Source organism: Ostrea edulis, chromosome 3 (assembly GCF_947568905.1).
Source record: "Ostrea edulis chromosome 3, xbOstEdul1.1, whole genome shotgun sequence".
NCBI classification, from domain to species: Eukaryota; Metazoa; Mollusca; class Bivalvia; order Ostreida; family Ostreidae; genus Ostrea; species Ostrea edulis.
In genome coordinates this window covers 53,520,767-53,592,855 of record NC_079166.1, presented here as the reverse complement: position 1 = coordinate 53,592,855, position 72,089 = coordinate 53,520,767, and the positions used below count along the sequence as shown (strand labels likewise).

Sequence of the window (72,089 nt, the reverse complement as noted above, 5' to 3'; positions counted from 1 at the left end):
GATCAGCTATCTTCAATCAGGGGAAGTATCAGAGTAGAATAGTTACCCTGTATGGTGCATGAATCCTTATACCGTATTATTTACTTGTCAGAGTATTGCAGATTTATAAATCAGGATATCATTTAGGTACATAAATCCTTTGTGCAAAGATAATTTGCATATACAACACTGCATGAGTGTATGGAGAGAGAGAGAGAGAGAGAGAGATTCAAACGATGATCTTGTAATAATCGCGCTCTTATTAAGACAAATGATATCGTTAATTCAATATAAGAGAACAGTAACTCAATATTGCTCTCATTAATTGATAATACAGATTTATTTGATTCATTTAAAGCACGCAATAATTAAAAATTAAACATATCTTTAAATAATGTTATTTTCAATTACTTCATTTTATGCTAATTCGGCGCTCAATAGATCTTATATATCTATGCCATTTTGCTTTATTACATTCTGCGTTGAACTCGACGCAAATTGTAGTAATGCAAAATGTAATAATTGAGAGTTTATCATATGCGTAGTTATCAAGCACATAGAATTGCTTTTTTATTTAAACATATTTTATTGAGAAGCTCAACAGGATTGGGCAACAGGCATAGCCTATGTAGGCCCTCTCCCAAATACAAAGGTCAAGTACAAAGTACTTAGAATCAAGGGGAGGGGACAAGAGTGTCTGTCCCCCACCTTTGATAACAATATCCATTTTTTTTTCTAATGTTTTCCGCCACACTCAACAATTTTTCAGCTATCTGGTGGCACCCAGTTTTTGTTGGTGGAAGAGAGAAACCAGATACAATGTGCCTGGGAAGAGACCACCGACCTTCCGAAAGTAAACTGGGAAACTTTCTCACTAACCGGCGCGAGCGGGTTTCGAACCCGCGACGACAGAAGTGAGAGGCCGTTATTTTGTAATGCAAGTAAAAAATATATTGGGTGACAACGAACCCCCCCCCCCCCAAACTTGACCCCAGCTTGAAAGTTCTGATATAATAGTAGAAGACACACACCACCACCAATTAAGAAAATGAAGATATTATGAGGCACTCATAGTAGAGGATTCTAACCACCCCATCCCACCCCCAATGATGGAAGAAAATGAAGTGTACGGGGAAATTATTGAGGCAGTCAAAGTAAAAGACTCTTTTAACCCTTCATCTCCACTTTAGGACTTTGAACATCGGATAAAACATCTTGGTTTGTTTGGGCTTTTTGTTTTATTTTATTGCTGTTTTCGTTCATCTTTTTAAATTATTATTTTGAATGGCAAGAAATTTTGAAGAATCCAATTTTCCATTTTTTTTCATCCTGTTGTACCCCCCCCCCCCCCCCCCCCCCCCCCCCCCCCCCCCATGAAAAATGACGATACATGTCTGGTTATTACATGTACATTTTACTTTTCAACACATACATGCATACTAATTGTATGGTGTAGAATTGCACCCTTTACCAAGTTTTCCTTCATTTACACAGTGTAAGGAATGGTAAACCAAAATCACAAAACATAATGCATAAAGGCCAAGATAGTTTTAAGCGTAGGAACTTCATTCACGAATACATAAATACATGTATTCAGAAAAATCGCATGCATGCATTGCAGGACTATAGCATGTGTGTTTTAACGTTTCTGTAACATGCCATAATGATTATTTTCATTTCGTAGATCTGGCGCAATGGATATATTCTGAAAATAGACATACCGCTGTACGTCGAAATTTCATATCCAAATGTATTCGATAAGATGTTAGTATTCATAAATCAGTAAAATTCGTGTTGAGGTTTTATTTGATATGATACAGTGTCAATCTACTGTAATGCATTAGTAGGATATGCAAAAGGCAAGAGTATAAACATTTTCTAGTATCGATATCTATATGATCACGAAAAAACATCATATAATTTGTATCCGGATTCATATGCCGATTTAGATATCAATAAAAACAAAGCTGCATAGTTTGGGGGAGGGGTTTCTAATGAGTCTGATGAAATTAAAAGAAGGAACCCCACATTTGCATTCAAACTAGATGTACTTCAAAATTAATTCATTTCTGCTCTGACTGAAAGCATGATTCTAAATTCGGGAACGAATCTTGCATACAAAATAATTAATAGGGGAACACATAAATTCGAGCTCCTTTGGAATTTAATGAAATGCAGATATGCTCCTTTTTTTCAACACGAATTGATATGTTGTTTCAGGCACGTATACAGGGGGTTGGGGTGGGCAGGGAGGCTGGGCTGGTCTGCTCTCCCCACTTTTTTGACAATTTACTTTTTCCCGTTATTCTAACATACAAAGTCAGTATTTTCTACATGCAGTTTAAACTGGTATATATATATATTTTAAATTTGTAATGAATTCAATTATAAGCATCAACTCTTGTAAGTTTTTAATATATTGTCAATAACAAATTTTTAAATAGCTGGAATTTTTTAATGCTTGTAAGCTTGCCATTATATCAGTGATCAATTTTCTTTCCTTCTGTGAAATGATATTGTACATTGAAGTAGGACAGTCTCTCTCTCTCTCTCTCTCTCTTCTCTCTCTCTCTCTCTCTCTCCTGTTCAATCAATGAATATGGACATACAGAGACCGTAAATAATTATGTGGTTCCCAATGAAACAATAAAACTATATTTTCGTTTATACATTTTCTTTTATATGTGTCTTTGTGTAATCAACTGTTTATTATGGATTGCAAATGTAATACCCGCATTTTTAAACAGATGTATATTTTCGATCATTATTCCCTTATTTGTATATCCAAATTTGTATATGATCATCGATAAATTTTGAATTGAGCACGCAATATATCCAACCAGATGCTCAATGTATATGATTAGATTCCCGGTTTCTATCAACTGCAAAACCTCGACCAGGCAAGCATTCAATGCAGGAAAAAATTTCGACTCTGACATCTCCCCTGATTGAAGACACCCTATTTGGCACGAGTGAAGTGTGTCGCAGTCTGTATAATGGAATGACAACGTGTTGTAAAGTTCTAACGAGATACAAATGGAGTTTATCATTTTGTTTCGTGGATTTATCAGAATAAAGAGAATCTAATATTTTCGGTAAGTGCACATCTCCGATACCTGTTGAATAGACGTCCGTATTTGATACGGTGTTTTTTGTGGCGAATATGCCATGTGCATTACATATTATGCATATGGCATGGACCTGTATTTTGCAAGAATTGATATAAATAATATATTTTATGCTCTTTGCTTATTCCATTCTATCAGTATGTAATTGGCAAATGATTTCTTCGCATTTATTTCATAAGAAACTGCAAATACTTGCTTGCACTTGCAAGTATGCAAGAAAAACTTGTTTGTGCATTTTTTTTCTAAATTATCTAATCTTTCAGAATGTTGCATTGGTATACAATAAATATTTTGTAATTTTGAGCAAAGCATAATGTTTTAAAATGTGATTTTATTTGTTTCGCATGTCCCTATATATTACTATCGGAGATGTGCACTGGTCGAGTCCACCTAGAAAAATCACTCAGGTGTGACAATCACATTTGGGGTATATACGGGTAGAGTAAATTAGGCTACCTGAGAGAAATATGGCGGATAAGATGAAAAAGGTGTACGTATTTATTAATTCATGTCAGCTTTAAGCAAGATACAATCAATCAGTCAATCAAATCCTGATGGCATTCAAGATTCAAGATTGCTTTTGAAATCCAAAGGCCAAAAGTCAATGTCATTATTAAACTAAATACCTATTGCGGCCATTCAAAGCTTCATACTTATAAATTATATAAAATACATGCATGTTTTTATTTCGTGAATACAAGCGTGCATAATTTTCCAAACTGCAACTCGTTCATACGCATCTTTAGACTTGCTCAAGTCTCTATATTTAATAATCAGTGCTCTCTTTAATACTTTTTAATAATGCCAAACATGTATGTTTGGTGACATTTAAGTATGGTAGAGAGCAGATATTTAGATTTCTAAAACAGCAAAATTTGAACGAAATGATAAAGTAATAAAAACAACATACAGACTTGAGCAAGTCTAACGCATCTTTGATGTATAATATTTTGAAATTATATAATGTACAACTCTTTATGTTATATTATTTTAAAAAAGATGTCTGGCTTGTGGACTTGTATATTTATGATTGACTATCACATGTATATATCTTCCATTACATAGAAAACTTCTAGTCCTAATGTGTGTCAAAAAATTTGAATTTACTTAAATAATTTGTTAGAATGTTTACACTTTACATGTACATATTTACTTAACCTTTTGAGATCACATCGCATTAGAAGGGTTAATACCCTAAAATGCCCTTCGTCTCCTGAGTGACACAAGTCCTACACTGTAGTTTAGGCGCTAGGCGCCGTACCTAGACTCCTATCGCATATTGTCAAATAGTAAAAATAGGGTATATTTGTCGCCTCCGTGCCCCAAATCGGTGCTTATACTTACCCTTTTGAGGTCATATCCCAATAGGGGATAAATGCCCTAAAATACCCTGCGGTCACCTAAGTGGCACAAGTCCTAGTTTAGGCATTAGGCGCCGTATTTAGACCCCTATCGCATATAGTCAAATAGTGAAAATAGGGTATATTTGGCGCCTCCGTGCCCCGAATCGGTGCCTATACTTATCCTTTTGAGGTCAGATCCCATTAAGGGGATCAATACCCTAAAATGCCCTGTGGTCACCTGAGTGGCACAAGTCCTAGTTTAGGCGCTAAGCGCCGTACCTAGACCCCTATCGCATATAGTCAAATAGTAAAAATAAGGTATATTTGGCACCTACGTGCCCCAAATCGGTGCCTATATTTACCCTTTTGAGGTCAGATCACATTAGCGGGGTCACTTCCCTAAAATATCCCGCGGTCACCTAAGTGGCACAAGTCCTAGTTTAGGCGCTAGGCGTCGTTCCTAGACCCCTATCGCATATATTCAAATAATGAAAATAGGGTATATTTGGCGCATCCTTGCTCGACATCGGTGCCTATACTTACCCTTTTGAGTTCAGATCCCATTAGGGTGGTCAATGCCCTAAAATGCCCTGTAGTCACCAAAGTGGCACAAGTCCTAGTTTAGACGTTAGGCGCCGTATCTAGACCCCTATTGCATATACTCAAATAGTGAAAATAGGGTATATTTGGCGCCTCCGTGCCGCGAATCGGTCGCTATCCTTACCCTTTTAAGTTCAGATCCCATTAGGGGGACAATACCCTAAAATGCCCTTTGGTCTCCTGAGTGGCACAAGTCCTGCACTTTAGTTTAGGCGCTAGGCGCCGTACCTAGACCCCTATCGGATATAGTCAAATAGTAAAAATAGGGTATATTTGGCGCCTCCGTGCCCCAAATCGGTGCCTATACTTACCCTTTTGGGGTCAGATCCCAATAGGTGGGATAATACCCTAAAATGCCCTGTGGTCAACTAAGTGGGGAAAGTCCTACTTTAGGCGTTAGGCGCAGTACCTAGACGCCTATCGCATATAGTCAAACAAGAGGCCCAAGGGCCTAGAATCGCTCTTCTGATAAATTGTACAACCCCACCATTTCTATTCTTAGCCTCTTAGTATTCTAAATCTTTAGTTAAATCCTAAGAATTCAAAAAAAGTAGGTCAATGTGACCTACTTTTTGGTTTACACATTTTGAGAACCCAAGAAATATCAACTGACAAAGTTTGATGATTTTAAGCCAATTAGTATCTGAATATTGAAATATAGCTGTCAAATTCCAATCGTAGGTCATGGTGACCTACTTTCTGGTCAGCGAACTCCGAACATGCAAGACCCATCAACTGACAAAGTTTGATGACTGTAGGTCAAATAGTATCTGAAATATATAAATATAGCCGTCCAATTCCAAAAGTAGGTCAAGGTGACCTACTTTTTGGTCAACACCCTTTGAACATGCAAGACGCATCAACTGACAAAGTTTGATGACTGTAGGTCAAATAGTATCTGAAATATATAAATATAGCCGTCAAATTCCAAAAGTAGGTCAAGTTGACCTACTTTTTGGTCGAAACCCTTCGAACATGCAAGACCCATCAACTGACAAAGTTTGATGACTGTAGGTCAAACAGTATTTGAAATATATAAATATAGCCGTCAAATTCCAAAAGTAGGTCAAGGTGACCTACTTTTTGGTCGACACACTCCATTGACTCAAGGTGCATCAACTGTCAAAGTTTGATGATTGTAGGTCAATTAGTGACTGAAATATATAAATATAACTGTCAAATGCCAAAAGTAGGTCACAGTGACCTACTTTTTGGTCGATACACTCCGAAGACTCAAGATGCATCAACTGACAAAGTTTGATGATTGTAGGTCAAATAGTGTTTGAAATATAGTAATTTAGCTGTCAAATACCAAAAGTAGGTCATGGTGACCTACTTTTTGGTCGACACAAACCGAAGACTGAAGACGCATCAACTGACAAAGTTTGATGATCCTAGGTTTTACAGTGCCCAAAATATGCATCTAAAATTGAAAATGTGAAATTTGAATATCTGCAAAATTCAAAAAGTAGGTCACTGTGACCTACCTTTTTATAAATATGTTTCAAGGCCTCAAGATGCATCAACTTACAAGATTTGATGATTCTAAACCTCTCGGTATTTGAAATAACACATTAAAATATATCTATAAATGATAAGCCATAAAATTCAGAAAGTAGGTCACGGTGACCTATTTTTCAGTTGACGCATTTCAAGGTTCCATGCTCCACCAACTGACAAGTTTTGATGATCATAGGCTTCAAAGTGTCCAAGATATGCATCAAAATTAATTTTAAAATAAATACCTACAAAATTCAAAAAGTAGGTCACCGTGACCTACTTTTGAGACAACTTGACACAAGGTCCTTAGATGCATCAACTGTCAAAATTTGATGATCCTAGTCCTTATAATGACTAAAATATCTAAGATTTAAGGAATTTAAAAAAAAATTAAATTTAGGTCAACTTTGAAGTGACCTTGAGACCATACCCTTTGCCCCAGGGTAATGCCTTGAACAATTTTTAATCTACAACATATCCTCATCCTTATGTGTAAGTTTGGTGATAATCTGCCCTATGGTTCTTGAGAAGAAGATTTTTTAGCAACCACTACTTTTGTTTGTATTTTCCTGATTATCTCCCCTTGTTAAAGGGTCACATCCCTTTATTTAGTATGTATGAAAGCCCTTGGACCAATGATACCCTGTAACAAATTTGAAAAAAAATTGGCCAAGGGGTTCTTGAGTTATAGCCCTTTTTCTAAAAAGTTTACGCACACCGCACACCGCACAAATGGTCATAGCATTAGCTCTTTGAGCCTTTGGCTCAGAAGAGCTAATAAGGTATATTGTTCGCCCCCGTGACCGACACCGGTGCCTATACTTACCCTTTTGAGGTCAGATCCCATTAGGGTGGTCAATACCCTAAAATGCCCTGTGGTCACCTGAGTGGCACAAGTCCTAGTTTAGGCGCTAGGCGCCGTACCTAAACCTAGATCGCATATTGTCAAATAGTAAAAATAGGGTATATTTGTCACCTCCGTGCCCCTAATCGGTGCCTATACTTACCCTTTTGGGTTCAGATCCCATTAGGGAGGTTAATGCCCTGAAATTTCCTGTGGGCACCTGAGTAGCACATGTCCTAGTTTAGGCGTTAGGTGCCGTACATAGACCCCTATCGCATATAGTCAAATAGGGTATATTTCACGCCCTCATCCCCCAAATTAATGCCTATACTTACCCTTTTGAGGTCAGATCCCATTAGGGGGGAGGTCAATGCCCTAAAATATCTGCGGTCACTTAAGTTTCACAAGTCCTAGTTTAGGCGCTAGGCGCCGTACCTAAACCTATACCGCATATTGTCAAATAGTAAAAATAGGGTATATTTGGCGCCCACGTGCCCCAAATCTCTGCCTATACTAACCCTTTGAGGTCAGATCCCATTACATTAGCGAGGTCAATGTCCTAAAATACCCTGCGGTCATCTAAGTGGCACAAGTCCTAGTTTAGGCGTTAGGCGCCGTACCTAGACCCCTATCGCATATAGTCAAATAGTAAAAAGAGGGTGTACTTGGCACCTCCGTGCCCGAAATCGGTGCCTATACTTTTCTGTACCCTTTTGGGATCAGATCTCATTAGGGGGGTTGGGTTAATATCCTAAAATGCCCTGTGGTTCCCTGAGTGGCACAAGTCCTACTTTAGGCGCTAGGCGCCGTACCTAGACCCCCATCGCATATATTCAAATAGTAAAAATAGGGTATATTTGGCGCCCCCGTGCCCCGAATTGGGGCCTATACTTATCCTTTTGGGATCAGATCCCATTAGGGGTGTTAATACCCTAAAATACCCTGTGGTCATCTGAGTGACACAAGTCCTAGTTTAGACGCTAGGCACCGTACCTAGACCCTTATCGCATATAGTCAAATAGTAAAAATAGGGTATATTTGGCTCCTCGGTGCCACACATCCGTGCCTATACTTACCCTTTTTGAGATCAGATCCCGTTAGAGGGGGGGGGGGGGTCAATACCCTAAAACGCGCTATAGAGACCTGAGTGGCACAAGTCCTAGTATTGGCGCTATTCGTCGTACTTAGACCCCTATCGCATATAGGCAAATAGTAAAAATATGGTATATTTGCCGCCTCCGTGCCCCAAATTGGAGCCTATACTTATCGTTTTGGGGTCAGATGCCATTAGGGGGTCAATACCCCAAAATGCCCTGTGGTCATCTGAGTGGCACAAGTCCAAGTTTAGGCGTTAGGTGCCGTACCTAGACCCCTATCGCATATAGCCAAATAGTAAAGATATTGAATATTTGTCACCTCAGTGCTCCAAATCGGTGCCTATACTGACCCTTTTGTGATCAGATCCCATTACGGGGCTCAATACCCTAAAATTCCTTTGGTCACCAGAGTGGCAAAAGTCTTAGTTTAGGCGTTAGGCGCCGTACCTAGACCCCTTTCGCCTATTGTCAAATAGTAAAAATAGGGTATATTTGGCGCCTCGGTAGCCAAAATCGGTGCCTGTACTTACTTCTTTGGGATCAGGTCCCATTAGGAGGGTCAATACCTTAAAATGTCATGTGGTCACCTGAATGGCACAAGTCCTAGTTTAGGCGCTAGGTGCCGTACCTAGACCCCTATCGCATATAGTCAAATATTAAACATAGGGTATATTTGGCGTCTCCCCTCCCCAAATCGGTGCCTATACTTACCCTGTTGAAGCCATATCCTATTAGGGGGTCAATGCCCTTAAGTTCCCTGCGGTCACCTACGAGGCACAAGTCCTAGTTTAGGCGCTAGGCGCCGTGCCTAGACCCCTATCGCATATAGTCAAACAGTAAAAATAGGGTACATGTATATTTGGCGCCTCCGTACCCCAAATCGGTGCCTATACTTACCCTTTTGGGGTCAGATCCCAATAGGTGGGACAATACCCTAAAATCCCTTGTAGTCAACTAAGTGGGAAAAGTCCTACTTTAGGCGTTAGGCGCAGTACCTAGACGCCTATCGCATATAGTCAAATAAGGTATATTGTTCGCCCCCGTGCCCGACACCGGTGCCTATACTTACCCTTTTGAGGTCAGATCCCATTAGGGTGGTCAATACCCTAAAATGCCCTGTGGTCACCTGAGTGGCACAAGTCCTAGTTTAGGCGCTAGGCGCCGTACCTAAACCTAGATCGCATATTGTCAAATAGTAAAAATAGGGTATATTTGTCACCTCCGTGCCCCAAATCGGTGCCTATACTTACCCTTTTGGGTTCAGATCCCATTAGGGAGGTTAATGCCCTGAAATTTCCTGTGGGCACCTGAGTAGCACATGTCCTAGTTTAGGCGCTAGGCGCCGTACATAGACCCCTATCGCATATAGTCAAATAGGGTATATTTCACGCCCTCATCCCCCAAATTAATGCCTATACTTACCCTTTTGAGGTCAGATCCCATTAGGGGGGAGGTCAATGCCCTAAAATATCTGCGGTCACTTAAGTTTCACAAGTCCTAGTTTAGGCGCTAGGCGCCGTACCTAAACTATACCGCATATTGTCAAATAGTAAAAATAGGGTATATTTGGCGCCTACGTGCCCCAAATCTCTGCCTATACTTACCCTTTGAGGTCAGATCCCATTAGCGGGGTCAATGCCCTAAAATATCCTGCGGTCATTTAAGTGGCACAAGTCCTAGTTTAGGCGTTAGGCGCCGTACCTAGACCCCTTTCGCCTATTGTCAAATAGTAAAAATAGGGTATATTTGGCGCCTCGGTGGCCAACATTGGTGCCTATACTTACCCCTTTGGGATCAGGTCCCATTAGGAGGGTCAATAGCTTAAAATGTCATGTGGTCACCTGAATGGCACAAGTCCTAGTTTAGATGCTAGGTGCCGTACCTAGATCCCTATCGCATATAGTCAAATATTAAAAATAGGGTATATTTGGCGTCTCCACTCCCCTAATCGGTGCCTATACTTACCCTGTTGAAGTCAGATCCTATTAGGGGGTCAATGCCCTTAAGTGCCCTGTGGTCACCTACGAGGCACAAGTCCTAGTTTAGGCGCTAGGCGCCGTACCTAGACCCCTATTGCATATAGTCAAATAGTAAAAATAGGGTATATTTGGCGCTCCCGTGCCTCAAATCGGTGCCTATACTTACCCTTGTGGGATCAGATCCCATGGGGGGGGTCAATACCTTAACATACTCTGTGGTCACCTGAGTGGCACATGTCCTACTTTAGGCGCTAGGCGGCGTGCCTAAACCCCTATCGCATATAGTCAAATAGTAAAAATAGGGTATATTTGGCGCTCCCGTGCCCCGAATCGGGGCCTATACTTACCCTTTGGGATCAGATCCCATTAGAGGGATCAATACCCTAAAATACCCTGTGGTCACCTGAGTGGCACATGTCCTACTTTAGGCGCTAAGCGCCGTACTTAGACCTCTATCGCATATTGTCAAATACTAAAAATAGGGTATATTTGACGCCTCCGTGCCCCAAATCGGTGCCTATACTTACCCTTTTTAGATCAGATCCCATTACAGGTGTCAATACCCTAATATACCTTGTGGTCACCTCAGCGGCACAAGTCCAAGTTTGGGCGCTGGGCGCCGTACATAGACCCCTATCGCATATTGTCAAATAGTAAAAATAGGGTATATTTGGCGACTCCGTGCCCCAAATTGGTGCCTATACTTACCCTTTTGGGATCAGATCCCATTAGGGGGGTCAATGCCCTAAAATTCGCTGTGGACAGTTCAGTGCCACAAGTCCTAATTTAGGCGCTAGGCGCCGTATATAGAACCCTATCGCATATTATCAAATAGTAAAAATAGGGTATATTTGGCGCCTCCATGCCCGAAATCGGTGTCCATACTTACCCTTTTGGGATCAGATCCCAGTAAGGGTGGTTAATACCCTAACATGCCCTGTGATCCCCTGAGTGGCACAAATCCTACTTTAGGCGCAAGGCGCTGTACCTAGACCCCCATCGCATATAGTCAAATAGTAAAAATAGGGTATATTTGGCGCCCCCGTGCCCCAAATCGGTGCCTATACTTACCCTTGTGGGATCAGATCCCATTGGGGGATCAATACCTTAAAATACCCTGTGGTCACCTGAGTGGCACATGTCCTACTTTAGGCGTTAGGCGCCCTACCTAGACCCCTATCGTATATAGTCAAAGAGTAAAAATAGGGTATATTTGACTCCTCAGTGCCCCAAATCCGAGTCTATACTTACCATTTTTGAGATCAGATCCCGTTAGGGGGGGGGGGGGTCAATACCCAGAAATACCCTATGGGGACCTGAGTGGCACACGTCCTAGTAAAGGCGCTAGGCGCCCTACCTAGACCCTTATCGCATATCGTCAAATAGTAAAAATAGGGTATATTTGGCGCCTCCGTGCCCCAAATCGGTGCCTATACTTACTCTTTTGGGATCATATCCCACTAGGGGGTCAATTCCCTAAAGTGCACTATAGTCACTTAAGTGGTACATGTCCTAGTTTAGGCACTAGGCGCCGTACCTAGACCCTTATCACATATACTCAAATACTAAAGATAGGGTTTATTTGGCACTTCAGTGCTCCAAATTGGTGCCTATACTTACCCTTTTGGGATCAGATCCCATTAGAGGGGTCATTACCCTAAAATACCCTGTGGTCATCTGAATGGCACAAGTCCTACTTTAGGCGCTAGGTGCCGTACTTAGACCCCTATAGCATATAGTCAAATAGTAAAAATAGGATATATTTGGCGCCTCGGTGCCCCAAATCCGTGCTTATACTTACTCTTTTTGAGATCAGATCCCGTTAGGGGGGTCAGTACCCTAAAATGTCCTATGGGGACCTGAGTGGCACAAGTCCTAGTATAGGCGCTAGGCGCCGTACCTAGATCGCTATCGCATATAGTCAAATATTAAAGAAAGGGTATATTTGGCACCTCAGTGCTCCAAATCGGTGCCTATATTTACCCTTTTGGGATCAGATCCAATTACGGGGGTCAATACCCTAAACTGCCCTGTGATCACCTGAGTGGCACAAGTCCTAGTTTAGGCGCTAGGCGCCGTACCTAGACCCCTATTGCATATAGTCAAATAGTAAAAATAGGGTATATTTGGCGACTCCTTGCCCCAAATCGGTGCCTATAGTTACCCTTTTGGGGTCAGATCCCACTAGGGGAGTCAATACCCTAAAGTGCACTGTGGTCACCTGAGTGGCACAAGTCCTACTTTAGGCGCTAGGCGCCGTACCTAGACCCTTATCACATATAGTCAAATAGTAAAAATAGGGTATATTTGGCGCCTCCGTGCCCCTAATCGGTGCCTATATTTACCCTTTTGAGGTCAGATCCTATTAGGGGGGTTAATGTCCTAAATTGCCCTGTGGTCACCTAAGCGGCACAGGTCCTAGTTTAGGCGCTAAGCGTCGTATATTGAGTACTTTTTTGTCGGGTTCGTTATACGTACATTTTCTAAGCGATAAATATTACGAAAAATCCTTATTGGCCGCTAGCTTATTGTCCGCTAGCTTGACTTAGGTAGGTACAAATAATAATCATGTTGATTTTCTTTAGGTAAACCCAAATTGGCTATGTTTCTCTTTATTATAACCACAGCAGAGGTTACAATTCGTTCTATGTGTAAAGATGTTTCATTTTTGTTTAGTTTTATCGCTATCTTTCTTTTCTTTCTTTCTTTTTCCCCCTTGTTATGCCCCATAACAAAACCAATCCACCACGCATTTTATGGAAGACCAAGTTGAGAATAACCAATTAAAAATACTCACGGTAAACTACCAGGGTCTAGGTGATAAAAATAAGAGAAGAGATGTTCTAAATTATCTTAAAGCCAAAAATCACAATGTTTACTTTCTTCAAGATACACATTTCACAAATAGTGAAGAAAATGTTATACAATCACAGTGGGGATACAAGAGTACAGTTACCGCTCTGATCATTCTCCTGTAGTTGCATATTTTAATATCGTCGGAGGCCCTAAATTCGTTACAATCCTAGAGTCGTGTCCCTTTTGTTTTCCTCGCGTATCTCGCGAGATTTTATCCGAGGTTGCGCAATCCGTGAGAAAATTTTTACGAATGTGCTACACAGGCAGATGAAAACAAGCGGTATTCTCGCGAGATTATACTTACTTGGGTGAAACGTCACCAATAGATAATATATTTCCGGGATAATTGTTGGCGTATAATACACCATATTCAAATTCGAAAAATTAATCTTAATAAAATATTTTCTAGTAGATATAAAATACCTTACATATCCAATTACATGACGAATTTGGCTATGTACATTTTGAATGAAATTACACGGTATTTTTGGTAGGCTTTATATCAGAGACATATATATTATTTTAGGACTAATATTGACTATAAATAAAATTATTTTTTTCAATACAATATGCAAGAAAGTTGCCAGAAGTTTTACTGAACTTCCATTTTTGTTGCACATAAGAATTTTAAGAACATCAGACAGACACATAGCGTGGTTTTTTTTTCTGAAGGGGGGGGGGGGGACGTAGCAGATGATAACTCGCGATCGTCTAAAATTCTTGACTATCAAACGAAAATAAAAAAGGGACCAAAAAATCCATAACAGGTGTTCTCTATTCCAAACTTCAACACCATACATGTAAAGAAGGGGGCGGATGCGTCCTATCATGCAATGTAAGGGGGGGGGGGGTATTAGCCAGTGTATCATAATTTGCAAGGGATGATAATTTACTATGCATGTGAATATAATGGAAAATTCAACTTTATCAAAGTTAAAAGTATCCCGTCTCTGATTTAAAGCGCATGAGAGTAAAGGATATCAAATTGGAATGGGACGGTGGTAAAACGGATTTCTTTTAGATCCAGTGGTACGGTATGTATCAATATCTCTCCAGAGCTCATAGAAAGTAGAACTGACTTCAAAATGACTTATGAAGGTGATCGGTGGGGAAATAACATATTCTGGTGATATTACTGGTTCTACAGGTATATATTTTGTAGGCAGTGAAGGGGTGGTGGTGTGTACACAACATCTGTACACATACACTACCCACTTCACGTGTCTGTGCATTATGCAAGCACTAGTGTTTGCAAAACCTTTATAATACACATGAAAGACTGCATGGAAGATAATGGCAGGGATGTCACTTAGGATCAACAAGCTCCACTTTTAATTTGGTGTCTGTGCATCAAATAAAGTATTTCTCATCTCCCACAAAATCACAAAGAACACTATAACAAGAGATGGGAGATGTCTCTCATTATTCATGGAAATAATTGTCATTAACACTATATTCTTTTAGCCCCTTAACTGGCCCTGTGAAATGCAGAACCACATGACCTCTATCCTTGCCCTTGGTGACTAGGTATACAGACTGTTGAATAGCAGTTGACCTTTGCTGTTCACTACAACAACCTTTTTCAACACAACCAATTCTTTTAACACAACTTCCAAGAAATGCAATAAAATGGGAAAGTCTAACAGATTGAAACACACAAGAGTCAATGTACTATAATCATGATTTTATGCTTGTTTATAAGGAACTCCTTGAGAGAAATTAAAAATATTTTTAATATTTATGATCAAGATTCCTTATAGCCAATATTCTTTCAAGCTTAACAAGGTTATTATGATGTGCATTGAAAATAGTTATTCTTAAAAGGGCATTAGCTGTCATTTTGATACCACAAACTGAATTAAATGAAATTTGCTCCATATCATACATGTATATTTCAGTAATAACACCAGTATTTAATTTTTCAAACACCTTTTAACCCCAAAACAGGCACATGAATGTGTATGAATATCACATGAATTTTGGTAATTAAATGATTATTGTCTTGCAAGACAATAATTCGTCCTTATGTATTTCTGTACACTAAAAGTGACAATCTATTGTCGTTTTATTAGGTTTCTCATGTTTTTGTACAAAATAAATATTATTATTAGGCATTAATGTATATTCTTATTGAGAGATTTTGAATAAAAAGGTTGCCATCACTTTCACAGCTAATGCCCCTTTGACAAACTACATAGCATATCATAATTAGCTTGCTGTTAATGAATATGTAACTCTTAAATTAGGTTAAGAAAATTTGATACCAAAGTGCAGAATATTATATTGTAAAATGTACAAAGGTGCAGCCTTGAAATTTATTAAACATAACAATAATATGATTTCACAAAGTGTATTAATCAGTAATTGACAGTATCACTTATACCATTCATAAATGTATTTTAACATAATGCATTTAGTACTACTGTGTGCTGGATTATTTTTCAACCCCATGTAAATAATGAATTACATTCAAGGGCAACAACTCTTCTAGACACATATTCTGTTCTGAACACATTCTCTTCCATAGTCATAAGATATACATCATCATTTAAACTAATGTGTTAACATGTGCATACCATAGGAAAAGATTTCACACACATATATCATAACCTATTATCCAATGTGGAGATGTACATGGACTCCAAAGTTTAGATATTGTATGTCTAAAAATATATTCATTTGAAATATTAATAAGTACAAATGTACAATGTCAGCTACAATATGAGTTGAGGATTTTTTTTCAAATTTTTCATAGCAAAATCATGATGGTATGTAAATCTATCCAAATACATAAGGGTCTTAGTACAGTTTCCAGCACATCCATTCATATTCCTGGTCATCCTATCTCCAACAATCTAAACATTACTTAGTTCTCTCCATGCCAAAACACATAGGACCGAGACTCTTTCCAATCCACTTGTTCTATTGCTACCATCTTGATCTCATTCAAGTTTCTCCATTCTGCAATCTTTCTGCTTCTACTGTTCCTCTCCAGGTTGTTTTTGGTCTCTTAAATACCCTCTTCCCTTCTGGTGTCCAACCTAAAGCCATCTCACTGTCATTGTCACCTCCCCTCCATAGCACGTGTCCTATATAGTTCCATCACCGTCTCCTCAGCTCATTGTTTATTGCATTGATGTCAGTCCTGGCTGCCACTTCCCTGTTTTCCATAATTTTCTGCTACTTTATCCCCAGTATCCTCTGCAAGCATCTGACATGGTAAGCATCTATTGACTTTCCACCTTTTCACCTTCCAAGACATCGACATGCAAAATTTCTGAAAAAATAAATGCAAATATACCCTATGATAAATTTTAAATACATGCGTCTTAAACAGTACAAGAGGCCAAAGAGCCACATCGCTAACCGGAGTCACCTTGGCCCTGTCATTGTACAGCTGTTGTGATTTTAAAAAGATTTCAGTCTTTATTCCTATGAAAAATGTTGATCCCATATTGTGGCCCCAGCCTACATGATCTCCAAAGGATCACAACATTACTGAAAATGAATTCACATTACACAGAAATGCCTTAACACCAATATGATCGACAAGATCTTGCTGTTCTGGATAAGACCAAGGTCACAAGGTAATTGATCATGGTACATGTATGATACAAAAGATCTTGCCATAAGAAATCTATATACAAAATATGAAAGCTCTGTCTTAAATAGTTGAGATATTGAATAGGTCAGATTTTTATCAAAAGTAGGTCAAACTTCCAGGTCAAAGTCACAAGATCGAACACCGTTACATCACATGAAATAACTTTTCGTAAAAAATGTATATACAAAATATAAAAGCCCTAGGTTGTATGTAAAACCTTTATCCCCTATTGTGGCCCACCCTACCCTCGGGGCCATGATTTTAACAAAATTGAATCTGCACTATGTCAGAGACATGTCATGTAAATTTGAACTTTTCTGGCCCAGTGGTTCTTGCGGACATTTTTAAATGCCCCCCCCCCCCCCACCTATTTTTACATTTTTGTGATTATCACCCCTTTGAAGGGGGCATAGTCCTTCATTTCAATAAACTTGAATCCCCTTAACCCATGGATGATCTATGCCAAGTTTGGTTGAATTTGGCCCAGTGGTTTCTGGAGAAGATGAAAATGTGAAAAATTTAAAGACAGATGGCAGATACAAGGTGATTAAAATAGCTTACTTGAGCTTTCAGCTCAGGTGAGCTAACAATATATCTTTTAAGAGGTTTCAGCATATATATATATATCTTTTATCAATAATAACTTCTTACTCTGTCCCTTTTCTTTTCAGTGGAATGAAATCTGGGTTGTAAGATGGTAGATACATTTTTATCCATTCTTCAGCTTTCTGGAAATGTCATTTTGGAGTTTCAGACAGGCTTTGTTTCCTGAAATAAACTTTAATTTAAAAAAAAAAGTTTAGAATTTCTGACTTAATTTTGAACTACATGTATTTGGAATAAGTAAATATTTGTAATGTTCAAGGGACATTATATGGAACGAGCACGTGGGATTTTAATATCATTTATATGTATATACTTAGCTGTTACCTTCTCATTGCATGTGTCATGGAAGGATGGTTGTATAGGACATCATCTGCTGATTCACAATGGCCTTTCTTGTTTTCCTTGATATTTAGAGTTGCACTCCCTTTTCGTCTCAATTACATTGGTTTCCATCTCATGATCTGTCTGAATATTAAAACTGTTAAAAGATTTCTCATATGAGTTAAAATGTAGATATTACTGGAGACTATTATTTTCATATAATTTTTCCATTAACAAGTCTAAAAAATCTTGTATGCAGATGCTTTGTGTTACCACCATGATTTTGACCTTCAATTCTTATTGAATCTAATCTGGGTAGATCTACAGTTCACGTTTGCCTTTTATATTGTATCAAAATTATTTGCCTGCATCATTAAAATTGCATGTGATATACGTTATACATATAAATTACACCTTCTTTGAAAAGTAACATAGTCAAATGCCATAGTAAAAAAAAGATAATATGGTAGATCCATGAAAGTAGGTTCAAAGTAGCTAATCACCTCCATTATGATAGGATAAACTTCCTGAAGCTGGAATATGACAAAATTTTACTTATTAGATTTAGAGTTTGATACAATCTTTTTAATAGATAAAAAACACCCTAGACATTTATATTTACTAGTACCTTAATTTGCTAATTAATACATGCAAAGGTAGCAGTATGTATACTACATTCTTTGGTTGTGTGGCACTAGCATCTATTGTTTTCAAGATAAAAGATCTCCAACACCAGGGACTGAATCTTCAATTTATGCCATAAAGTAGTAGTTAGGAAAAACGAGTAATGTATAAATTCACTTAATTAAAGAAAAAGTAATTAGTTAGTATGATCTATCTCTGAATACCATAGAGGCATAGCAGGGTTGGGCGGTTAAAACCTTTCATATTGCACTTGAGCATTTCTTGTGACAATATCTTTCTACTGGTACCAAGATATTTGTCTTTGTGACCTTGACCATCTTCGGAATTGGCCATTATCGGGGGCATTTTGTGTTTCACAAACACATCTTGTTTGATACAAGTTTGGAGTGTTTACAAGTCCATCTCATTATAACCTTTTCTGTGATACTGAAAATAGCGATGAAAACCCAGCATTGCAATTTACTTTGTTACAATATGTTTACAATTTACATGTTCTTGTTTACAGTTTTAGTAGTTTAGAAAATTTTCTTTGCTAAAGAAAGAATTGGAGTGTTTACATATCCACTTAATTTTAACCTTTCATGTGTTATTGACAGGTTGTATTGTGCAATTCCAAAGTATGTCATTATCAATTTTCTCTTTAACATTTGGTTTCATTATGTTGGTCCATAAAATATAAGCTATTAAACATATATTGTCATATGTCAACCTATCATATGTTATCTTCCTGTTCTGTTGACATATTAAATTAACTTTGTTCCATGTCTTTATCTATATTTCTTTTCATTTACTTTATTATAGCATTCATGCTTTTTCACAAGCATTCAGCACCTGATTTAGCTATGAATATCTGAAGAGCTAAGTGCACAAGTTAAAATGGTGACCCTCACTTTAAGATACAAACCAAGAATATTGAGGTATAATAAGGAAGGAACTATCTCGGCGAAATGATAACCAAGAATATCGAGTTCTGGATCATATTGACTAAACAAAACTGGCCACAAGACTAGGAGGTCACAATACAAGCATTTCTTTAGATATTCGTTTTGGCCTCAAAACCATAAAAAATGAACAGACTTTATGAAAATTTCGATTTTGAACACTTCTTTTCTTATATCAAAAACACGAATAGGAAGTTGTACGTAAATCTGCAATTCAAGACCTATGTTTGGTTAACGTATTTGTCTGGAGAGTTTTCATATGAATTGTCATATTAGCATAACTGCACCATTTCTGAAAGTTATGCATTGAATAATTTGACCCCGTCTTTCAGTACTTTGATTCATTTTCTCTTCATCTCAGCAGCGTTACAAACTTTAAATTATAGAAATATCAGTGTCAGAATTATATTAAATTCAAAAGATTTCCCATTCCACAGTTTCTCTGAAGATGGCATGTCAGACAGATAGAATCATTTCAAAAGAGTATTGTTGAAACAACAACTAGTATATTGACAAAATTATTTAATTATCCGTTTTTCCTCTCTGTGTGAACATTTTTTGCTCCAAATATTGACCACGGAGCACCCTGCCATGCCGTCGGATCTGTCGTAAAAACGCTGATTGATTTATATATTCCTAATGTTTACTGGAAGCCTAAGCGTTTTGAAGAATGAGAAAAAAAAAATATTCTGATAATCTGATTTTTACACAAAAATAATAGGAATTTTAATCGGATAAAAACGGACATTAAAAAATCTTTAGGATCAGCGAATTTTTATAGGTTAGGTCGGGTTACCCGAAGTACAATTTTTTTAGGCCTTATATCTATTTAACCAAAACATAACTTTACACACATTAACATCGAGTAGATTTTGTAAAAGATCACTTCCGACCGCGACTTATCTATTAGAACTAAAAATAGAGATTATGTCATCACACGGTTCAACTCTTTAAAGTTATTTTTTTTAGTTAAGAATAAGATATCTTATGGTTTTAAACTAAAGTTTATTGTTTATTTGTTCAACACGACCAATCGGACTAGTCAATGTCTAGCTTGCTAGGAAAAATAGGACTTCAAAGCACGACAATTCTAAAGGTTCATCGTGTTTTGGGCAAATTTTTTCCACCGCGTTGCGTGGAACACGCATAAAACACGTGCCGTGTACTGTAGAGCTTTCATATTTTGATTTCTTATGACAAGACCTTACATTTGATATCATGAGTTTTACCTTGACCTTGTATCGTGGTTATATTTTGACCCATTAGGATAGGTTGGGGCCACAATATGGGGTAAAATATTGGATAAAATAATCCTTTTAAAATCACAATAGCTGAATAACAGCAGAATCAAAGTGACTCGGGTGAGCAATGTGACCCGTGGATCTCTTGTTTTAGAATATACATTTCGTTAAACTGAAGGAATGGGAAGGGGGGAGGAATGTAGACATATCCAGTAGGCCTATTTGGTGCTTAATTCTGTCCAAGTAATGGTACTATTAATACCAAAACTTTCATGAATAATCTGTGAAAAAATTCAATAACAGACACATGGGAACAAGAAATTAGTCCTGAAATTCATTTCCTTAAATTTTATAGTTCCACTATAATTTAATAATGTCATTTAAAAAAGGGGCAACATTTTGATCAAACTTTGCTTGTTAAAATAACCAACTTAGCAGGTAATGATAACAGGACGGTCCCCCTCTCTCTTCTTAAAAAACAGATTTCAACAGAAAAATTACATTATAGAGATATATACAGATTCGATATACTAAATTAAAAACATGTTCTGTTCATTGACATCTGATGTACAAATTTTTGTACACAGTGTGAAAGGATTACAAGTTAATGATTACATGAGTTGGTTGTTCATGTAAAATCTGGCATATTCAATGTGGTTTGTTTGGTCGTCAATAATATTGATAAAAAGTAATAAAGATCGAAGAATCACTCATCCTTATTATTTTGATCTAAACTGAGATATTGTGGACTGCGAAAATTCACATACCGGACACATAAATATATTAAATGACTAAGAATTTTGTACAATCATATCATTTGTTAGCTCACCTGAGCTGAAAGCTCAAGTGAGCTTTTCTGATCGCCTATTGTCTGTCTCTCTGTTCGTCTGTAAACTTTTTACATTTTCAACTTCTTCTCCAGAACCACTGGGCCATGCAATTATAACCAAACTTGGCCAAAAGCATCCTTTGGTGAAGGGCTTTCAAGTTGTTCAAATAAAGGGCCATGCCCCCCTCAAAGGGGAGATAATCACAAAAATGCAAATATAGGGAGAGGTCATTTAAAAATCTTCTCAAGAACCACTGGGCCAGAAAAACTGAAATTTTCATGAAAGCTTCTTGACTTTTACATGCGAATATATAGGGAAGATATTTAAGTCTTCTTCACAAGAAGCATTAGGACATAGGAGTGGAGATTTATCTGAAAGCTTCCTTGTATAAAGTAAATTCAAGTTTATTTCGATAATGACCCTTGGGGGTTACTAAGGATGAGGCCACAGATTCAAGTTTGTTAACATCATGGCTCTAGGGCACATTGGGGCAGCAATAGGGGATCAAAGTTTTACATACAAATATAAAGGGAAAATCTTTAAAAATCTTCTTCTCCAGAACTATATACTGGACCAGAAAAGTTGACATTTACATGAAAGCTTCCTGACATAGTGTAGATTCAAGTTTGTAAAAAGCATGGTCCAAGGGGGTAGATTGGGGCCGCACTAAGGGTCAAAGTTTTACTTGTGAATATGCAGGGAAAATCTTTAGATAAGGGCCAAGGTGACTCAGTTGAGTGATTTCATCGATGTGGCCCATGGGCTTCTTGTTCCACTTTCAACCTTTAATACTGATACAGTGTAAGTAAGTCACATGAGGGTGGAGTTACCTTAACCATAAGGCCAATTCAACTTAATTAGTAGATTATCATCCAGGGTCACCATAGAGTATAGGATGGGTGGGAGGATTTAATTTTTATATTCTGAGAAAAATATTAATGACAAACGAGTTTTTGTCAACAGAGGTGCATCATTTAATGCCAGATGGATATCAATCTACTATGCTTATTTCACAGACGTATTCCAGGTTAAGCTTTAATTTCAAACACAGAAAGATACCAAACTTCTTCAAAATTTACGCCCGTAAGAACGTGAGAAATTGAGAAAACCATATCTATTTTCTTCATGTGGTTTTACACATTGCTATACCGGAAATGAAAACAAGAAGTGTAAATAACGGAGTCGGACATGAACATTTTCCGGAAAACGTAAGTTTCGCAAAATAAAAATATTTGGGGCGGGCCGATTTTTGAGGGGCGGGCGGGGATGATAATCTATAAATTAAGTTGAATTGGCCTAATTCAAAAACAGTTGGTGCAGGTATTATCAAATCTGTCAAGTCGAACGAATTTCCCCCACAACGGAAGGGTATGAGATCTAAAAAGTATAAAGTGATTATAGAAAACTGATTTATAAATAACTGAAGTAATAGTAAGTTCTTATCTGTTAAAAGGGTCTACAGAGCTTGTGTTGATCTGTTGTATGTAATTTAGAGCCGACTGTCAATTTTTTAAAACTGCTACGGCCATGAGCACCATGCATGGGTAATCTCTCTCTACTAGAGCACATTTCATACTGACTTTCGTATTCTTTTTGTTATCTCAACAGGATTTGAATTTTTCCTTTCTACCAAAGGAAGACAATTCCTAGCCATATGAATGAAGTAGGAAGATGGTACTCTGTCAGTGAGGACAAAGACAAACACATGATGACACATGCTGATGAGAAACCTTACAAATGTGATGTCTGTGGAGAGGCATTCAATAGAACAGGAATCTTACAGAAACACATGAGGACACATACTGGTGAGAAACCTTACATATGTGATGTCTGTGGGAAGGCATTTAATAGGACAGAAATCTTAAAGAGTCACATGAGAACACATACTGGTGAGAAACCTTACATATGTGAAGTCTGTAGGAAGGCATTTAGTCAGACAGGACACTTACGGAGACACATGATGATACATACTGGTGAGAAACCTTACAAATGTGAATTCTGTGGAAAGGCATTTTGTCATACAGGAAACTTACAGAGACACATGAGGACACATACTGGTGAGAAACCTTACAATTGTGAAGTCTGTGGGAAGGCATACAATGACACAGGACACTTACATACACATATGAGGACACATACTGGTGAGAAACCTTACAAATGTGATGTCTGTGGGAAGGCATTTAATAGGACAGAAATCTTAAAGAGTCACATGAGGACACATACTGGTGAGAAACCTTACAAATGTGATTTCTGTGGGAAGGCGTTCAGCAACAGAGAAAACTTTAAGCAACACGTTAGGACACATACTGGTGAGAAACGTTACAAATGTGAAGTCTGTGGGAAGGCATTTAGTCAGACAGGAAACTTACAGAGACACATGAGGACACATACTGGTGAAAAACCTTACAAATGTGAAGTCTGTAGGAAGGCATTTAGTGATACAGGAACCTTACAGAGACACATGAGGACACATACTGGTGAGAAACCTTACATATGTGATATCTGTGGGAAGGCATTCATTGACACAGGGCACTTACATGCACATATGAGGACACATACTGGTGAGAAACCTTACAAATGTGATGTCTGTCGGATGGCATTCAATCAGACAGGAGACTTAAAGAGACACATGAGGACACATACTGGTGAGAAACCTTACAAATGTGATGTCTGTCAGATGGCATTCAATCAGACAGGAGATTTAAAGAGACACACGAGGACACATACTGGTGAGAAACCTTACAAATGTGATGTCTATGGGAAGGCGTTCAATCAGACACAACACTTACAGAAACATATGAGGACACATACTGGTGAGAAACCTTACAAATGTGATGTCTGTGGGAAGGCATTCGCTAGAACTGGAAGCTTACAGAAACACATGATGATGCATACTGGTGATTAACCCAGGAAATGTGATGTATGTGGAAGGGCATTAGAACAGGAGACTTGCAGACACACACGAGGATACATACTGGTGAGAAACCTTACAAATGTGATGTCTGGAAAGGCATTCAGTGACACAGGAAACTTAATGAAACATGTGAGGACACAAACTGCAGAAAAACTTTACAAATGAGATGTCTAGCAATGGGTGGTGTACAATTAAATATGAATGAAATGACTAACAGAAATATTAATAGATGGTGTGAACCATGTGAATATGCTGTTAAGTGGGAAACTGTTCAATATGTTATGAAATAGAACACATACTTAAGATAGTCCATAGTTTCTTTAAGAGGCACATTTCACGAATAGGAGAGGTACATTTCACTAACTAGTAGAAGAGGTACGTTTCATTAGTAGAATAGGTACATTTTATTAGTAGAAGTGTTACATTTCACTTTTAGAAGAGGTACATTTTTAGTAGAAGAGGTACATTTGACTTGTAGAAGAAGTACATTTCACTAGTAGAAGAGGTACACTTCACTAGTAGAAGAGGTACAATTCACTAGTAGAAGATTTACCTTTCATTAGCAGAAGAGGTACATTTCATTAGCAGAAAGGTACATTTCATTAGTAGAAGAGCTAAATTTCACTAGTAGAAGAGGTACACTTCACTTGTAGTAGATGTATATTTCATTAGTAGAAGAGGTATATTTCACTAGTAGGAGAGGTACATTTCACTAGTAGAAGAGGTACCTTTCATTAGCAGAAGAGGTACATTTCATAGTAGAAGAGGTACATTTCACTAGTTGAAGAGGTACATTTCCCTTGTAGTAGAGGTATATATCTTAGTAGAAGAGGTACATTTCACTAGTAGAAGTACATTTCATAGTAGAAGAGGTACATTTCATAATAGAAGAGGTACATTTCACTTGTATAAGAGGTACATTTCATTAGTAGAAGAGGTACATTTCATTAGTACGAGAGGTACATTTCATAGTAGAAGATGTACATTTCACTAGTTGAAGAGGTAGATTTCACTTGTAGTAGAGGTATATTTCTTAGTAGAAGAGGTACATTTCATTAGTAGAAGAAGTACATTTCATAGTAGAAGAGGTACATTTCACTGGTAGAAGAGGTACATTTCACTGGTAGAAGAGGTACATTTCACTAGTAGAAGAGGTACATTTCGTAGTAGAAGAGGTACATTTCACTGGTAGAAGAGGTACATTTCACTGGTAGAAGAGGTACATTTCACTAGTAGAAGAGGTACATTTCGTAGTAGAAGAGGTATGTTTCACTAGTAGAAGAAGTACATTTCATAGTAGAAGAGTTAGATTTCACTAGTAGAAGAGGTTCATTTCCCTAGTACAAGTAGAAGAGATACATTTCATAGTAGAAGAGGTACATTTCACTGGTAGAAGAGGTACATTTCACTAGTAGAAGAGGTACATTTCGTAGTAGAAGAGGTATGTTTCACTAGTAGAAGAAGTACATTTCATAGTAGAAGAGTTAGATTTCACTAGTAGAAGAGGTTCATTTCCCTAGTACAAGTAGAAGAGATACATTTCATAGTAGAAGAGGTACATTTCATAGTTGAAGAGGTACATTCATTAGTAGAAGAGGTACATTTCACTGGTAAAAGAGGTGCATTTCACTAGTAGAAGAGTTACATTTCACTTGTAGAAGAGGTAGAGTTCATAATAGATGAGGTACATTTCACTAGTAGAATAGGTCCATTTCACTAATAGAATAAGCACATTTCACTATTAGAAGAGGCACATTTCACTAGTAAAAGAGGTACATTTCACTAGTAAGAGAGGTACATTTTACTAGTAAAAGAGGTACATTTCACTAGTAGGAGAGGTACATTTCACTAGTAGAAGAGGTACCTTTCATTAGCAGAAGAGGTACATTTCATAGTAGAAGAGGTACATTTCACTAGTTGAAGAGGTACATTTCACTTGTAGTAGAGGTATATTTCTTAGTAGAAGAGGTACATTTCACTAGAAGAAGAAGTACATTTCATAATAGAAGAGGTACATTTCATAATAGAAGAGGTACATTTCACTTGTAGAAGAGTTACATTTCATTAGTAGAATAGGTTCATTTCACTAGTAGAATAGGCACATTTCACTAGTAGAAGAGGCACATTTCACTAGTAAAAGAGGTACATTTTACTAGTAAAAGAGGTACATTTCACAAGTAGGAGAGGTACATTTCACTAGTAGGAGAGGTACCTTTCACTAGTAGAAGAAGTACCTTTCATTAGCAGAAGAGGTACATTTCACCTGTACAAGAGGTACATTTCACTAGTTGAAGAAGTACATTTCATAGTAGAAGAGGTACATGTCACTAGTAGAAGAGGTACATATCACTGGTAGAAAAGGTGCATTTCACTAGTAGAAGAGTTACATTTCACTTGTAGAAGAGGTAGATTTCATAATAGAAGAGGTACACTTCACTAGTAGAATAGGTCCATTTCACTAGTAGAATAGGCACATTTCACTAGTAGAAGAGGCACATTTCACTAGTAAAAGAGGTACATTTCACTAGTAAGAGAGGTACATTTCACTAGTAAAAGAGGTACATATCACTAATAGGAGAGGTACATTCCACTAGTAGAAGAGGTACCCTTCATTAGCAGAAGAGGTACATTTCATAATAGAAGAGGTACATTCACTAGTAGAAAAGGTACATTTCACTAATAAAAGAGGTACATTTCACTTGTAGTAGAGGTACATTTCTTAGTAGAAGAGTTACATTTCACTAGTAGAAGAGGTTCATTTCACTAGTACATGTAGAAGAGGCACATTTCTTAGTAGAAGAGGTACATTTCTTAGTAGAAGAGTTACATTTCACTAGTAGAAGAGGTTCATTTCACTAGTACATGTAGAAGAGGTACATTTCATAGTTGAAGAGGAACATTTCATTAGTAGAAGAGGTACATTTCACTGGTAGAAGAGGCACATTTCACTAGTAGAAGAGGCACATTTCACCTGTAAAAGAGGTACATTTCACTAATAGAAGAGTTACATTTCACTAGTAGAAGAGGTACATTTCACTTGTAGTAGAGGTACATTTCTTAGTAAAAGAGGTACATTTCACTAGTAGAAGAAGTACATTTCATAGTAGAAGAGTTACATTTCACTAGTAGAAGAGGTGCATTTCACACGTAGAAGAGGTACATTTCACTAGTAGAAGAAGCACATTTCATTAGTAGAAGAGGTACATTTCACTGGTAGAAGAGGTGCATTTCACTCGTAGAAGAGGTACATTTCACTAGTAGAAGAGGCACATTTCATTAGTAAAAGAGGTAAATTTCACTAGTAGGAGAGGTACATTTCACTAGTAAAAGAGGTACATTTCACTAGTAGGAGAGGTACATTTCACTAGTAGAAGAGGTACCTTTCATTAGCAGAAGAGGTACATTTCACTAGTAGGAGAGGTACATTTCACTAGTAGAAGAGTTACATTTCACTAGTAGAAGAGGTACCTTTCATTAGCAGAAGAGGTACATTTCACTAGTAGGAGAGGTACATTTCACTAGTAGAAGAGTTACATTTCACTAGTAGAAGAGGTACATTTCACCTGTAGAAGAGGTACATTTCACCTGTAGAAGAGGTACATTTCACTGGTAGAAGAAGCACATTTCACTGGTAGAAGAAGCACATTTCACTGGTAGAAGAAGCACATTTCACTGGTAGAAGAGGTACACTTCACCTGTAGAAGAGGTACATTTCACTTGTAGAAGAGTTACATTTCACTAGTAGAAGAGGTACATTTCACCTGTAGAAGAGTTACATTTCACTAGTAGAAGAGGTACATTTCACCTGTAGAAGAGGTACATTTCACCTGTAGAAGAGGTACATTTCACTAGTAGAAGAAGCACATTTCGCTGGTAGAAGAGGTACACTTCACTTGTAGAAGAGGTATATTGCATTAGTAGAAAAGGTATTAACAGGCTTCGTATTTCGTGCGATTTGATGATCCGCGACTGTTAACTTGACGTGATCCAACTCTTTGGATCAAGTTACTGTAGTAATATATATATATATATATATATATATATATATATATTACATAAAATTCTTTAAATTTTCATCTTCTCCAAAACCACTGGGCCAATTTCAATAAAACTTGGTACAAATCATCCATGGATAAAGGGGATTCAAGTGTATTAAAATGAAGTGTCATGTCCCCTTCAAAGGGGCGATAATTGCTAAAATGCAAAAATAGGATTGGTGTTTGACCTTGTGACTTTGACCTGTAAGTTGACCTACTTTTGATAAAAATCTGACGTATTTAATATTTCCTGAAGTATATAAGATAGAGCTTTCATATTTTGTGTATAGTCTTAAGATTTCTTATGGTAAATTATTATAACATGATCTATGACCATGGTCTTGTCCAGAACAGCAAGATCATGTTGGTCACGATGTTGACCCTAAAATGAGTGATTTCTGTGTTATGTGAATTAATTTTCACTTATGTTGTGATCCTTTAGGGCAATATTGGGGGCACAATATGGAGTCCAGTTTTATCTTTTAAAAATCACAACAGCTGAACGGAACGGTAGGGTCAAGGTGATTTAGGTGAGCAATGTGGCCCATGGGCCTCTTGGGTGTTTTTTTTTTTTGGGGGGGGGGGGGTCTTGTAATCTATGTAAAGTCTATATTTTTCAAAAATGCTTTCATTTCTAATTTTTTAGCCATAGCGAAGTTGACCTACAGCACATCATCACAGAGAGACCGTGGTACAGTGTATTATTTCAGGAACATTCTTAATGCCAGAAATGTGACATGACGTGAAAAATGCCTTTCGGGGCTACAAAATGCTTTACTACACGATTTTTGATGCAATCTGCTGCATTATGTTCTTGAATGAATTTGACAAGAATGAATTGGAATCAGAAATAAAATTACCAGATGGTTTCCTTGACCAAAGTGATGAAAGCAAAATATCTTGGATGAATTACTTGTGCAGCAGAATAGTTCACAAATGGTTTTTCGATAGCAAGAATGATATATTTTGTGAACTAAGACATATTCTAGAGGATCCAAATCACCGAGAAAACTACTGGGTAAACACGGAGGAAAATGGTCGTTTCAAATGTCATTTTTGCGAAAAGACATTTGCTTTTGTAGGAAGTTTGAAAAGACATTTGCTTTTGTAGGAAGTTTGAAAACGCACGAATCTGTGAAACACCAGCATGTTACGAAGACTCCGGGAAAAAAACCACGACTCGTACTAGTAAGGAGGACGAATTAATGAACCATATGGTTCTTATATTCAAACTCATAGCTTTACTCAAGAACCTTGACACTGCTATTGATATGGCAGATGGTTGCAGATCTGTGAGGTCCGCAAAGTATGAGATGCCAATATTCAATCGGACAAACAAAGTCAAGTATGTCATTGGATGTGTACAGCTTATTGACTTGACTGAACACACTTTGATTGGGCAGCAGAGGGAGCGCTTGATAGCTAATCGGACAGTAAATGTACAGGGTGGAAGCAACAATAACATCGCTTTAGATGAGTATCTAGAAATCATCAACCGAGACAGCAAAAACATTGTATCTGGACATCAGACAAAGGAGAGCATTATCAAGCATTCCAAGCAGTTTCCACATTTAGTCAATTACGTGAAGCACTTTGATATTGTTTCCGAGATTAAAGCGCGGAAGGGATTTCACAAACTCCCAAACTATAAGACAGATGTAGCAAAAGTTATCAAAGAATTTCTAGATATCAAATGCTTAGTGTTTCATCCAGAGAGAAAATTACATTGTAGAGATCTCTGTGTGGACAGGGACCCCTTTTACAATTCGGAAAAAGGGTTATCAACTATGATCCATAGACACAAACCACTGACTCCCTTCAGTCGATTGAGGAATAAAACATTCTAACATGTAAATTGCCTTTGTAATACATGTACTATTACATGTACATGTATTAATAAATAATTGTTGATGTAGTTTTCAGTTCCATATTTGTTCAAGGGAAGTTACTGTTTCTTTTATGGGCAGTTAAGGTAGCTCACTACACCAAGGCTTGCAATCTTATATGACACTATGTCACAAGATGACGATTTTTTAAAATCCAAAATTACATATTTTCTGCATTTTTGGCACATGTACTTATTATATATCATCATATCATTCATAATTAAATCATTTTGTACTAATTTGAAATTTTTTTAAAGGCATAATGAGTCCCCTAACACGCTTAAGGGTCTTCAAAACAGGAAACTCATCTTGGTGATGTTCTACTAGAAAAACAAAATATAAAGAACATTGTGGTACAAATTTTGCAGAATTGCAGCTGAAATGGAAATTTTTTAGTAGGACATTGAATTTCTTTTCAATTGAATTATCTCTGTATAATTGATTATCCTTAATGCTAAGACTATTGTATTCAATATTTTTGTGTTGAAAATGGAACTTGTAAGAAATTCATTATCATTCAATTCCTAGATGGACAAAACGGAAGGTAGATTCCAATGCTATTATTCACTTTTAACGTCTTCCATCTCCTCCCTCAAACAATCACTCTCCCTCAATGTATTTTATTATTTCCTGTATGAATGTACTGTATACTGCAAAATGTGTTGTCCTTATTTTGCCCAATTTGGTCCTCAGGACAGTAGAAGGCTTTCAGTCATAATTTTCAACGATAAAATGCAAAAAAAAAAGTTAACACAGATCAAACAAGTTTACAGTATATTTACAGAACATTAACAACTATTTAAAATGGTCAAAGACTACATTCTTCTACATCACAGGCTTCAAAAGTTTCACAAATTTCATTATCACTGAAGCGGTTGTCATCAGAAATATCATACTCATAATCTACAGTGTCACTTCCACTGGAAATATCAGAATTCACATATTCATTGCTACACAACTTTTCTAATTGTAAAAGAGAAGACTTATTACACTTGCACATATCTACACATATATCGCAACAAGTATGGACATTCATATCTTTTTCAAGTTGAAATAAATCGGCATCGGACATGAAATTGTTCATTAAATTCTTTCTACGACAACTTTTGCAAGAAATAAAACTTTTTATCTCTTGATCAACATTTCTGCATTGGTATGAATTGTACATTATCATTGCAATGGATTGTTCACCATCCCTTCCTCCTCTACCTATTGACTGTATTAAATCAACTACATTTCTTGGAGGTCCATATAAAATAACTGAATTACATTCCACAACATCTATACCCATTCCTAGTGCTGATGTAAATAAAATGACTCTTTTTTCACTACTTTTTGTTCTCAAAGCTTCAACTATAAGTTTCTTATTTTCATCTGGTGTTTCTGAATGATACATATCAATACATTTCGCACATTCAACAATTTCTCTTACAATGTAGTTCTACAGTTTTGATACATCAGATATTGAATTACAATAAATGAGTGTTCTAGGGAATGCTTCTCGAAATGAATTCAATGATTCCATTAACCAGTACATATCAGCTTCAATGTCTTTATCAACTTTCTTAACAACAAGTTTGATATTGGACTTGTTTGGACAAATTATCACTTCAGTGGTTTGGACAGGATCTAATCCCAAAACCTCGGACACATGGTTTTTAATTTTTTTGGTACATGTTGCACTTAAGGCAAGGAGATTCGCTTGTGGACATAAAGACCTCAGTTCTCCAAGGTAACGGAACCATTTCCTGAATGCAACACTTTCGTGGACTTTCACTTCACCACCCCTACAATATAAAGACAATACATATATGTATTTGAAGGGGGCGTAATAAAAGGATGCAAAATTAACAATGAAGGATAAAGACCATAACTTGCATTTAAGTGAACAATACTTGCCATTCATAAATAGTATGGAATTCATCAATCACAATCACTCCAATATTGCATTTCTGTAGCTGCTTTCGAAAATCATGGTTTCCAACTAGTGTTTCTGGTGAGGCAAACAAAATATCGAAATCGCCACTCAGTATCCTCTCATCCACGTCTTTGCTTCTTCCTATGAAAAAGATTTACAAATGATGAAACTTGAATACGTACATGTATGATGAGGAATGTAAATCATTTTATGTTTGTTATTAATCCAAGACTACTCTGCCACTTACTACCCAGGATTCCTTTTAATAGGGATTTATCAGTAGTACTCAGTACCTTAAATTCTCAAATTGGCTGAAAAATTTATTCCGATTTTACCAGGTGTAGCAGAGGAAATCCGAGATTACAGCACAGGGACTCATCATAATTTCTTTGTTTGATTAAAATTTTACAACTATTCTAGTTTACAATAGATGGGATCAATTCATGACGATCCCTGAGATTATTACAGCAGCTAGCAAAGGATTCTCCGATTAATGTATTATTTTAAAATGCAATTCAAACAAAATGTACACATACCTTTATAAAGTACCCTCAATCAGTCAATCTTGTCCAGACGTTTTACTTGGTCCTCCATAAGAGCAACTAACGGGCTACAAACAATAATCTTGCTCTCGGCATGAAAACAAAACTCATTCCAGTCCTTGTCAACTGACCAGCGTGGTAAAGGTAACAGGATCTGGTATGGCAAAGTCTTGCCAAAACCTGTCGGTAGAACGGCTATGCAGTTTCTTTTAGCAAGCATACTTTTCACTAATGTCTTTTGTTCTTCTTTTAAACATTCTATAGAAAAGAGTTTACACACATCTAACAACACTTCTTCAAATTTGTCCGACGCCATCTTGACGTCAGATCAAATTTACTGAAAATGTTATCTTGGTTCAGATCATTGAGAAGTTCATCTAAGGTCGGCATAATATTGCGTTATCTCACTATTGCCTTGTTTGGTTCTCTCATGTCTACGTATAGGCGGATTTCTTGACCTTTTTTGATGGAGTAACGATTGGTGATATTCATGGAGTCGGCTCGTCTTCAACTTTTTCTATGATGTTTTCATCTACCAAGTGTTTAATTTCAGCTTTTGCTTTGTCACGCAGATGAAAAGGTGTCCCCTGTAGCGCAAAGCTACTGGTTTAACATCTTTGTTTATGTGTAATTTGACTGTTTTATTCTTTACCTTCCCTGTGTCATTGAAGAGATGCTGGTACATGTACTTTTCGATCGGGTTGGTGACTCTGTTGATTTTGTTAATGACTTGGACAAGTCCAAGGTCCGACGCAGACTGAAATCCGATAAGAGATCCATAGTTCCCTTCTACAAGATGAAATCTGCAGATATCATGTCTCATCTTTGTCTCCACCTTGAGTTTTAGAGTCCCTAGAGTTTTCAATGGATTACCTCCTCCGTACATGTATGGAAGTAGTTTTGGACCTTATCTCTCTTCACTTTAGGTAGCCCCATTTTTCCATAGGTTGGCTGGTCGATTATGCTGATCACCTGTATCAACTAGTAATTCTGATGTTATGTTGTTCAGTTTCACTTGAACTCTTAATGTTTTCAGTACTTTTGGATTTTGTTTTGCTGTTTTAATGCTGTATGCGCATTCATCGAATCCACTGCTTGATCTGTCTTGGTCATAATCTGTTTCATAGTTCACAACCTTTACTGGTTTGGGTGGTCGGGTTTTTTGTTGTTCTTTTTTAAACACATTCTTTCGAAATGATTTTCCTTTCCGCTGTAGTTGCACGTAGCACCCATAGCTTTATATTTAGATTTGTGCGGCCATATTCCGCCACATCTTAAACATGTGTCCTTTTGTAATGAATTTGGCCTTGGTTTTGATCTGTAGTGAGGTTTGTCTGGCTTTCTGTTCCTTGACCTTCCTCTGTCACCTTTAGATGTAGGTTTTCTGTTGTTTGTATTTTTTGTGGTGATGGCTTTGGCAAATCCTAGATCCCTCTCAATTTGGGCTGAATATTTGTCATCGACCTCCCTAGTTCAAGTAGAGCATCTTGGTCTGTGTATTTATCTGGTTCTCTGAAAACTACTCCTTAACTGGGGAAGTTGGCAGTGTGAAATCAGTTGTGATATGATGCGATCATTTGTGTTTGTAAACGAACAGTACCTAGTAGGATGTCGCAATTCTGTTATATATTCATCAAAAGTTCTTTCTTTCTGTCTGCATGCAGTAAATTCATGTTCTGCAACCAATTCGTTTTTCTTTGGTGTATTCATGCTTTTGCTTCTGCGAATCTCCTTTAAAATCAATTCGCATCGGTTATTTGCAAATAGGTCGTCCTCAGTGCAAATATACTATCAAAATACTATTTACTTTTGATAAAAAGCACACTTAAGTTATCTGTGTCCAATGTGTTGCACACCTATGTATAAAACAAGACTGAAAACGCCATATTTTCCTTATTCGTTAAAATTGTTAATTCTTCGTTTTACATCAGTGAAAATAAAAAAAGCATCTGACAATTTCTTTTTGTATAGTTAATTTTACATTACATAGTTAATTTTTTGTATAGTTAATTTTTCTTATACATTTATAAATGATTTTTCTTTTCATAGGTTTTTTTTTTTTTTGCATAGTTAATTTTTCTATGTGTAGTTAAATCTCTTTGATGGTTCAGTTTTCTTTGTATAGTAATTTTTTGTTTGCATAATTAATTTTTCTTTGTATATTTTATTTCTCTTTGTTTAGTTGATTTCTCTTTGTATAGTTGATTTTTCTTCGTATAGTTAATTGTTCGTTGTATGGTTAGTTTTCCTTTGTATAGTTAATTTTTCTTTGTATTGTAAATTATTTCATTGTATAGTTGATTTTTCTTTGCATAGTTATTTTTTCTTTGTATAGTTATTTTTTCCTTCAATACTTAAATTCCCTTTCTTTGTATAGTTAACCTTTCTTTGTAAAGTTATTTTTCAGTGTATAGTTAATTTGAAATTAAGAAATTGGTTTACAGAAGATGAAGGAAGAATCGTAATAAGTCAATCAAATGATAACGAAGTTTAAAGGCAATACTATTCTATTGTAAATTACCAGCATGCTTCATTCATTCATTCAAATAACGCAAACTACATCATTTGTAACTAACTCTTACCCCGTCTACAAAAGTAAATATGCAGTGTAGGGCATTTAATATGAATAAAACACACAATATTCAATGACTTACACTCAAAGCAAGCAATTCCAATCCTTTATAAGATTATATTTGAAGACTTTTATGTGTATCTATGCATGCCTGCCCATGTTCATAGTGGGGTAAGACTTCTTTGAAGAAAGTGCGTGAATGATAAAGCTTAAATAAACCTGAGGTTTTTGCATAAATTCTTAATCAAGATCATTTCAAAGTAACACTAATCAATATCATCAATCCCATATAGCATACATATTTAAGAGAGGGGCAAACACGGACTTCTGGATATACCAGAGGAGGGACCAGGTCCCTATAAGGAGTGAGAATCCTCTTTTGACTGATCATACCGGCCGTGAGCCTTATATCTTGATCACCTAACAGAATAATTCAAAGGCAAAATCAGTTGTAAAGAACGGTCCAACATTTGGTATGACACACATGAGACAGCATTCTACCCAGTGATAGATTGTATTTGCAAATTAGATCATTATGACGAGCATGGACTTGTAAAATACTGAGTTTAAATGTTTATCGTTATTATCATCTTCATATGTAATCATTAAAATAATACTTTAAGTGAATTGTAATGGGACCGTCGTACGTGTAGGCAGCTAACTGATGAACAAAGTGACAGCACCTATATCTTAACAAACATACATATATGATAGAGTAAAATGTATTTTGATAGATTTTGTGTGCTTTATATGCAATACTTCAGATTTTTAATAATAATGGTATAATACCTATACTGTTACATCTTAGCATATGTATCGTATTTGTAGATATATTTAAATAAAAGTCAAAATATAGTCCTATTTCCACAATGCACACGCATATGATTGTAATACATTTTGATTAAGTTACTATATGCAAACAGAAAATACTCGTGGGTGATAACAAATGCCGTGGACTTGTTGATTTCCAGTATAACATAGTATAACATTTTTGTTGTTGATTTGAATGTGAAATAATAAGGTGTGATGTTTTAGAGACAGAAAACCAGTGAGGTCCCTCGCGCAGTCGCTACAATCCATTTTAAAACCTTGACATTTTTCAGAAACCTGTGATATTCCTGATAATTCATATTTTGAGTGGTGAACGTATACGATTGTAACAGCAACATGATTGTATCAACAGAAAGTTTGAAGCGCCTTAAGTTGGTCGAAAATAGTAAACACATTCTGACATTGAATTAATTATGACAATTCAACTTTGAGTAATTGTCGATGATATATCGAAGTTTTGTTGAGCAGTGGTGTTATTTGAAATCCCATTGAATTTTGCAGTGCTGGTATCTTTCGAAATCCACCTCCGGTCTGTACTTACTGATTTTTACTACAGATTAGTCCATTTACATGACTAAGATAGAGGGTTCACGGTGGATGTGACCAATCAACAGTGAATGCTTACTTTTCCTAGCCACCTGATTCCTGTTTCCGGGGGGTCCGTGTTTGCCCTTAGACATTAACGGCAAACTGAGAACTCAACTGTATGACAAACAGGATGATATCAGCTTCTCCATCGTCAACTTCCCATATGTATGTACCAATATTCCATTATCACCTGCTTATGGTGTTTATTTATTTCAACTGATTTGATATGCAAGAGCTTGTTCTGTTTATAGTCAGTTTTTAAATCTAGGTAAGCTACTGACAAACAAGTTGATGGTACAGTGGTTTCAACATTCTCGATTGAAGTCAGCATTTTGCAAATTCTATGGTCGTTATAACGATCTAGTTCGTCAATACAACCTATCATTGGGTCAAATGCTGTCTGACGTGTTTCATATCGATTGTTAAGCCGTTCTTGGCACACTGATTTTGACTGCAGATAACTCCGTTTACCTGATCAGGATATAGGACTCACGGCGGGTGTGACCGGTCAACAGGGGATGCTTACTCCTCCTAGGCACCTGATCCCACCTCTGGTGTGTCCAGGGGTCCGTGTTTGCCCAACTAACTATTTTGTATTGCTTGTAGGAGTTAATGAGATTGATCACTGTTCGTTATGCTCACCTTTCGTATAACTTTTGCATTTGTTATGGTATATGGGAAATTCATCACTGTTGGTTATTTTCAGTTTGTCATTGATTTGACTATTTGTAACATTATTCTTTATAGGATTTATGATATTGATCTTCACTTTTCAGTATGGTACATTGAACCTCTTCGTCTCGGAAGTAAATTGAAATGAATTGAGTGCTTAGAAAAAAAGTTGAGATTTGAAGCTGTATAAAAGTACATTAATCTTCGACCTGATATTTGAACGATATATTCATATTTCACCCAAAGCTGGTCATCAAGTATCATTTATATTTAGATTTTAAAACTTTGAATTTTATTTCATCAAATACATGAAACATGTGATCAATACAATAACATTGATTAATTGATATCATTTCAATGTTGATTGTGTAAATATACGTTAGATTACATTCAGAATTATCCCTATGGACTTAGTTATGTCAAAAATCATCGTCTTTGCTCTTTTTAATTTGCTTTCAGCATGTAACTGCAAATGCCGTAGGTAAGTATTATAATCATGATTGTCTGTATGAAAATGAATGATGAGTTATAGTATTTTCATAATTTTACATTCACCTTGTAGTATGTATGTTACTTTTGTCTTTCATATCATAATGGCATCTTCAGTAATTAATTCTATTTTAACACACATAGTCAAAATGGTGATTGGAAGTGTTGTGCAGATTTTATTTGGAGCAATGAAACCAGGCGATGTATCGGTAAGTTACATGATGACACCTTATAGATAAAACTTATGATCTCTTAAGATCGTTTGACATTTACTGTATCTATATAATGTCTTACTCTTAAGTGAAAAACAATCTTTCTCATGCTTAAATTAATTTCCTATTTAAATTAAAATCAGTCTGTAAGATGAGAAAATGTAGAACCCTCCTGATACACCCAGGGTAAATCATGATGTGTATACAGGTAGTATCTCGTGATGACGATATCATTTTCGTTCATTAGAGTGTCCTGTTGGTTATCATGGTGAGAACTGTCGAGCTCCCTGTCAGTACCCAAACTTTGGACGACTATGTCAGTCTGAGTGTTTGTGTAGCAATGCCTCTTGTGATCCTGTTACTGGATGCACATCAAATCGTATGTATGTCTTTTTATATACCCATGCCTCAAACGATATTTAAATTGGAATAGCTCTGTCCATCGGTTCCTAAATATTCTGGTTAGATATTGATGGCTTTGGGGTTTTTTGCCGTCAGATTTTCTGGAAATATCATATAAGCTTGTGCATTTAGTGTTTTTATATTTTTGTTTTTTCAATTTTGACATGAAGTTACATATTTATTTTCAGATTGTAAAGGGGCATGTGCACGATTTCAGTTGAACATTTTCAAATCTCATTTCGTCTATTTTCAATGTTTACAATGCTTCACTAAGGTATTTCTAATGGTCAGCAACCATTTGAATGTCAGTTGTCTAGTTGCATGAGAGATACAGAGCTTACACTTCTTTGTTATGTGACAAGACTCGTGTCGTTTTATGTTTACATGGGTTAAATACACTAGTAAAAGTTTCCTTAAAAGCATTTTTTTTTTTATTAACAAGTTAATTCTGACACGATTAAATATTTTCTAATGTTTGTCACCTCTCATTTAGTGTGAAACACGATATTTTCTATTAAGCAATCTGTATATAAACAAAAACATGGCACTAGCCTTGTTTATAAACCAATGAATTGAGTGCTATATCGCAAATGTAACTCAACAACTGATATTAAAATTTTGATTGACCATTAGAAATACCTTGGGTAAGAATTATAAAACATTAGAGATATTTTTTTTAAAAATGTTTAGCTCAAATCATGCCCATGTTCCTTTAAGAAAAATTATGTGCATTTTGTCCGCACTACATTATGTATGTTTTAAACGTTTGCAACATACAGAGATGAAATATTTGCACTGCACATGAGACTGAAGTTGCTAGTAATATAGTGATAAATCCTCAGTGCACCCTAAGGTGAATTGGAAAATGGTAGCTGGGAAAGACATTTTTTCGTGTTTTGTGTATCTGAAAATCTGAAGTCATGCACAACTGTTGAAGGTTTCTTTTGTATCATGGGTGTTCTTTTATATACTCTGAACGTCATATAGACAATTTCAAAAACAATTCATGGATGTAAATGGTGTGAATGCCATATATTTGAAGCTGTAGCTTCACAGTGTTGAATCATTCGATGCTCTTTTTCTTTTTCTTTTTTTTTGTAATACATGTATTTAAGTGCGAATTAAACTATCCAACATCAGTTAGAGGCACAAAGTCATTTTTGAATCCCATTCTCATAATTGATGTTGTTGGTGCATCTTATGGTTATTTCTGTAAAGCACTTTGGAATTTAAAATATTGAAGTTCAACAATTAAGATTGCAAGTGATAATGTAAGGATTAGTTTGAATTGGCGGAACAGCTGTATGCTGTCATTCAAATAATCTTTTTTTTTCTTTTGCACTCCATCAATGAATAAAGAGTGTATTGATAAAGGTCGAGGTCAAATACTCTAGTGTAGCATGTAACTTGTATTTCGGTAGTGATGCATGCATAGTGTTAATGAATGCAAGCTTACAATGTACTTCTTGAAGCGTTCAACTTAGCTTTTACGGTACAAGTTTTACAGGTGAAGGTGTTTCAGTTCATACCCTCATGTATTTTCTATCCGTATTCTAGCCGCTATAACACTTACTATATCAAAATTCATAACCACATTGTTGACAACTGCATTGCAAGAAAATTTCAGTAGGTAAATATATTGAAGGCATGTAAATACATGCATGTTTAGAGGAACTCAGTAAAGTCAGCATGTTGAGCATGGCAATAAATATAGGTATACGGATTACTCCGTTTATCTGACCAAGATATAGGGCCCAGGGCGGGCGTGACCGGTCGACAGGGGACGATTATGCCTCCTCTATGTACCTGATCCCACTTCTAGTATACCCAGGGTTCCATGTTTGCCTAACTATCTACTTTATATCCCCCCTAGGAGTTCTGAGATTGATCACTGTTTGTTATCTTCACCTTTTCATATGTACAACAATGCTACACTTTGATAGAAAATGGTGTGTAATATACATTTGTATATATTTATCCGGTTTAAATGTTTTATTACAAATTTACAAATACCATATCTACTTATAAAGGCAGAGTACTTCAAATTTAAAAATCATTGACAAATCAACATGAATATATAACAGTCACAAAAGTTTTATATATTAAATGTAAAATGCATCATGAAGGCGATTCATGCAAACAAATTTCCACAAGACATCAGGAAAGAGTTACCACGTAAGCTTTAATACTGGACATATGTGGGCATATGGCTATTATGTAGCTGTGTTAATGTGTATGTAGCAATGTAAAACGTATACGGTACCAATGTTGATGCACCAGATGCGCATTTCGACAAATAATGTCGCTTCAGTGATGCTCAACTCTTAATAAAACATCTTTATCGAAATTATCTGTATTGTGAATCCAGTAGAACTTCTTGAATGAAAAGGTGAAGATAACGAACAGTCATTAACTCCTATAAAGAAAACAGACATAAGACTAAGGAAAACAAGGACGTCATGGCATACTAGAGGTGGGAGGAGTAAGCATCCCTTATCGATCGGTCACACTCGTCGTGAACCCTATATTTTGATCAGGTAAATTGAGTGATTTGTTGTCAAAATCAGCGTGCATAGAACGGCCTTAATTGGTATGAAACAAGTCCGACAGCATTTTACCAACTTGTATTGGTAAACCAGATTTTTTTAACGACTATAACATTTGCGAAATGCTGACTTTAATCAAGACAATTGACAACTCTGTGACATCATCTCATTTATCAATAACATGTCTCGATTTAAAAACTGACCATAGCAGAGCAAGATCCTGCTTATCAAATCAGCTGAGAGATATAAACCATATGCAGGAAATAATAAATATTGCTATATAGATAAGGAAGTTGACGATAAGGAAGCTGACGTCATCTCTTTTGTCGTAAAGTTGAATTGTTTGCAAAATGCTGACTTTAAACGAAAATTTCAGACGAGTCCTGCATTCCTGAACAAATCATGTCCTTTAAAAGTTGAATTATCGGTATATTTCATTTGTGGCAACAGCAATTTTCAATAGTGATAGAAAGTGCCTCCACCACACCAATTCCAACTGTCTCTCTTCGCAGAATTTTCTACAAAGTTTGAATGTAAGATTATATTTTGTATTGTAACAGATGTAAATTAAACATTCCTTTGCAATATTCCTAACTCTTTTTCTTATCAAGGATGTCAAGGGAATGATACTCTTAAAACAGATAAGAATGTTCAATCATATTTAGAAAATCAGATCACAACAAAGAATATAGATAGATATAATTCGCTATCAAACTAACCAACTGTGGCTAAATCAGGTAGATCCTCATGTGTTACATCACTATCTAGGCGATGTTCGTCTCAAATTGTAACAGTAATAAAAAAAAAACTAATCACACTTTTTACCTTCCGCATGTCAACGAGACAAATATTATTGTACTCCACTTGAGTTTGTAGACGGCAAATCCACGCTTCTTCAGTTATTTAACACATGGAATTCATTAAAGGGTGCTATTTCTGATAGTATAAATTTGCGTATACGGTAACTATATATGTAGGGTAACGAATAATGCAAAGAAAAATATCTCAATGTTCTTTCAATTAATTAAAGGCAATAAGAAGGACACTTGACACGACCATAAAATTGAACGAATGGGTTGATGTACAGTGTACATATTTATTGTCTCATTTTTTTTTTTTTTACTTTATTGAGAAATCATGGGAATAAATTACATTCAGCACAGTAATATGTATTCATCAACTTGTAAAAAACATAAATTTGGTTTTCATTTTCATACTTTTTGAAAACAAAATTTTAGCAAGTGTCGCTAAAACACATAAAAACGCATATTTTTCACAAAATCTACTTTCCATTCAACTAGTTTGTCTGTCGGAATTTTTCTGTATAACAGCCCACATTTGGCAATCGGAAAAACAATTTCTGTACCCGAGCTTGCTAAAAAGACTTGAGAAGTTGTAATTGTTTTAATAGCATGCATTCGTGGATACATATTTCTAGCAAGTACAAACATCTGTGTATATATAGAAGTGCATATGTATATATAGTGTGAAAGATTATTTCAGAGAGATGGTAAGAGATAGATGGGGAGATTAAGAAAAAAGGGGGATAAAGAGGAAGAGTTGTGTATGGTCCACTGATCGGTCTCAATCATCCATGCAAATCAGTTGTTTTCTGTTAACAGTACATAATTAAAGCAAATTACATATATTCTGCTAGTAGTTCTCATATTCAGTATATTTACAACTTTTAGCAACAAAAATTTTCTATATAGAATCTATCAATAATATGTTGTTGTTTTTTCACATCGCAAACATTTAGTTTTGTGGCAATGTTATACCTACTTACAACCATAGACAACTTAACAATTGGTAAATTTTGTACTTTGTATTAGTTCCTTTTATTAGTATGGCTTGTTTATCACAGTTTTCAATTGCACACCAGATCTCCTTTACTTAGAAACATTCTGCAAACAAGTGATCAATTGTTTCTATGTTAATTTTTACAAAACGTACAAATAGGGGAGTCAATCAATTTAATTATTCTATGAAGTATTCGAAATTGTAACCAAATGGAACTTTGACTTATTTGTTACTTTTAAGGGGAGCTCAACATTTTTATTCCATTCTGCCTCATTAAACAGTTCACCATTCTGCACCAATTTTGATACTAAAGTTATTGGTACCCTTTTTTATCTATAAAACATTTTACATAACTTTGCAGCACTTTTCATTTTAAAAAAATATATAGAAATTGTTTTAGGGATAAACGGCTTAATTTTTTTTTTATTTCTTTTATATTTACATGTCTAGAATCATTAACGAGCAGCAAATCAATATAAGTTTCCCTTTGATAAATGGATTTAACCCCGAGTGGTTAAATCTTAATATATTGGTAAACTTTTGTCCAGTATCAAAAGACATGGCGCCGTGCAAAGCGAGGGAACAAATCGAGTGACAAGAGAAAAGTTTAACAACATACTTAGTACATGTTTCACACGAGTACTTAAACTTGTTGTGCTTTCTGTTTAATTTATTATGACCCGTCTATATTTTTTATCATTTCATAAATGTCTGTCATGTCTTTTCAAATTGGTTTTAAGTTAAGAATTTGCTAATACTATTCATTTGGACGTTTTCGGGTATGGTGGAAAAGACGTCCGTGGGGTTTTTAGATACATCATGTATAATTTTTTAAAATGATCTTGAATATGTGAATGACGTGTGCGACCGATAGAAACAGACCAAAGTAACATAAAACTGGCGCTGTCTGTGTCTTTTTTTGTTTTGTTCAAATGATGAGTTAGATTGCTGGATGTGTCGCTTTGTGACCGAAGCCCGAAAACAAGATAGTGAGTACACATTTTATACTATTATCATGAAGTGCTTGTGATGGCGCACACGGATAGATGAGAGAGAGAGGATATCCAAAATACTTTATTGGCATGTCTGATCTGCTCTTCCTGTTGGCCATACAAACTTTTGTGATTTTGTTTTTTCTTTAATATTCGATGTTTTAACAAAAACAATAGTTATGTTGACTGAAACACCGTGTTCGGAAAGCGTGGCATCCTCTCCTTGATTGTTACCAAGCATTGATAACTCTTGGTTTAATAATTATAAATACAATGGCATGGTTACCCAACCATGAAGCTTGGAGATGGGATGTACCAAGTGATTTGGTAGAGGCAAAAAAAATTGTTCGAGGTGTGAAACATGTACTAAGTACTAATAATGAACAAAGTATTGCGGCTATATATACATGTAATAGTATTAAATACACGGATAATTCTAAAATCAACGAGCTATAACTGTGTTGGGATGCCAACACAAATGTCTCCGAACACCTCCCCATGTCAGAAATGGTTTTTGATACCGGATATGCACTCAGGATCCTCTAAAAACCCTAGAAACTAAATTTGGTTGAAATCCGACGGACTTGTAATTTGGCCGCCATTTTCTTCAATGGCGGCCATTTTGAAACATTTGAAAATAGATTGGAAGGAAATACTGATGCTAGTAATGAATTGTGGACCCTCAATTTACCCCAGAACCCAAATGTTCTAAAGATTTCAACTTTTTGAAATATTTCGGTATATGGCGGCCATTTTGAAAATGGCGGCTCAAAAAAATTTTCAGATGGTGGAAATGGACTCAGGGTCACTAAAGTACCCTAGAAATTGAATTTGGTTGAAATCCGACAACCTTGACTTTTTGACGTTTTTTGGCCGCCATCTTGAAACGGCGGCCATTTTGAAAATTTGAAAAGTTGAATGCACCCCTCCTAGTGACCCCCTATCAGCTCACAACTTTTGAAGTGGATCTGTCGAAGCACTTTCACAAAATCGGTCGGACAAATTTCTTACTAAAGAAGAGGAATAATAAGAATAAGAAGAAAATAATAATAACGAGCTATAACTGTGTTGGGATGCCAACACAAATGTCTCCGAACACCTCCCCATGTCAGGAATGGTTTTTGATACCGGATATGCACTCAGGATCCTCTAAAAACCCTAGAAACTAAATTTGGTTGAAATCCGACAGACTTGTAATTTGGGCGCCATTTTCTTCAATGGCGACCATTTTGAAACATTTGAAAATAGATTGGAAGGAAATACTGAGGCTAGTAATGAATTGTGGACCCTCAATTTACCCCAGAACCCAAATGTTCTAAAGATTTCAACTTTTTGAAACATTTCGGTATATGGCGGCCATTTTGAAAATGGCGGCTCAAAAAATTTTTTTGATGGTGGAAATGGACTCGGGGTCACTAAAGTACCCTAGAAATTGAATTTGGTTGAAATCCGACAACCTTGACTTTTTGACGTTTTTTGGCCGCCATCTTGAAACGGCGGCCATTTTGAAAATTTGAAAAGTTGAATGCACCCCTCCTAGTGACCCCCTATCAGCTCACAAAGTTTGAAGTGGATCTGTCGAAGCACTTTCACAAAATCGGTCGGACAAATTTCTCACTAAAGAAGAGGAATAATAAGAATAAGAAGAAAATAATAATAATAACTAGACACTCATTACTAGTAATGAGTAGGTCTTCCGTTAGACCACTTCCGGTAAAGAACTTTCTGTTCCTACAAAAACCATTTAAATATATCAGAAAATGTGCCTTAACAATGAATGAGAAATGTATTATCGAATTTTTTACTCCTTTCTCGTAACTTCCGGTGACGACCGGAAGTACTATTCAGATGCGTTTTCCTATAAATGACAGCGACTCTTTACTGTCTATATTCCCTGAAAATTTCACGTCTCTATCTGAAAGAGTTCTCAAAAAAAGAAGTAAACCTTAGAAAGAAAAAGTAGTAGGTTACTACCGACCGGAAGTCAATTTTGAAAAACAAAATTATCAAAACTTTGGAAGTTTATACTTTTATTAAGACATGTGAAAATCATATGAAAGACTTCAAATATAAGCGAGATTTATGGGGACAAAGAGACGAAAATTAAAAAGGTATTTTATCAAGAAACCGGAAGTAGTCGTTTTGACTACCGACAGAGTCAATATTCTTTTGACACTTTGAAAGAGAGTTAATAAACTAGTATAGGTTTCAATTTAAAGGAAAAAGTTTGAAATTTGCGATTCTTTCCATCACTTCCGGTGACGACAGGAAGTGACGGTCGACATGTTCAACTCCCTACTGCACGCCTACAAACGGAGATTGATCATCCCTGAATGTTTGATGAACCTATATTTTACTTTTTCCAAGAAAAATGCTGGACAAAATTCCTTTTGAGAAACAGAAAATCGGCCATATTTTCCGACCGGAAGTGAATTTTATAAAAACAAAAAGAATTATAGCAAGGTCATTTCATAAGACATTATTCCTGAAAATTTCAGCCATCTCTGAGAAATCACTCGAAGAAATCGGAAAATCGACAATTTTTTCAAATACTTCCGGTATAGACCGGAAGTGACGGACCAAAAAATTGAATGTATTTCTACAATGGACTAATGTTAGTTGATCAACTCTACAAGTTTCAAGCGTCTATCTATATTCATTATTGAGAAACTGAAAAAACAAGGTTTGAATATGTCCACCCTATATCTCACGACCGGAAGTGAATTTTTTCAAAAATATTTAAATTTACTCTAGACATTTATAGTGTCTATAACATATGTAAATTTCAAATCATTAACTTGTTTTATGACCGAGATTTATGGCACTTAAAAATGAGAGAATGAATAGTCTTTCTTTGATATAACCGGAAGTTGGAGTTTCAACTTCCGGTGGGGTCAACATTTTTTTGAGAATTAGAACCAGACCTAGTAAACCGATATAGGTTTCAGTTTGAAAGAAAAAAGTTTGAAATATATGATTCATTTAATCACTTCCGGTGACGACCGGAAGTGACGGCCGACATTCTTAACCCCCTACTGCACGTCTACAAAGTGAGATCTATTCACTCTGAAAATTTGGTGACTCTATCTTTTACCGTTTCTGAGAAAAACGCTGGACAACGAAAACAGCTAATAAGCCGTATTTGCCGACCGGAAGTAAATTTTACAAAAATATTTGACGTTACTCTAGACATTTATAGTGACTATTATATATTTAAAACTCAAGTCATTAACTAGTTTCATGACCGAGATTTATGGCACTGAAAAATGAGAGAATGAATAGGCTTTCTTTGATAAAACCGGAAGTTGAAGATTCAACTTCCGGTGGGGTCAACATTTTTTGAGAATTAGAACGAGATATAGTAAACCGAAATAGGTTTCAATTTGTAAGAAAAAAGTTTGAAATTCATGTTTCCTTTAATCACTTCCGGTGACGACCGGAAGTGACGGCCGACATTCTTAACCCCCTACTGCACGCCTACAAAGTGACATCTATTAACTCTGAAAATTTGGTGACTCTATCTTTGACCGTTTCTGAGAAAAACGCTGGACAAAATATCTTGTAAAAAGACGAAAATTGGACATATCTTGCGACCGGAAGTGAATTTTGAAAAAATGAAAAAAATACCTCGAGGTACCATCGTTCTCTATAACCTGTGAAAGTTTCAGGAAAATCCATCCAACGGTCTCGGAGACGAAAGGGAAAAAAAAAATAATAATAACTAGACACGATCTCGTTGCGAGCAACGAGTAGGTCTTCCGTCCGATTTGTTGATGCACTCGGAGTTAAAAAAAAAAAAAAAAAAAAGACAAATGAGTCCCAATTTAGTTTCCGACTTTAAGACACTTTAGATATAATCAATTTTTCATATCATAAGCTTCTGAAGCAAAGTTGCGGTGAAATTCGTTTGAAATTCGACTCTCCAGGCGAGCCATAAGGCCCGCGGCCTATTTCTTGATGTCATGTGTTAGCCCTCTATAGACTCAACAACTTTAGTTCTATATGTCTTTACAAAATATTTACCTGTAAAAAGTTATTGAGATCGACCGATATCGACAAAAAATCGACTCTACAGGCGAGCCATTAGGACCATAGGCCTATTTCTTGATATCAATCGATAGATCTCGATAAACTGAACAACTTTTGTTCAATATGTCCTTACAAAATATTTACCAGTTACAAGTTTTTGAAATCGACTGATATCGACAAAAATCGACTCTACAGGTGAGCCATGAGGCCCACAGACCCATTTTTTGATATTGATCGATAGGTTATGACACATTGAACAACTTTTGTTCAATAATGCTTTTCAAAAAATATGTCGTTTTAAAGATATGAGGCGTCAAATATTTACGATTTTGGCCCTTAAAATCTCTAATTACGTAACATATGACCTACTTTTTCATTTGATAAGATCAAGCTCGTTGAGATGAACATTTCCGCTTCTACAACTTATTATAAAATATTAATAGTTTCTGAGATATTCTCAAAAGCATTTGGACCCTTCTGAACCCCTAATTTAAAGGGCCAGCCCGTTTTGCTTGATATCGTAAGAAAGGCCTTGTCATTTTAAACATTTTTTGCTCAACAAGTATTTAGAAATTCTTTACCGTTCTCGAGTTATCTCTACAAGAAATATTTAGGGGCCAAACTGTAGCTTCCTAACGGGGCCACATAGGGAAAAAACGAAATGTACATATTGTTTAGATTATCATTCTGAACAACTTTTGTTCAATAATGCTTTTCAAAATATTTGTGGTTTTCAAGATATGAGGCGTCAATTATTTATGATTTTGGCCCTTAAAATCCCTTATTACATAACATATGACCTACTTTTTGATTTGATAAGAACAAGTTCGTTTAGATGAACATTTCCGCTTCAATGACTCATTACAAAATATTAATAGTTTCTGAGATATTCTCATAAACCTTTGGACCCTTCTGGGCCCCTAATTTAAAGGGTCAGCCCCTTTTGCTTGATATCGTAAGAAAGGTCATGACATTTCAAACATTTTTTGTTCAACAAGTATTTAGAAATTCTTGACCGTTCTCGAGTTATTTCTAGAAGTAATTTTTAGGGGCCAAACTGTAGCTCCCTAACGGGGCCACATAGGGTAAAAACGAAATATGCATATTGTTCAGATCATCATTCTGAACAACTTTTGTTCTTTATTGCTTTTCAAAATATTTGTCGTTTTCGAGATACAAGGGGTAAAAAATTTATGGTTTTGGCCCTTAAAATCCCTTATTACGTAACATATGACCTAAATTTTTATATGAATAAATTTGGATTGTTGAGATGAACATTTTTTGTTCTTTGACTTATACCAAAATATTAACGATTTTTGAGATATTTGATCTAGACTTTGAGCCCTTCTAGATCCCTAATTGAAGGGGCTAGCCCCTAAATCTTGATATTTTCGAAAAGATCTCGTAAATGTGCACAACTTTTGTCCTACATGTCTTAACAAAATATTTGCAAGAAAAAAGATATTGGAGATCAAAGGTCAAAAATCGCCGAAATCGGCGAAAAATTTTGGCATCCATTTTTTCAGGTCCAGGCGAGCGTTCAGGCAAATCGCCTCCGGTAAAATCGAATCCCCCACAAATCTTCTAAAATGTTTACTCTATCTTGTGTAGAAATTTCAAGACTCTAGCTTCAAAACTAACGGAGGAGATGCGTGGACAACAAGGCCCTTCAAAAAGTCACTAAAAGAGAGATAACTCCTGACCGGAAGTGACGTCAAGCACGAAATTTTGCAAGCAGAGTCTCGTCATCAAAAGACATCTTTCCTAAAAATTTCGTGAAAATCGATCGAGAAATGGCTGAGAAAAACGCGTGTACTACCAAGGAAAATAATAATAATAATAATAACTAGACACGATCTCGTTGCGAGCAACGAGTAGGTCTTCCGTCCGATTTGTTGATGTACTCGGAGTTAAAAAAAAAAAAAAAAGACAAATGAGTCCCAATTTAGTTTCCGACTTTAAGACACTTTAGATATAATCAATTTTTCATATCATAAGCTTCTGAAGCAAAGTTGTGGTGAAATTCGTTTGAAATTCGACTCTCCAGGCGAGCCATAAGGCCCGCGGGCCTATTTCTTGATGTTATTTGTTAGCCCTCTATAGACTCAACAACTTTAGTTCTATATGTCTTTACAAAATATTTACCTGTAAAAAGTTATTGAGATCGACTGATATCGACAAAAAATCGACTCTACAGGCGAGCCATTAGGACCATAGGCCTATTTCTTGATATCAATCGATAGATCTCGATAAACTGAACAACTTTTGTTCAATATGTCCTTACAAAATATTTACCAGTTACAAGTTTTTGAAAACGACTGATATCGACAAAAATCGACTCTACAGGCGAGCCATGAGGCCCACAGACCCAGTTTTTGATATTGATCGATAGGTTATGACACATTGAACAACTTTTGTTCAATAATGCTTTTCAAAAAATATGTCGTTTTAAAGATATGAGGCGTCAAATATTTACGATTTTGGCCCTTAAAATCTCTAATTACGTAACATATGACCTACTTTTTCATTTGATAAGATCAAGCTCGTTGAGATGAACATTTCCGCTTCTACAACTTATTATAAAATATTAATAGTTTCTGAGATATTCTCAAAAGCATTTGGACCCTTCTGAACCCCTAATTTAAAGGGCCAGCCCGTTTTGCTTGATATCGTAAGAAAGGCCTTGTCATTTTAAACATTTTTTGCTCAACAAGTATTTAGAAATTCTTTACCGTTCTCGAGTTATCTCTACAAGAAATATTTAGGGGCCAAACTGTAGCTTCCTAACGGGGCCACATAGGGAAAAAACGAAATGTACATATTGTTTAGATTATCATTCTGAACAACTTTTGTTCAATAATGCTTTTCAAAATATTTGTGGTTTTCAAGATATGAGGCGTCAATTATTTATGATTTTGGCCCTTAAAATCCCTTATTACATAACATATGACCTACTTTTTGATTTGATAAGAACAAGTTCGTTTAGATGAACATTTCCGCTTCAATGACTCATTACAAAATATTAATAGTTTCTGAGATATTCTCATAAACCTTTGGACCCTTCTGGGCCCCTAATTTAAAGGGTCAGCCCCTTTTGCTTGATATCGTAAGAAAGGTCATGACATTTCAAACATTTTTTGTTCAACAAGTATTTAGAAATTCTTGACCGTTCTCGAGTTATTTCTAGAAGTAATTTTTAGGGGCCAAACTGTAGCTCCCTAACGGGGCCACATAGGGTAAAAACGAAATATGCATATTGTTCAGATCATCATTCTGAACAACTTTTGTTCTTTATTGCTTTTCAAAATATTTGTCGTTTTCGAGATACAAGGGGTAAAAAATTTATGGTTTTGGCCCTTAAAATCCCTTATTACGTAACATATGACCTAAATTTTTATATGAATAAATTTGGATTGTTGAGATGAACATTTTTTGTTCTTTGACTTATACCAAAATATTAACGATTTTTGAGATATTTGATCTAGACTTTGAGCCCTTCTAGATCCCTAATTGAAGGGGCTAGCCCCTAAATCTTGATATTTTCGAAAAGATCTCGTAAATGTGCACAACTTTTGTCCTACATGTCTTAACAAAATATTTGCAAGAAAAAAGATATTGGAGATCAAAGGTCAAAAATCGCCGAAATCGGCGAAAAATTTTGGCATCCATTTTTTCAGGTCCAGGCGAGCGTTCAGGCAAATCGCCTCCGGTAAAATCGAATCCCCCACAAATCTTCTAAAATGTTTACTCTATCTTGTGTAGAAATTTCAAGACTCTAGCTTCAAAACTAACGGAGGAGATGCGTGGACAACAAGGCCCTTCAAAAAGTCACTAAAAGAGAGATAACTCCTGACCGGAAGTGACGTCAAGCACGAAATTTTGCAAGCAGAGTCTCGTCATCAAAAGACATCTTTCCTAAAAATTTCGTGAAAATCGATCGAGAAATGGCTGAGAAAAACGCGTGTACTACCAAGGAAAATAATAATAATAATAATAACTAGACACGATCTCGTTGCGAGCAACGAGTAGGTCTTCCGTCCGATTTGTTGATGTACTCGGAGTTAAAAAAAAAAAAAAAAGACAAATGAGTCCCAATTTAGTTTCCGACTTTAAGACACTTTAGATATAATCAATTTTTCATATCATAAGCTTCTGAAGCAAAGTTGTGGTGAAATTCGTTTGAAATTCGACTCTCCAGGCGAGCCATAAGGCCCGCGGGCCTATTTCTTGATGTTATTTGTTAGCCCTCTATAGACTCAACAACTTTAGTTCTATATGTCTTTACAAAATATTTACCTGTAAAAAGTTATTGAGATCGACTGATATCGACAAAAAATCGACTCTACAGGCGAGCCATTAGGACCATAGGCCTATTTCTTGATATCAATCGATAGATCTCGATAAACTGAACAACTTTTGTTCAATATGTCCTTACAAAATATTTACCAGTTACAAGTTTTTGAAAACGACTGATATCGACAAAAATCGACTCTACAGGCGAGCCATGAGGCCCACAGACCCAGTTTTTGATATTGATCGATAGGTTATGACACATTGAACAACTTTTGTTCAATAATGCTTTTCAAAAAATATGTCGTTTTAAAGATATGAGGCGTCAAATATTTACGATTTTGGCCCTTAAAATCTCTAATTACGTAACATATGACCTACTTTTTCATTTGATAAGATCAAGCTCGTTGAGATGAACATTTCCGCTTCTACAACTTATTATAAAATATTAATAGTTTCTGAGATATTCTCAAAAGCATTTGGACCCTTCTGAACCCCTAATTTAAAGGGCCAGCCCGTTTTGCTTGATATCGTAAGAAAGGCCTTGTCATTTTAAACATTTTTTGCTCAACAAGTATTTAGAAATTCTTTACCGTTCTCGAGTTATCTCTACAAGAAATATTTAGGGGCCAAACTGTAGCTTCCTAACGGGGCCACATAGGGAAAAAACGAAATGTACATATTGTTTAGATTATCATTCTGAACAACTTTTGTTCAATAATGCTTTTCAAAATATTTGTGGTTTTCAAGATATGAGGCGTCAATTATTTATGATTTTGGCCCTTAAAATCCCTTATTACATAACATATGACCTACTTTTTGATTTGATAAGAACAAGTTCGTTTAGATGAACATTTCCGCTTCAATGACTCATTACAAAATATTAATAGTTTCTGAGATATTCTCATAAACCTTTGGACCCTTCTGGGCCCCTAATTTAAAGGGTCAGCCCCTTTTGCTTGATATCGTAAGAAGGTCATGACATTTCAAACATTTTTTGTTCAACAAGTATTTAGAAATTCTTGACCGTTCTCGAGTTATTTCTAGAAGTAATTTTTAGGGGCCAAACTGTAGCTCCCTAACGGGGCCACATAGGGTAAAAACGAAATATGCATATTGTTCAGATCATCATTCTGAACAACTTTTGTTCTTTATTGCTTTTCAAAATATTTGTCGTTTTCGAGATACAAGGGGTAAAAAATTTATGGTTTTGGCCCTTAAAATCCCTTATTACGTAACATATGACCTAAATTTTTATATGAATAGATTTGGATTGTTGAGATGAACATTTTTTGTTCTTTGACTTATACCAAAATATTAACGATTTTTGAGATATTTGATCTAGACTTTGAGCCCTTCTAGATCCCTAATTGAAGGGGCTAGCCCCTAAATCTTGATATTTTCGAAAAGATCTCGTAAATGTGCACAACTTTTGTTCTACATGTCTTAACAAAATATTTGCAAGAAAAAAGATATTGGAGATCAAAGGTCAAAAATCGCCGAAATCGGCGAAAAATTTTGGCATCCATTTTTTCAGGTCCAGGCGAGCGTTTAGGCAAATCGCCTCCGGTAAAATCGAATCCCCCACAAATCTTCTAAAATGTTTACTCTATCTTGTGTAGAAATTTCAAGACTCTAGCTTCAAAACTAACGGAGGAGATGTGTGGACAACAAGGCCCTTCAAAAAGTCACTAAAAGAGAGATAACTCCTGACCGGAAGTGACGTCAAGCACAAAATTTTGCAAGCAAAGTCTCGTCACCAAAAGACATCTTTCCTGAAAATTTCGTGAAAATCGATCGAGAAACGGCTGAGAAAAACGCGTGTACTACCAAGGAAAATAATAATAATAATGAAGAAGAAGAACGCGAACAATAATAGTAAGGTCTTCCGCAGGAGACGGAAGACCTTAATGAAGAAGAAGAACGCGAACAATAATAGTAAGGTCTTCCGCAGGAGACGGAAGACCTTAATAATGAAGAAGAAGAACGCGAACAATAATAGTAAGGTCTTCCGCAGGAGACGGAAGACCTTAATAATAACGAGCTATAACTGTGTTGGGATGCCAACACAAATGTCTCCGAACGCCTACCCATGTCAGAAATGGTTTTTGATGCCAGATATGCACACAGGATCCTCAAAAAACCCTAGAGAGTAAATTAGGTTGAAATCCGACGGACTTGATTTTTGGCCGCCATTTTCTTCAATGGCGGCGATTTTGAAACATTTGAAAATAGATTGGAAGGAAATACTGAAGCTAGAAATGAACTGTGGACCCTCCAATTACCCCAGAAACCAAATGTTGTAGAGATTTTAACATTTTCAAATATTTCGGTATATGGCGGCCATTTTGAAAATGGCGGCTCGAAAAAAAATTTTGATGGTGGGAATGAACTCGGGGTCACCAACTTACCCTAGAAATAAAATTTGGTTGAAATCCGACAACCTTGATTATTTGACGTTTTTGGCCGCCATTTTGAAACGGCGGCCATTTTGAAAATTTCGAAAGTTGATTGCACCCCTCCTCGTGACCCCCTATCAGCTCAGAAAGTTTGAAGTGGATCTGTCGAAGCACTTTCACAAAATCGCGCGGACAAATTTCTCTGGAAAGAAGAGGAATAAAAAGAAGAAGAAGAAGAAAATAAGAATAATAAGAAACGGAGCAAAAACAATATGTCTCCGACACTTTGTGTTCGGAGACATAATAAACAGTAGAATCACTAGAAGGTCTTCCGTTGGAAACGGAAGACCTTAATAAGAAACGGAGCAAAAACAATATAACAATATGTCTCCGACACTTTGTGTTCGGAGACATAATAATAATAAGACACGGAGCAAAAACAATATGTCTCCGACACTTTGTGTTCGGAGACATAATAATCGATCCCATTTGCGGGTCAAATTACTGCAATGTGAAATTGCATAAACAAAATACGTCAACATGCACCTTTGTGTTAGAATATAGATTTTGGTGGATTGTAAGAACACCATGTTTAAATTTAAGTGTATTTTTGTCATTTCTTATTCCAATATAATGTCCAATTGCTTTATTAAGGTCTTCCGTTTCCAACGGAAGACCTTCTAGTGATTCTACTGTTTATTTATTATTATTATTATTTTTTTTTTTTTCCCCTTTCGTCTCCGAGACCGTTGGATGGATTTTCCTGAAACTTTTACAGGTTATAGACAACGATGGTACCTCGAGGCATTTTTTTCATTTTTTCAAAATTCACTTCCGTTCGTCAGATACGTCCGATTTTCCGGTTTTTGAAAGAAACTTTGTCCGGGGGTAAACTTGAAAACCACTAAAGATAGTCGAATGAAACTTTCAGGGATGATAGATCTATATTCTCTATGGTGCATGCACGTAATATTTTTTGTCGCCGTCACTTCCGGTCGTCACCGGAAGTGATTAAAGGAATCATAAATTTCAAACTTTTTTCTTTCAAATTGAAACCTATTTCGGTTTACTATATCTCGTACTAATTCTCAAAAAATGTTGACCCCACCGGAAGTTGAATCTCCAACTTCCGGTTATATCAAAGAAAGACCTATTTATTCTCTCATTTTTCAGTGCCATAAATTTCGGTAATGAAACTAGTTAATGAGTTGAGTTTTACATATATTATAGTCACTATAAATGTCTAGAGTGACTTCAAATATTTTTGTAAAATTCACTTCCGGTCGGCAAATACGGCTTATTAGCTGTTTTCCTTGTCTAGCGTTTTTCTCAGAAACAGTAAAAGATAGAGTCACCAAATTTTCAGAGTGAATAGATCTCACGTTGTAGGCGTGAAGTAGGGGGTTAAGAATGTCGGCCGTCACTTCCGGTCATCACCGGAAGTGATTAAAGAATCATAAATTTCAAATTTTTTTCTTTCAAATTGAAACCTATATCGGTTTACTAGTTCTCGTTCTAATTCTCAAAAAATGTTAACCCCACCGGAAGTTGAATCTCCAACTTCCGGTTATATCAAAGAAATACTATTCATTCTCTCATTTTTAAGTGCCATAAATCTCGGTCATAAAAGAAGTTACTGATTTGAATTTTACATATGTTATAGACACTATAAATGTCTAGAGAATATTTAAATAGTTTTGTAAATATCACTTCCGGTCGTGAGATAGGGGGTGGACAAATTCAAACTTTGTTTTTTCAGTTTCTCAATAACGAACATATATAGACGCTTGAAACTTGTAGGGTTGATCAACTAGCATTAGGCCATTGTAAACATACTTTCAATTTCTTCGTCCGTCACTTCCGCTCTATACCGGAAGTATTTTAAAAAAATGACGATTTTCCGATTTCTTCGAGTGATTTCTCAGAGATGGCTGGATAGATTTTCTTGAAATTTTCAGGAATAATGTCTTATTACTTATGACTTTGCTGTGGTTATTTTTGTTTTTCCAAAATTCACTTCCGGTGGGAAAATATGGCCGATTTTCTGTTTCTCAAAAGAGATTTTGTCCAGCATTTTTCTTGGAAAGGGTAAAAGATAGGTTCATCAAATATTCAGGGATGATTAATCTCTGTTTGTAAGCATGCAATAGCTGTTGAGCATGTCAACCGTCACTTCCTGTCGTCACCGGAAATGATTGAAATAATCGTAAATTTCAAACTTTTTCTTTTAAATTTAAACTTATACTAGTTTATTAAGTCTCTTTCAAAATGTCAAAAGAATATTGACCCCGTCGGTAGTCAAAACGACTACTTCCGGTTTCTTGATAAAATACTTTTTTACTTTTCGTCTCTTTGTCCCCACCAATCTCGCTTATATTTGAAGTGTTTGATATGATTTTCACATGTCTTAAGAATAGTATCAACTTCCAGTGTTTTGACAATTTCGTTTTTCAAAATTGACTTCCGGTCGGTAGTTACCTACTACTTTTTCTTTCTTTAGTCTACTTCTTTTTGTTGAGAACTCTTCAGATAGAGACGTGAATTTTTCAGGGAATATAGACAGTAAAGAGTCAATGTCATTCATAGGAAAACACATCTAAATAGTATTTCCGGTCGTCACCGGAAGTTACAAGAAATGAGTAAAAAATTCGATAATACACTTCTCATTTATTGTTAAAGCACATTCTCTGATATATTTGAATGGTTTTTGTAGGATCAGAAAACTCTTTACCGGAAGTGAACAAACGGAAGACCTACTCATTACTAGTAATGAGTTTCTAGTTATTATTATTATTATTTATTTATTTATTTATTTTTACAAATATTTTTTTACACGGAACTATTAGTATATAACTTAAGACATTTTAACTTACTATATGACTAAGATAGCTTCGGTTTACATCCTAAGATATGTCTAATAGTGGACATAAGATGTGTTTTAAGATACATCTTGAGAAGTTTCTTAAGACTATTCTGAAGATAGTTTCATGAACATGTATTCAGGTTCCTAAATTCGATGGATTATCGACTTGCATTCCCTCTAAGTTAGTTTATGCACATTACAGCAAGGAACGGAATGACCTCTGTGACGTAAAGGTTATCAAAGAAATTGTAATAGGCGCTTCCGCATACAAGTGTACCTTTTTGATGCATCGTGTGAAATTGATTGATTGAATATTGTTTAGCGTCACTCTCGAGAATATTTTACTCAAATGGAGACGTCACTACTACCGGTGAAGAGCTGCGAAATTTCGGTCTATGTTCGGTGCTTATGACCTTTGAGCAGGGAGGAATCTTCATCGTTCCACACCTGCTGTGACACGGGACCTCGATTTCTGCGGTCTCATCCGTCCCATTTAGTCGCCTTCTACGACAGGCAAGGGGTACTGAGGGCCTATTCTAACTCGGATTCCCATGGGAATATCATCGTGTGAAAAGTTAGATTTTGACGACATTGTATTATATACATGTATCACATTGATTCATCCATTAGAACGTTTTGCTTCGAATTAGAATGTCGCCCTTTTCCTTGCTTAGAACGTTTCACGTAGATTAGCGTAGATATTTCTATAGACGATCAGTATCAAAACTAAGGACGACAATGTAGTCCATCATGCATCCTGCTGATATTTACAGCGAAATTGTAAAATACATACATGCGCCTGCCCGTATGGAAGTATACTTAATGACACTCTAATTAATTCAAAAAGTTACAAATTTCATAGTTTACGTATAACGTTGGCGCTATTAGTACGTTATGGTGCCGGTGTCTCATCTTTATCCCTACCTCAACGTTATTTTGACCCGATGATGAACGCTTGTTGTTAATGTTACTATGTTATGTAGACATTGATGTAACTGCCTGAAGAGTCAATAATCGATAATGTAATTATTTTTTTACTTGCTATATACTTAAATCATAATATACTAGAATAAATCCCGCGCAAGCGCGGGAAATCACAATTGAATAATATTGCTTGTTTGAATTGTTGCGCTCATGAATTGAATGTCAATAAAGCTTTATTATTATATAGCTAATAAATAGTCTTTTATAAAATCTGCGTAAAATCTAGAGAATGTTAGTATTCAATATCCTGAGAATTTATTGACTTTGCATTGCGTAAATCGTGTGCGCCCGAAACATTTCGAGTATGAGCGTTCAATATTGACCTTACCGTAACGACGTAAACAAGCCAGTTCAGGCTAGTAGAGTGTGAAATTGTGAATAAATTCAGTATTTATTGCACTAAAAACAAATATTCCTTTTATTTACTTAAACAAAATGTTTTACTGTACATGTTTTACTGTACATGAACTATGATGTCTCCATTCACAAAATCAGTTTTCTTCATATATATATATTTCTTATATATATATATATATCAATGGTACATTACTTAAAATATTTCAGGAACCAGACAGGACAACCAAAGTGAATGTGAAAGTCAATATCGCCTGATACGGACGATTATATATTTACTTGTCGCGGTAGTTTTGCTTTGCATATTTCTGGGAATTTGTAAATGTTACACAAAATATGGTTTCAAATCCGATGAAGAGACGATGGAAGAAATTGAGGGGCCAGTAATGGAAGATTTGACGTATATGACAATAGAGGATAACACGAAACCCTGCAATCTTCCTAAGACATGAGCGTTCTGATGATTTCATAATAATTGATATCATTAACAATATTTGGACATACAGTGTAAGTTGATGTCAATGTATGTACATTATGTCTGTTTTAAAGGAAACATGGACACCCATCTCGCTAAGAATCCTATACTTACACTCTGAAAATGCAGTGTTATAATGAATGATAATATTATGTGTATATAAGAATAAATAATGTACAAATGAATTGGTATTGTCATTATTGCACTTTATTGATCAAATGTAATTACATTATTCATTGCTTGATATAGATAGTCTCCTACTTTAATTCTCAAAATTATTGCGCATTACTTTAACATAATAGGCTTATTTAACAGCTTGATTTTAAGAGCAGTTTCATACTTATTTTGATAAATTTTCTACAAAGTACATATGAAAGAACGGATACCAAAAGCTTGGTTGTGAGTGGCGAACGTTTATTAATGTTAACAATCAACATAGAAAGTTACTTCATCAATACAAATGGAAAAAAAGAAATATATCTTGTGATTTCAAAAATACTTTGTTAAACACCACTCAGATTATACTACTACTAAGTACTCTGAAATTGATATCAAAAAGATGCCGGAGTTCCTCCTTGACAATATATTCGTAGTCTTTGGTGATCAGGTCTTCCAATATTTTGCTGGAATTCCCATGGACACAGATTTTGCTCCTTTTTGAATGACCTTACGAAGCAGAATTTATTTAAAAGGTTCTACATGAGAAGAAAACATCCCTTGCTGTGGCCTTCATTGCAACTTTCGATATGTTGACGACGTTAAATCTTTTATGAATAATCATTTTCATTCATACATCAACTGTGAACTGGAAATAAAAGACACCACAGAGCCTTCCACTCCTGTTTCAAACCTATTTTATTGCACATCGATGCCAGGGGTAAACTAAAAACTCAACCTTATGAAAAACGCGATTACTTCAACTTCTCCGTTGTCAACTTCCCATATTTATGTAGCAATAATCGATTATCACCTGTGCATGGTGTTTATGTGTCTCATCTGATAAGATACACAAGAGTTCGTTCTCTGTATGAACATTTTAAAATCGAATCAGGCCACAGACAAATACGTTGATGTTACAGTCGTTAAAACAGTCTCGTTTAAAGTCAGCATTTTTCATTGTCTTTATACGCCTACTAGGCACCTGATCTCACCTTCGGTAATTCTAGGAGTCCTTGTTTACCCTATCTTCAATTTTGCATTCTTTACAATCTGACTAAAGTACAGACCTATATATATATATATATATATATATATATATATATATAGTATAGTATAGGTCTGTACTTTAATCAGATTGCATTTTTTATAGGATTTATGATATTAACCACTGATTGTCATATTCACTTTTTCATTGAGTCAATCATATTTTGTCATATGCCCCAACACCCAAATTCCATTATGCCTAGACAGGTATTTACCCACTTGGCTTCGAATATTGTTTCGATGATGAGGATGGGTAGGATATTGGTTACAATGTTGCACACAGTATCTTTTCCACAATAAAATGATGTTGAAAATGTCACAGTTCAATATTGAAGCATCAGCAGTTTTTCAAAGATGAAACAACTTTGCAATATTACTTCAACATTGAACGGATGACAATTTCAACGTTGAAATTAAAGACTAGACTTCTTGACATTATAAACATTTGTTTCTGCAATAAAAAATATTTTGTAGTAATATTCCATTATCAGCTGCATATGCTGTTTATGTCTTTCAACTGACTCGATATGCAAGAGCTTGTTCTGTGTGTGATCAGTTTTTAAATCGAGGTAGGCTACTGACAAGAAGTTGATGTTATAAAGGTTTCAACAGTCTCACCTTTTCACAATTTCTTTAGTCATTATTGCTATCTAGTTTGACAATACAACCTGTCATTAGCTCAAATGCTGCTTTATGTGTTTCATACCTATACCACTTGTAAGGTCGTTCATTACACAATGATTTTGACTGCGGATTACTCCGTTTACCTATGCAGATGTAGGGCTCACAGTGGGTGTGGTCGGTTGACAGGGAATGCTTACTCCCCCTGGTACCTGACCTCACCTCTGGTACATGTATGTCCAGGGGTCCGTGTTTGCCTACTCTTAATTTTGTAGTCCATGCCATTATTCACTGTCCGTTATCTTTACGTTTTCATGATGAATCAAAACTTCCACAACGACTTTTGCACGTGGAAATAGCATTCAGTTAACTGACAATATTCTAAAACATTAATCTGTTTTCAAAAATCAGTACCTTTCAACGTTGAAATCTTGATTGAGATTTGAAATTGAAGGTGGAATATATTATCAATGCAATGTAATGTTTACTTATTAAATGTAATTGAATTCATTGATTCAATATATTTGGGGAATATATAACAATGAGTATCATTTTCTCTATATCACAGTTTTAACAATCTGCATTAGCATCAAACTTCACCGTTTACACAAAAATAGTGTGAATACTTATTCCATAAAAAGCCATTTTATATTTTTTCAGATGATTTCGATGATTTCTTTGGTCTGGCACAACACCTAAAACAGTGAAAATGCTATTAAATGAAATATAAGAAAATCATTGAAGTTGGTTGATTTATTTGTGTGTGTTTTTAGATTACATTACGTTTTCTAGGGGGGAAAAGTAGTTTGTTTTGTGTTTTCATTTTAAAAATTCGTTTATCTTTCGCATAACGTACTTATTTCGTACTATTTGAAAAGGTAAACAAACTATTTTATATCATCTTGCACATACATATACATATAAAAGCCATTCAACCTCATCACTCTTTGATCGCTGGTTTCATTGGGCGTTATACTAATGACAAAAGAGGACAAACAAACAGAATGATTGCTTTAAAAAAATGAAAAGCATATCGGTAATGAGTAAGAAATTAAAATCATAAAAAAATAATAAAGATGTAGAATCATACAAATAATGAGTAAGAAATCCAAACGTGTGAAACTGACAAATATTCCATACATCTAATGAATAAGAATTGTCAATCATATAAATAGCGTAGAGGAAATCAAAATCCTTCCAATATTGAGCGAAAAACTCAATCGAATAACGAGTAATAAATCTAAACAATGCCAAATTGACCAAGAAGCCATACGACTAACGAGTAAGAAATCAAAATTCATACATCTAGGGAAGAAGAATTGTAAATCATGCAAATAATGTATAGGAAATCACAATCATTTAAATATTGAGCAAAAAATGAACATCATACAAATAAAGGGTAAGAAATCCAATCTTACACATTGACGGTTGTATCTATTGATTTTAAAGACACCGGAGTTCCTCAATGGTAATATCTGTTTAGTCTTTGATGATCAGCTCTTCCAAAACTATGTTGGAATTTTTGGGCAGGAATTGTGCTCCTTTATTAGACGACCTGTTTTTGTATTCTTATGAGGCAGAATATCTTCTTTTTTTTTAAACTTCAGAAGAAACATATGTAAAACACTACAGTCTTCAATATCTGCTTCATATTTAGATATTGCATCAGATGCCTGATAAAGAACCATAAGGTACATAATTATCAAGGTGTTTATTGTTTTATGACGTGACAGGCCACGGTGATTTGAGCCTCTCAATGGGCACCTCATTAAAAAACAAATTCACAAAACAAGATTTGAATGTCAATAGCCTCATTGTGCAATAGGTTAAACGCAAATGCACAAGCGTCAGAAAACATCGAATTTTTACCAAGGGTAAACGCAAATGGTTGGACATCCAATATTTAAAACATATTAAACGTTCGTGTAACGAGTATGTGGGAATTTGCTGACATCACCAAACATTTTAAACGCATTGTGATAGCAATGTACAAGGTGCACATTAGTTAAGTACAGTATATGACACAAGTTTATGGTTGGCATGACTGTGTAATATGACGAAATTGATATGATAAACAGTTCAAAAATCAGCACAAAATTATTCCAGAGTAGTTGCACTCTTCCATTGGAGTTGGCTTGCGACGAAAGTGCCACTTGCAAGGGACATAAACATGGCACTGGCACTGCCACCAATAGAGTGTCTGATGTTGGTGACGGCGACAGGACCTCAACTCCAATGGTCACAGCAAACCACTGGTAGTGTTGTAATTGAATTAAACTGGGAAGCAAATGCCATTTCAATCCATGAAAATGTTGAATTGTGCCTTGAAAGTTGTTCAAAAGTAATCATTACGTAACTGGGAAAAATATACCCCCGCATGGTCAAAACAGGTGCGGTGGTTTGGGGCTAAATTGCGGGTGTTTTATGTAATGACCGCCCCTGACTGACAATAATTTGATTCCTTGAGGAGGATCCTCTAATCGCAATAATGCAGAAGATTTTGAGATAAGGTATTGTAGTTACATGCTGCCATATTCCTGCAACCAAATAGAAATATTTTGTAGATTGCAACCACACACACCCCGAGTCTTGAAATCGAACATACGAGTATTGCTGCTCTTTTGACGATGGGGGATCCAACTATCCAAACTCGGGATGTACCTTTAAAATGCTTGATTTGTGTTAGCTATGTCAATATATTACAATTTCACATGCACACACATGCAAAATAGGGTATCAGGTGAATTTAATCAAGATATGTACGAAATACGTGTTAACGCCATCGCCCTAATGTTTGAATGACTTAACAATGAACGCTTTCCATAACAAGGGTAGTTGCTGCCTATTCTTAATAAATGGGAGTTATACTTGGTGCTATCAATTCTCAAGACACCAAGGCACCGCAGCATTAATGTTGCAATAAATTGATAGTGAGTTAGAGGCTGTACCACAAAATGAGTAAACAAAGGGTCTGTTTTGAAAGGGTGTATTTCCATGTAATTTTGCATATCTGCAAAGGGACATATTGAGTCGTTAAATGCCAAAATTGTGGAGTGTTGTTCCAACACCCGAATTGTTTTAGAAGGTTTGCTTGTGAGTTGGATTTTGGCCTTATGTAATAAAATATCATGGGACTGTAATATGCATGTATGTTAAACTTCTCCATGTTTATTTTTGAAATAGCAATTGCTCATATTGTTCATTTTGACTGAAAATGGTGCGGTTTTCTATTATTATTCATTAGTATGAATTTTTGGCAAAATGCCCAAATCTAGTTTTCATACTACAATAGATCAATTGCACAACATTTCGCCATTAATCTTTTTATATATGTAAGACTCCAAAGTGCGATGGGACTCCAAAGTGCGATGGTCACGCCAAATCCCGATGGTGTGACACGCCAAAGTGCGATGGTCCACACTCATGCGCCAAAGTGCGATGGTGTGACACGCCAAAGTACGATGGTGTGACACGCCGAAATCCATTGGTTTGTAAACGATACAGTGTTTGGTACAGACTGTACCAACTGTGTGTTGTTTCACTAAAATATCAATGCAAAATCCATGCATAAAAAATAAAAAGTTCAACTTATTTCATTACCATCTAGTTGTCATGTTATTAAAACAAAATTTTCCAAGGCGAAATCGTATAAATGTTTTGCTTTCTAGCATAGCCCCAGGATTTTATTACGAGTACGTCACAAGTAATAAATGATCATGAATTAAAGAATGTTTGGGCGAAGTAGAAAGTTCGACAACAAATGTACTTTGTCGTTCTCACTATCCTCAACCTTGTATACCTTGCCGTTGCTGCCGTCCGTGTTGCATTTCTTCGGTTTCATTTTGAAAGACATTAAGAATGACGTCACATTGACGTGACGCCACAAACGTTACTGAACTCCGCACCATCGGACTTTGGCGTGACCATCGCACTTTGGCGTCTGTAACGTTAAACAAACCATCGCACATTGGCGCAGACCATCGCACTTTGGCGTGACCATCGCACTTTGGAGCGACCATCGCACTTTAGAGTCTTACATATATACTAGCGGAAAAAAGAAACTGTGCATTATCTAATATATGAAAAAATAATAACAAAATAACAATGAACAAATTTTATTTTTTGTAATACTGTTAACAAATGTTTGTTACAACATTTCATAATCCATTAATGTTAACGTCGAATAACGTCAATTTCAGCACACTCGAAAGACACTGGTATTCGAACTTGAATTAAGAAAGTTGATAACGCGTGTGACCACCATTTGCATTCACGCATGCTTGATAACGGCGCCTCATTGATGCCATTGGAGTGTTCAGAGATGTTTGAGTGATGTTGTTCCAGATGTTGGTTAAAGCCTGGCCTAAATAAGACAATGTCACTGACTGATTTGGTAAACGGCGGAGACATCGTTCCATTTCATCCCAGACGTGCTCGATCGGCGATAAATCGGGGGAAATAGCTGGCCAAGGCAAGACATTGACATTCTGTTGAACAAAAAAGCCCATGACTACATGTGCAAAATGTGGCCTTGTGTTGTCTTGCTGCAGAATGATGTGATTTTCCTGTCTCTGTATGAAGGATATCACATGGCGCTGCATAATTTCGTCTCGATTGCGTACGCAGGTGAGATTTCCATTGACAATTTGTAAAGGGGTCCTTCCACGTGCTGTTTTTCCACCCCACACCATAACGCTACCTCCACCGAATTGTCGACGTTGCACAACACAAGCGTCCTAGTACCGCTCCCCAACGCGATGATACACTCTACAACGTCCGTCACTGCTATCCAAATGAAATCTGGATTCATCAGTGAACAGAATATTGGCCCAGTCCTGTATTCTGAATCGCAGATGTCGTCTCCACCACGCTAGTCTAGCGATACGATGACGTTGAAGCAGTATTGGGCGCACCGCTGGACGTCTTGGTCTGATGTTGTGCTCGCGCAGACGATTACGCAGTTCTTGGACTGATTTGACCAAGTCCAGGAATGCTACGAGCAGTCAAACTTGCTGTCTGGAAACGATTTCTTAGGTGCACAAGTCTAATATAGTTGTCCTGTCGACGCGACGTCACACGAGGACGCACAGAATGTGGTTGATCCCGAGGGTTACCAGATTGTTGGAAAAGTCTCCATAATGACTGGATGATGTTCCGGTGAACTCCAAAGTGTCTTGCTACGATATGTTGTGACATTCCAGCTTGAAGCATCCCAACAGCACGATTATGTTGGTTTTCGCTAAGTCGTGGCATGACAGAAGGGTAAATTTTGTCAAAACTAAAGTGCTTTCCTTAACGAATAGTATCCAAACAAACCTTTTACACTTCTTACCCCAAACAGAATTGGCCAGTAAACCTCGTGCATACGAACACTTCAATAAACAACATGTGTTCACTAACCATGAAAAAATCCGTGCATCTGAGTCGGGTACTATCGGATATTGTTCAAAACCATCACCTTCATCGATTATTTAGATTTTATAAACAATAAATATAAAAAAAAAAATTATACTAAATTTTATAATGCACAGTTTCTATATTCCGCTAGTGTATATTAAGAGTTTTTGATATGGACATCCTTTGATAGCAGTTGATTATGCTGTATGTATTTCCAAATTATCTAAATTCATCAATGAAATCCAACAAATAATCACTTTTTGACAAACTGCCAAATCATAATACATTGGTACAGCGGTCAGTAACGCACTCTTTATCATAGGTGGATATAGATACCATAAATAAGGAGGTAATTTTGGGGGGAATCGAGATTTATGGAGAGAATTAGTTGTCAATTTTAATTTTTTATATACCACAAGGACAAAACATGGGTAAAACGGGCTGAATTTTGCAGTTCAAGTAGCCCTCATAGACTGCTGTCGGTTTCCATGGCAACGGATGGTAGAAATTTGGTGGTGGGGTTAAAATTATGTAAGATAGTGCAAGTAAAGTTAATACTGTGAAAATCAAAGAAATATGTGACATTGAGTGGCCAGATCCTATCTGATTTCTTTGATTTTTACGTAGAATTGATCTTAAATGCTCATTAAAACATAATAAATGCTAAATTTGTAGATTTCTAGATTCCTGCACCCTTGGGTCCTTACGGGCGGGGCGAAAATTGACCAATTTTCAAGAATTTTCTTTTCTACAATTGCACATGTGTAAGAAAAATTAAATGTATAGTGATGTAGATCAGGACGACGTCTACCAAAATTGTAAAACCCGGGATCCCTGGGTAGAGGTTTTGACTCCAGGGAGGTTCCAAACTTGGTATATAAGTGTACAATTATTTCCAAAACATTTAAACAATAACTTTTTGAGATGTATTTAGAAGGGGTAGGTAGACCTTTACAAAATTGTAAATTTCATGATCCTAAGGGGTAACGGTTTGGCTCCAGAGTTGAGCCAAAACTTTTTTAGTGATTATATTTTCTTTATCATTTGAAATACTTCTAGAAGTTTGCTGGTATAGTATGAAAACTAAATGCATATTTAAGGGAAAAGGATGTCCCAAACTTGTGAATATCGGAACCCTAGGATATTAACTCTATGATCAGTCCAAATTAGTCACATTGTGTTAATGTTATGCAAAGCCTTTCATCACTATAGGCACTTTCGAAAACATTCAAAAGAAAGACATGCTCTTAAAACTTATACATGTATATTTGTTGAATATTAGTATTCAAAACAGATTTTTTTTCTAGCTTTCATAGGCCTTGGGACAAGTGATGCTTATAACTAATACTCAGGCAACCGATAAGGCCTGCAGTGCTTTTGTTAGTAAATTTGAAGCTTCTGACGATTTGCTAAGGCTTTACTTAACGTCTTCATGTTTCTCTATATTCTTATTTTTACAATTGTACCTACACTTTTACCGATCATTATGAAAAATAATTATACATATATATATGTGTGTGTGTGTGTGTGTGTGTGTGTGTGTGTGTGTGTGTGTGTGTGTTTCAAGGGCATGCATGTTGTAACTTTATAGTAATTTAGGACCTTATAATCACACTGACACACTGTATTGACACTTTCAAAGAAATATCCATTAAATTCAAACAAAACTTCAGACAGGTATATAGTAATTTAGTCATAATAGTGAAATGTTATATCATTTTCTATATTCAGTATAGCAATCAAATCTTTTCGTAATAGAAAATCCCAACAAGAGTGTTTTGATCTGGAAAACACTACCCACGTCTGAGAATTCCACCGAATCACTGAAGAACCAGGAAAAGTCCAAAGATGTATTTGCAGTGTTGTTGAATACAAAATGGTGGATTGTCACAGCAGTTGTCCCCTTTATTATGTTAAGTATCGTGGCTGTCATTTACATGACAAAGAGAAAGCAGAGAATAATAAAGATAAAACGACTAAGTGATTATCAAGCAGTACAACATTTAGCTGACTATGACCGATTGCAAACAGATATTGCACTACCAGTTCGTGTAGAATTTAGAGAAGAAATACGACATCCAAGTGTTATAGATCATTATAATGTTGTAATAGAAGATAAATATTTTTCAAGCGAAATGCTTTCAAACTTGCCCAGTCAAGACGAATTACGTGATTTGGAAATTATCGATCGGCAAATTGTACAAACCCTCCATGGAACAGAATTGTCTCGGGAAAATGAAGAATACCTTCAGATCTTACCTTCTGATGATGACTACCTGAAACCAGATTCATCGAAGTCGGAAGTCCAGATCATTGACAGTGAAGATTATCTTCAGATGCAACCGGAAGACAAAAAGTACCTAAGTGACGGAGATTCGGAGTGTAGCTTGGATCTTAAATAAACATATTGAGAGGAATCTACCTATATTATCAGGATACTAGTCTGTGTTTATGCTGCATATCTTAGATAATGGTCAATTACTGATGTGATTCCCACAAACGTTTACGTAATCATTTGTTATAATAAGACTTTGTTTTTACGAAGAGCAAAACAGCACATTGAAGTATGGGTCATCGTGCTTTTTAGTGTTTTCTTTCAGATATTCATAAAAACTCGAAGTTGGTTACACTTTCAATGCCTTTATATACAATGAGGATATAGCTATCTGTTGTTAAACAGAATATAATCATGTCACACTATATTATATGAGAAAAATTAATCATGATCATTTGTAAGATATATTTAAGCTCACACCCTCATGCATTTTCAAAAATGATGTATATTTTTGATATTCATATGTTGATTTGATATATCTCAGTGAAATACACCAGAGTCCCCCACATCTGTTTCGTACTTGGATATTTTATTGAGAGTGGATGTTGACGACAAACTAACAACACAACTTTATGACAAACGAGATGATTTCAGCTTATCCACCGTTAATTTCCCATGGTTATGTAGCAATTTTCTATTATCACCTGCATAATGGTGTTTTATCTATTAACTGATTCAATGCGCAAGACCTTGTTCTCCGTATGATCAGTTTTTAAATCGAGGCAAGCTACTGACAAACAAGTTGATGGTACAGGGGTTTCAACAGTCTCGTTTAAAATCAGCATTTCGCAAATTCTGTGGTCGTTATAACGATCTAGTTTGCCATTACAACCCATCATTGGGTCAAATGCTGTCTGATGTGTTTCATATTTATTGTTAGACCGTTCTTGGCACACTGATTTTGACTGCGGGTAACTCCGTTTACCTGATCAAGATATAGGGCTCGCGGCGGGTGTGGCCGGTCGACAGGGTACGCTTATTTCTCCTAGGCACCTGACCTCATCTTTGGGGTGTCCAGGGGTCCGTGTTAGCCCAACTATCTATTTTGTATTGCTTAGGAGTTGTGAGATTGATCACTGTTTGTTATCTTCATCTTTCATTGATCACTGTTCGTTATCTTCAACCTTTCATTTACAGTTGGTACATTCTACTTTCATCTTTATCGGGAGTCCACTATAACCAATTTTGATATAGTGAAATTCATTTTCTATCAGTTAAAAGTCATTAAATAACTGTATTCTTTTGTGGGTCTTGAATATCCTATATTATCCATAAGGTGTATTGCGTCATGATGATTGGTAATCACATATCATTTGCCTGTGTAACATATGTTTATGTGTACCATGTTTATAATTTTCTTTCGAAATTAAAAGGACACTTCTAGATCATGATTGCAACAAAATTCGGTTTTGGTCTGACTGTTATAGTAGCTTGGCGCAAGACGAGTGACGACTTTTGTATCCGCCCGGGGGGGGGGGGGGGGGGGGGGGATCTGCTTAGATTTCCTTTTTTATTCAAAATGGTGTTTAACATGTCGTAATTCTATAAGGTTTCAGATGCAGTAGCCTGTATTTTGTTTACCTGGAGTTGTTTTTGATAAGGTTTCGGATGGAGAATTTGACTTATTCTTTGTATAGCCTGCCGTTTGATTTTCAATGTATCAGATGCAGTACATGTAGTTAATCCAAATTTTGTTTAGCCTGTCGTTGTTTTATAAGGTTTCATATGCAGTTGTTGGTCTATATTTCATTTACATGTAGCTGTTGTTTTTCTATAAGATGTTTAGTCAGTTGTTGTTCTATAAAGAACTGGAGACACGTATATTACAGAGTATATTTTAGTCAGTTGTTGTTCTATAAAGAACTGGAGACACGTATATTACAGAGTATATTACAGCGTGACTACATGTTGTAGAATAAGATACATGTACATGTACTACGTAGCAGGATGCATAATATTAAACATGATTTAATTGACCTATACATTCCGGTCGAGAGACCAAATTTATAACATTTTGAAGTAGGTTCATTTCCCAGTGTAATGACATTTGCAAGAATTTTATGTACCAGGATACATACATCATACAATTGCCTCAGATGCTGTTATATAATCAAGTTAACATTTGGAGCCGGGTCATTCTAGTGACTGCATATTTTGCTTGAAATTTAATGGATGACAATTGTAAAAATACTTTCAACCAAACTTGCTTCAGATCGATGTTGAACCACATCTAAATATAAAAATCCCTAAATCACAGCTTCTTGGACCTTTCCGGCAGGAGGAAAAGCAACCTCGAATAAATTCAAATAACCTCCATTTTCATGCGAAATTATGAGTAGTTGTTAAAAAGATGATATACTCCCAAAGTAAGTTTAAAGAATGTTAATAATTACGAATTAGTGACTTCCAATGTGGTTGGAAGCATTTTGTACAAACTTTGTACATCCGATAAATGTAATACATTTGAGGCGTTTTCCCAAGCTTGTCGGAAATACCCCGAGAATTTGAGATTGCAGCCCCATGTTAATGAGAGCCAATTTAATCATATATCAGTATTATATGTGAAACTATTCACCACATCTTAGTTGATACAATAGATGAAGATATGCCTGCTATTTGATGTTGTTCTGGGAATTAAAGACAAGATGTTGATCACCAATTTGTAAGTGTTATGTATTCTTGACAAAAATAGCGTAAAACTATGCACAATATACATGTTTACAAATGTGTTAAAGAAAGTCATACATATCCTCATAACATATGTGTTGACTTGTGAGAAAATCCCTATCTAATCTTATTTGTATATTAGAGGAAATTTAAAAACAATAGCATACAATAATCATGATGCAGTAAAGCACGCTTACAGCAAACATGAATATAACGTCTTCACTTTTACAGCGGATTGCGTTTCATTCCCTGTATATCTAAAAGATAGTATACAGATAAAACAAATTACATTTATAACGAATTGAAATTGAGAAGTTCGCAAATATGATCCATACATTTCTGATAAGAAACTATTAATCTGTAAGGAACTTACATAAACAAGTATGATGGGAATTATACGTAATGAGCTAAATCTATTTCCAAAGATAGCATCAAACAACTTGCTTAAATTTAAAGAGAAATGTCCATTATACGTAATCATTTAATTTTTCCCCAGTGTCAGTGCATTTTAACAGTTGCCGTTACATATATAAACTAGATATTTTGTGAATACAGTT

The 72,089-nt window shown here is 36.0% G+C and overlaps 2 protein-coding genes across 3 annotated transcripts; both read left to right on the top strand.

Moving 5' to 3' along the window:
* The first annotated feature begins 12,983 nt into the window (after positions 1-12,983).
* LOC125676947 (zinc finger protein 93-like) lies at positions 12,984-31,299 on the top strand. 2 transcript variants are annotated; one of them, XR_008800980.1, is made up of 3 exons: positions 12,984-13,019; positions 23,123-24,491; positions 29,112-31,299. XR_008800980.1 is itself a non-coding variant. In XM_048914824.2 (2 exons), the coding sequence occupies exon 2, from the start codon at positions 23,169-23,171 to the stop codon at positions 24,417-24,419; it is 1,251 nt and encodes a 416-aa protein (XP_048770781.2). In that variant the 5' UTR covers positions 12,984-13,019; positions 23,123-23,168; the 3' UTR covers positions 24,420-24,787. The 2 variants fall into 2 exon arrangements, 1 of the variants encoding a protein (XP_048770781.2); XM_048914824.2 differs by lacking the exon at positions 29,112-31,299 and having other exon boundaries at positions 23,123-24,787.
* Positions 31,300-37,809: 6,510 nt separating this feature from the next.
* Positions 37,810-59,494, top strand: LOC125673293 (multiple epidermal growth factor-like domains protein 10). The gene is made up of 4 exons (XM_056158134.1): positions 37,810-37,955; positions 38,108-38,172; positions 38,423-38,554; positions 59,045-59,494. Exons 1-4 carry the CDS (start codon positions 37,879-37,881, stop codon positions 59,284-59,286), a joined length of 516 nt encoding a protein of 171 aa, XP_056014109.1. The 5' UTR covers positions 37,810-37,878; the 3' UTR covers positions 59,287-59,494.
* Positions 59,495-72,089: the final 12,595 nt, after the last annotated feature.

Bases quoted from the DNA above. Each gene is read 5' to 3' on its own strand.
- LOC125676947 (XM_048914824.2), top strand. From the start codon at position 23,169: ATGAATGAAGTAGGAAGATGGTACTCTGTCAGTGAGGACAAAGACAAA.
- LOC125673293 (XM_056158134.1), top strand. From the start codon at position 37,879: ATGGACTTAGTTATGTCAAAAATCATCGTCTTTGCTCTTTTTAATTTG. The intron at 37,956-38,107 runs GTAAGTATTATA...TAACACACATAG, and splicing joins TGTAACTGCAAATGCCGTAG to TCAAAATGGTGATTGGAAGT. The intron at 38,555-59,044 runs GTATGTATGTCT...AAAATATTTCAG, and splicing joins TACTGGATGCACATCAAATC to GAACCAGACAGGACAACCAA.